This window comes from Hordeum vulgare, chromosome 1H (genome assembly GCF_904849725.1).
Source record: "Hordeum vulgare subsp. vulgare chromosome 1H, MorexV3_pseudomolecules_assembly, whole genome shotgun sequence".
Lineage (NCBI taxonomy): Eukaryota > Viridiplantae > Streptophyta > Magnoliopsida > Poales > Poaceae > Hordeum > Hordeum vulgare.
In genome coordinates this window covers 108,710,144-108,782,232 of record NC_058518.1, presented here as the reverse complement: position 1 = coordinate 108,782,232, position 72,089 = coordinate 108,710,144, and the positions used below count along the sequence as shown (strand labels likewise).

General features: G+C 42.9%; 2 protein-coding genes across 3 annotated transcripts; one reads left to right on the top strand and one right to left on the bottom strand.

Annotated features, from left to right (window-relative positions):
- The first annotated feature begins 43,118 nt into the window (after window positions 1–43,118).
- Window positions 43,119–44,956, top strand: LOC123426464 (LOB domain-containing protein 15-like). Its single transcript, XM_045110307.1, has 3 exons — window positions 43,119–43,267; window positions 43,496–43,787; window positions 44,417–44,956. Exons 1-3 carry the CDS (start codon window positions 43,254–43,256, stop codon window positions 44,819–44,821), a joined length of 711 nt encoding a protein of 236 aa, XP_044966242.1. The 5' UTR covers window positions 43,119–43,253; the 3' UTR covers window positions 44,822–44,956.
- Window positions 44,957–45,578: 622 nt separating this feature from the next.
- Window positions 45,579–49,569, bottom strand: LOC123426473. 2 transcript variants are annotated; one of them, XM_045110320.1, is made up of 6 exons: window positions 49,293–49,569; window positions 48,687–48,870; window positions 48,242–48,326; window positions 47,155–47,209; window positions 46,127–46,265; window positions 45,579–46,047 (listed from the first exon to the last, which is right to left on the bottom strand). In XM_045110320.1, exons 2-6 carry the CDS (start codon window positions 48,861–48,863, stop codon window positions 45,928–45,930), a joined length of 576 nt encoding a protein of 191 aa, XP_044966255.1. In that variant the 5' UTR covers window positions 48,864–48,870; window positions 49,293–49,569; the 3' UTR covers window positions 45,579–45,927. The 2 variants fall into 2 exon arrangements, with proteins under 2 accessions (XP_044966255.1, XP_044966251.1); XM_045110316.1 differs by having other exon boundaries at window positions 48,687–48,867; window positions 49,293–49,375.
- Between the last annotated feature and the right edge of the window lie 22,520 nt (window positions 49,570–72,089).

Below are 72,089 nucleotides of genomic sequence, written 5' to 3'. Positions count from 1 at the left end.
GATCAGATTGTGCAACGGGTATTTGCGAGAAACCTGAATAACCGTCTAGAAAGCAGAAGTGTATGTGTTTATATAGCCTTTCTAGCATTTGGTCGATAAACAGCAAAGGATAATGGTCTTTCCTGGTTGCCTTGTTCAGTTTCCGGAAGTCTATCACCATCCTATAGCGAGTAATAATCCTCTGAGGGATTAGTTCATTCTTATCATTAGGAACGACGGTGATACCTCCCTTCTTAGGTACGCAATGTACTCGACTTACCCAATCACTATGAGCAACATGATAAATGATTCCTGCTTCCAGAAGCTTTAATATTTCTTTTCTCACGACCTCTTTCATCCTAGGATTTAATCTCCATTGATGATCAGCAACTAGCTTAGAATCAGGATCAATTTTAATCTTGTGCTGACATAGAGTGGGACTAATACCCTTAAGATCATCAAGAGTATATCCAATAGCAGCACGGTGCTTCCTCAAAATTTTAATAACTTCTTCTCTTCGTGATTCGAGAGGTGAGCACTAATAATAACATGATATATCTCCTTCTCATCAAGATAGGCATACTTAAGTGTATCTGGTAACTGTTTTAGCTCGAACACATGATCACCCTTTGGTGGGGGAGGATCCCCAAGCAATTTAACACGCAGATTATTCTTAAGAATAGGATATTGTTCTAAAACAATTTTATCTATCTCATCTCTTTGATCCATATACATATCATTATCATGCTCAAGCAGATATTGCTCTAAAGGATCCGTAGGAGGCACGGCAATAGAGGCAAGAGCAATGATTTCATCCCTACCACACGACTTTTTTTCATGGGGTTGTCTTCCAAACTTGGAGAAGTTAAATTCATGAGACACACCCTCGAAACTAACAGTGACAGTCTGTTTAACGCAATCAATATGAGCATGGACATTGTTGAGAAAGGGTCTACCAAATATGATGGGACAAAAGATATCTTGTGCAGTAGCAAGGACGAGGAAATCAGTAGGATACTTCGTCTTACCACACAGGACTTCTACGTATCTCACAATTCCCACAGGGCAGATAGTGTCTCTATTAGCTAGCGTAATAGTGACATCAATGGGTTCTAACTCAGCAGGTGCAATCTCATCTTTGATTTCATCATAAAGGGACCGGGGTATTGCACTAACACTAGCACCCATATCACATAAACCATGATAACAGTGATCTCCTATCTTGACAGAAACAACGGGCAGGCCAACTACAGGTCCGTATTTGTCTTTCGCGTGAGGTTTAGCAATTCTAGCGGAGTCCTCACAAAATTTGATAACATGCCCGTCTATGTCTTTGGCTAAGAGATCTTTGATAATAGCAACACTAGTTTCAACTCTAATTTCCTTAGGGGGTGCAAGTGGTCTAATGTAACCCCTACGTATCAGAGTTGCAGGGTAAGGTGGTTTCTAAGTGTAGGCACAAGGAACAATAGGGTCATTATAGGCAATGACTTTCTCTTCAACTAGATTGGGTTTAACTATGTTGACTTCTAGAAGAGGATGATACTTAAACCACTTCTCTTTGGGAAGATCAACATGAGCAGCAAAAGATTCACATAGAGAAGCTACTATCTCAGAGTCAAGTCCATACTTAGCGCTAAAATCCCTAGAAGTGTTTGTTTCAACAAAAGATTTAATGCAATCAAACTGGAAATTCATACCTGACTCCTTACCTTCTTCAAGCTCCCAATCTTCAGAGCTACATTTGATTATTTCCAATAAATTCCACTTGTGGTCAATATCCTTTTTCGTAAAAGAACCGGTACAAGAAGTGTCAAGCATGGTACGATCTTCATGAGAAAGCCAAGCATAAAAGTTTTGAGTGATAATTTCTCTCGAGAGCTCATGATTGGGGCATGAATATAGCATTGATTTAAGCCTCCCCCAACCTTGAGCTATGATTTCCCTGTCACGAGGCCAAATGTTATAAATATAATTCCAATCACGATGTACTAAATGCATACGATAAAACTTTTGATGAAATTCCAATTTCAACCGATTGTAGTCCCATGATCCAGTATCATCACATAGCCTATACCATGTCAACGCCTTATCCTTCAAAGATAAAGGAAAGACTTTCTTCTTTACCTCGTCCTCGGGCAAACCTGCAAGCTTAAATAAACCACAAACTTCATCTACATAGATTAGATGCAAGTCTGGATGTGATGATCCATCTCCTGTAAAAGGATTAGCCAGCAGTTTCTCAAGCATACCCGAAGGAATTTCATAAAAGATATTTTCAGTAAGTAACTTAGGTTGAGGAGCAACTCCTCGTGCTTCCGTTCATGGTGAAGATACCCCGAACAAATTCCTCAAAGGAACAGTTTCCATAGTGACAAGTGACGATAAATTTCAGCACATTATATAAATGTTTCCTTACCAAAGGCGCTTCACTCCCCGACAACGGCGCTAGAAAGAGTCTTGATGACCCACAAGTATAGGGGTTCAATCGTAGTCCTTTCGATATTCGATAAGTAAGAGTGTCGAACCCAACGAGGAGCAGAAGGCTCTGATAAACGGTTTTTAGCAAGGTAATAACTCCAAGCACTGAAAGTAGTGGTAACAAGTGATGGTGTAGTGAGGTGAAACGTAGCAGGTGAAAAGTAACAAGTAACAAGTAATAGCAATGGTGCAGCAAAGTGGCCCAATCCCTTTTGTAGCAAGGGAAAAGCCTGAACAAAGTCTCATAGGAGGAAAAACGCTCCCGAGGACACACGGGAATTTCTGTCATGCTAGTTTCACCATGTTCATATGATTCGCGTTCGTTACTTTGATAGTTTGATATGTGGGTGGACCGGCGCTTGGGTACTGCCCTTACTTGGACAAGCATCACACTTATGATTAATACCTCTCGCAAGCATCCGCAACTACAAAAGAAGAATTAAGACAACGTCTAACCATAGCATTAAACTAGTGGATCCAAATCAGCCCCTTACGAAGCAACGCATAGACTGGGGTTTAAGCTTCTGTCACTCTAGCAACCCATCATCTACTTACTACTCCCCAATGCCTTCCTCTAGGCCCAAATAATGCCTAAGTGTTATGTAGTCGACGTTCACATAACACCACTAGAGGAAAAACAACATACAACATATCAAAATACCGAACGAATACCAAATTCACATGACTATTAATAGCAAGACTTATCCCATGTCCTCAGGAACAAAAGTAACTAATCACAAAGCATAATCATAATCATGATAAGAGGTGTAATGAGTAGCATCAAGGATCTGAACTGTAGCGACCCGACTCAAAACGAGTCAAGCCTCTGTGTATCTGTGCCATCCCTGGATCGGTATGCTGGCACACACAGTACATCAATGTATATACCAAAGTGCAATCACATGTAAATAGCATAAAAATGATATATACCTTAAATATCTTAGCGGAAACAGTCAAGGGAGTGGAGTCCCAATAAACACCAACAACAAGTTGAGTGCGAACCGTAACCCTGAATCGTACTCTTACTCGTCGAGGAAAATATCTGCAACATAAGACGTTGCAGCCGTGTAGGTCAGCATATTGAATATGCCGGCAAGTCACATAAGAGAGGGGTGAAAACTAATCATCTATACTATATGCATATATGGCAGGTGGGGCTATAAGTTTTTAGCGAAAAGCAAGTTTTCTCCTAGATCAAGAGAGGGTTAAAAGCAAAATGTTATTACGTTGTTTGTTGTTAATGAGATGGTTCCGCCAACCAATTCTCGTACCCGAGTTGTCAATAATTCCCACATCAATATTATTATTTGTGTTGAGAATTTCAGATAACTTCAGTTCCTTTGGCTCAAGTTGTCCATGACCGTGGACACGGCTAATCGATTAGGTTTGAGTACTCTGCAGAGTTTTGCACACGTTCCCCACAAGATTTGATCGCCTCCGTGTATGTCCTCGCACTTCAGGGTGTTTGAAGACTGGATGATCAAAACATGGTCTTTCAACAGGTCCCTCTGAATCCCTGTCGGTGCCCATCCAAATCCTACCGTTCTTCTACATCTGCTGGCACCGCCTGTCCAGAGTCGCCGCATTGTCCAACCAAGCCAGATCCCATAATGACTTGTAGCTGTGCAGGTAAGCCTTGTGTCTTGAAAATATCCGTCCGTCTCTTTGAGCCTGGGTGAAGCTTTCTGCAAGATGTGATGGCACGTCTCCAGCATCCCGGGTCATCCACTGGTTTCTCCAGGGAGCCGATCAACCATCCTTCACCCAGAGTTGCATTGCATCACGAGGTCTTGAAAAGTCTTTACATAACCGGTCTTGGTTATTAAATTATTCTCGCATCACTCGTGATAAACTCTCAACCAGAATCCCGTCTACTCAAGCATAGCAATATGAAATTTGTCGTCCCGGGCCAAGTAACGGGGTTGTTGGGTGCCTACCACATGATACTACAATATGTAACCATAATTTCCAAGTACCTACTCAGCATGCAATTGGGCATAGGATGGTAGAACTACGATGCATAAAACATAGGTGATACATGATCAACTGACTTGCCTGGTGATGTTGACGAAGAAGAATTTTCGTTCTCGAGGAATAACTTGATAGACTACTCGTCACTCTCCGATGAAATCTATATAACAACCATATCATTCACGTAAGCACTCATACTAGCAATCATTCTAGCAATCAAAACAAAGGAGAGAGCGAATAAGAATCCGAAGGAAACTTCAAATAAGACTAGGGAGTCTTCTTCTACATCAAACACTAAATAGTTTTTGTTCTAACTGAAAATAAAACACTAAAATAGGAAAATAACAGAAAATTAAAATATAAATTTAACTAAGATAAAATCAAGTATTTTTCATAAAACTATGAAAGTATTTTCAAATGGGAGTTAATCTAGTAGAGAAATCAATTGCAAGTTATTAGGGAACTAGAATTGATTTCATGATAACAAATAAAACAAAAATAAAAACTTGTTGAGAACCTACTGTTTAACTAACAGAAACTAAACATAAACTTTCTGAAATATAAAACAAAATAATTTAAAAACGATTATAGAAAAAGAAATAGCCATAATCCTAAAAAAACTAAAACAGAATCTGCTTTGGTAAGAAAACCCAAGTAAAAATATTTAAAAAAATTGAAACTTAAACTACTGAAAGATATGATCACTAGGAAATAGCGCCAAAGAGAATTAAATTAAAATCTATTTTTAAATTCCCACAATAAGGAAAACAAGATTTAAACTAAATCTGTTCTAACTCAAATTTTGAAATTTCAAACATAGGCAAATAATATGTTTTCGGAAACTACAAGAAATTTGTGATCTAACACAAAAGTAATCACCTAATTCGGAGTTATAGACTAATAGATATGAATTTTATAAGTTTGCTCTTTTTCTGGAAAAAAAATGTGACGGGATTTCTATGAAGCTCACCGTGGGTGACAGAGAGGAAGAACTCCGGCGAGGTGGCTGCTCCGGCGAGGTGGGGAGGTTGCCGGCGGGGTGGGGAATCGGCGGAGGAGGGTCGGCGTTGTGGGGAAGGCGCGGGAGGTGGTGCAGGGGGGCTGGAGGTGGCGTAGGGGCGACAGGGGAGAGCTCTGTGGTGCGTTCTTGACAGGGAAAAGGGGAGGTGGTGGAGAGATGCTACGGGCCGGGGAACGGGGCGTTTCTTGAGGGGAATGGAACGAGGAGGACGAGGGGATCCTTTATAGGGGCGAGGGAGGTGCTGGGAGGGAAGGAGCTTCGCGAATCCCGGAGAAAAAAAATTGGGAGGAAGCTTCGTGATGTGTGGCCATGGCACAGAAAGAGAAAACGAGGGGAGGAAGAAGAAGGTGAGTTATGGGCCTGATTTGTTTCCTAAAGTGGCCCAGGGACTTTCCTAAAATAAAGATCTCTTTCCATATTTATTAAAACAGGAATTAATACGATTAAAAGGAAATAGAATATCCTCGGAATATAGGGGTATAATATATTAAAATTTTCGGAAAAATAAATCCAAAAAGATGGACATTTTTCCACGGCCAAAATAAAAACATAAAAAAATGTTTTTTTCAGAAAATTCCCAAAATGCCCTATTTCTTTTTGCAAATATTTTCTCAATTAAATTTTGGTTTTCTTGGCTCAAAATATTTCAATGAATGTCCCTGGTTTTGGAGGGTCATGTTCCTCCTCTCTTTCTTGCTTGGCAAGAATTATTTTCGGGGTATTTCTCGGGGAAGAAAAATATAGAAGCAAGGGAAAATATTTGAAAGAATTCAAATGCAAAACTCCGTTCAAATTCTTTATAGTTGAACAGGTCATGTCATCTTCTCTCTTTGTTTTTAAATGATTGAATTTGAGTTTACCGGAGAAGGGGAAAGTCATTTTATTCCCTCTCATTCAAAAGTTTTTTTGAAAAGTTTCAAACTCCACTCAAGTTTCAATCACTCAATCAAACAAACAAACAATCTAATAATTATTTTTAACATTCCAAAATTTGGGATGTTACATGAACATAAACTCTTCCACCAAGTAATCCAACTAGCATCAACTAGAAAGAGTAATCAACACTACTAGCAACCTTACAAGTACCAATCGGAGTCGCGAGACGGTGATTGGTTACAAGAGATGAACTAGGGTTTGGAGATAAGATGGTGCTGACGAAGATGTTGATAGTGACGAGTCCCCTCCGATGAGAGGAGTGTTGGTGATGATGATGATGGCGATGATTTCCCCCTCCGGGAGGGAAGTTTCCCCGGCAGGATCGTCCTGCCGGAGCTCTAGATTGGTTCTGCTCAAGTTCCGCCTCGTGGCGGCGGAGAATCCACGAAAAAAGCTCCGCCCTGATTTTTTCCCTGATGAAACCCTTCATATAGCAGAAGAGGGGGGCCAGTGGGCCACCAGGGTGCCCACAAGCCCTGTAGTCGCGGCCAGGGGGCAGGCCGCGGCCACCAAGCTTGTGGGCCCCTGGCAACTCCCCTGTGGCACTTCTTTCGCCCAGTAATTTTTATATATTCTCAAAAAATTCCACGTTGATTTTTTAGGGCATTTGGAGTTGCGCAGAATGGAGGACTCAGACTTGCTCCTTTTCCAGTCCAGAATTCCAGCTGCCGCTATTCTCCCTCTTCAAATAAACCTTGCAAAATAAGAGAGAAAAGGCATAAGTATGGTACCACAAAGTATAATAATAGTCCATAAAGCGATAAATATCAATATGAAAGCATGATGCAAAATGAACGTATCACCTCACCCCTAGCTCGATCCTTCATATATGAGGCTTCGTAGCCCTATGCGAGATGTTCTTGGGCTGCGAGCCCCACTTTGACATATGGAGGAAATACTTCTACCTCATTCCCCGAACTAGGGGAACATCAATTCAAGAAGTGGACGGAGGTGAAGTGTGGCGTGATACGTCTCAAATGTATCTACAATTTTTGATGGTTTCACGTTGTTATCTTGTCATCTTTGGATGTTTTATGTACCTTTTATATCTTTTTTGGGACTAACTAATTAATTCAGTGCCAAGTGCTAGTTCCTGTTTTTCTGTGTTTTTGGCTCTTTTCAGATCTGATTTCGGAACGGAGTCCAACCGGAATAAAATCCCTGAAATGATTTTCTCCCAAACGGAAGAAGATCACGGGGCCTGTGGGCCAAGCCAGTAGGGCTCCTAGGAGCCCAAGATTCGTCTCCATCGTATCTACTTTTCCAAACTCTTTTGCCCTTGTTTTGGACTCTAAATTGCATGATTTGAATGGAACTAACCTGGACTGACGATGTTTTCAGCAGAATTGCCTTGGTGTTATTTTTGTGCAGAAACCAAAGTTCTCCAAACGTCCTGAAAATCTACGGGGAGCAGTTTTGGAAAATATAAAAAATATCTGCGCCAAGTTCCACCTAAGGGGGTGGGCTAGTGGGCCACAAGTCGTGGCTCCGCCACCACCCCCCTGGTGGCGGTGGGCAGGCTTATGGGGCCCACACGGCTCTGCCGCCCCCAACCTCAGGTCTATTAGTCCCCTTTCGTCCCAGAAAAAATAAAAAGAGAAGTTCTCGTCGCATTTGCGATACGGAGGCGCCGCCACCACCTGTTCTTCATCTGGAGGGCAGATCTGGATTCCGTCTTGGGCTCCGGAGAGGGGAAATCATCGCCATCATCATCATCAACCTCCTTCCCTCTCCAATTCCATGAAGCTCTTCGTCGTTCGTGAGTAATCTATTCGTAGGCTCGCTGGGCGGTGATGAGTAGGATGAGATCTATCATGTAATCGAGTTAGTTTTGATGGGGATTGATCCCTAGTATCCACTATGTTCTGAGATTGATGTTGCTACTACTTTGCCATGCTTAATGCTTCTCAGTAGGGCCCGAGTGCCATGATTTCAGATCTGAAATTATTATGTTGTCACCAATATATGTGTGTTTTAGATACGATCTTGCAAGTTGTAGTTACCTACTATGTGTTATGATCCGGCAACCCCGGAGTGACAATAACCGGAACCACTCCCAGTGATGACCATAGTTTGAAGAGTTCACGTGGTCACCAAGTGCTAATGCGTTGGTCTGGTTCTTTATTAAAAGGAGAACCTTAATATCCCGTAGTTTCCTTTTGGACCCCGCTGCCACGGGAGGGATGGAAAATAGATGTCATGCAAGTTCTTTTGCCTAAGAACGTATGACGACACACGGAATGCATGCCTACATCACATCGACGAACGGGAGATAGCCACATATCTCTTCGTGTTATAGCTGTTGCATGATGAATATAATCCAAACAAATCACCGACCCATTGCCTACGAGTTTGTCCTACTGCTGCTACTACTCCTACTACTGCTGTTACTTGTCTTGCTCTGCTGCTGCTACTACTCTTGCTACTGCTGTTACTTGTCTTGCTCTGCTGCTACTGCTGTCGCTTGCTACTGTTGCTACTTTCTACTACTGTCACTACCGCTGTTCCTTGCCACTGTCGTTACTCGCTACTTTGCTGTTACTACTTTGCTTGCAGATACTAATCTTTCAGGTGTGGTTGAATCTGATAAATTCAGCTGCTAATACTTGAGAGTATTCTCTCACCTCCCGTCGTGCGAATCAACAAATTTGGGTCGAGTACGTTACCCTCAAAAACTGCTACGATCCCATGTGTTGGTGGGCGTCAACAACATTCTTCTAGGTTCGGTTGTCGGAGAGTGCTAGCAGCATTCTTCTAGTGCCGTTGCAAGGGGAAGAACAGTTGACATCAAGCATTTTTCTGGCGCAGTTGCTGGGGAGGTATTGTTATATTCTCTGAGTCACTTGGGATTTATATCTGCTGTTCACTATGAAGAATCTGAAGGATCCGAAGACCAAAGTCTTGCCCTCAACTACGAGGGGAGGTAAGGAATTGCCATCTAGCTCTGCACTTGATTCACCTTCAGTTATGAGTAAGTTTGCGACATCACCTCCTGCTAGAAATCTTGATATGTTGCCTGTGCTTGATGATGCTTATGATGCTACTGCTAGATATGCTATGCCTGATACTATGCCTGATGATACTATGCTTGATACTATGCCTGATACTAATAGAGATGCTATGCTTGATACTGCTAGAGATGCTATGCTTGATACTGCTTTGCCTGATGATGCTAGAGATGCTATTTTGCCTAATGATGCTATGCTTGATACTGCTAGAGATACCACTTTGTCTCATGTTCCACTAGGGGTATTCCTTGATGCTCATATTGCTAGAGTTAGTGCCAATGCTCGTGATGCTTCTGATACTGCCGATACTATTGAGATAGAACTTGCTTTTGCTCCTGCTAGATCTAGCTCTCCTAGATATGAATTGCCTGATATACCTGAGGGTTACATTATGGAGGGAGAGATAGCTGAGGATTTTCTTGCGTGTAAGGATGCCTACACGCTGAGAAATTACTTCTCAAGTGGAAGGAAAAATCTCGGGAAGCTAAGATGAAATATGACCCGAAGTTTGCTACTTCACCTATCTTTATCACCGATAGGGATTATGAATTCGCTGTCGATCCTGAGATAATCTCTCTAGTCGAATCATACCCTTTTCATGGTTATGAGTCTGAGATGGTCGTAGCCCATCTTGCCAAACTACACGATATAGCCACCCTTTTCACTAATGAGGAGAAGATCCGCCACTACTATATCCTTAAGTTGTTTCCTTTCTCTCTAAAGGATGATGCTAAATTCTGGTTCACCTCTCTTGCTCCTGGATGTGTGCATAGTCCCGAGGAGATGGTCTATTACTTCTGTGAGAAATATTTCCCTGCCCATAAGAAGCAAGCTGCCTTGCAGGAAATATACAACTTTGCTCAACTCCAAGAAGAGAGTCTTCCACAAGCTTGGGGGAGGCTCGTCCAGCTACATAATGCTTTGCCTGATCACCCTCTTAAGAAGAACGAGATACTTGATATCCTCTATAACGGACTTACCGATGCCTCTAGAGACCACCTAGATAGTTGTGTCAGTTGTGTTTTTAGGGAACAAACTATAGAACAAGCTGAGACTCTACTGAATAACATCTTGATCAACGATAATGCTTGGACTATTCCCGAACCACCTCCTAAGCCAACTCCTAAGAAAAGAGGTATTCTATTCCTCAATCCCGAAGATATGCAAGAAGCCAAGAAATCTATGCAAGAGAAAGGCATTAGATCTGAAGATGTCAAAAATCTACCACCTATCAAAGAGATCCATGGTCTCGATAACCCGATACAGGTAGTAGAAGTAAATTCTCTGCGTAGGTATGATGAGAGTGATATTCCTTTTGATAAACCTGCTAGCCTATGCTTTGATGAATTTGACAACTTTGTTGCCAAACAACAAAGTTTCAATGATTACGTTAGCAGACACTTGGAACAAAGTACTCGTATGCTTAGCCATTTAAGTGCTTGTGTAGACAGAAATGTCAATGATGTGAAGCTTCTGAGTAAAATGCCTCTATGATTACTACTCAGGTAGAACAAATACTTAAAGCTCAGAATGACCTGCTCAATGAATTAAATGACAACTCTGTCAGAGTCATTACTAGAGGAGGCAAAATGACTCAGGAACCTTTGTATCCTGAAGGTCATCCTAAGAGAATTGATCAAGATTCTCAAGGAATCAATGTTGATACACCCAGTCACCCTAAGGACAAGAAGAAGGATGATAGAAGCCTGCATGCCAGTTCACCAAATACTGTCACACCGGAAGAACCTAATGATATTTCCGTGTCTGATGCAGACACACAATCTGGTGATGAACATGAACCTGGTGACAATATGGACAGTGATGTTCATAATAATGCTCAACCTAGCAATGATGAGGATGTGGAGATTGAACCTTCAGTTAATCCTGATAACCCACAACCTAAGAGATACGATAAGAATGACTTCACTGCTAGGAAGCATGGTAAAGAAAGGGAGCCATGGGTTCATAGACCTATGCCCTTTCCTCCTAAGCCATCCAAGAAAAAGGATGATGAAGATTTTAAGCGCTTCGTTGAGATGATAAGACCCATCTTTCTGCAGATGCGGTTAACTCATATGCTCAAGATGTCTCCGTATGCCAAGTACATGAAAGATATCGTGACTAATAAACGGAAGATACCAGATCTTGAGATCTCCACCATGCTTGCCAATTATACTTTTAAAGGTGGAACTCCTAAGAAACTTGGTGATCCCGAAGTGCCCACTATACCTTGCTCCATTAAAGGAAACTACGTAAGAACTGCCTTATGTGACCTTGGAGCCGGTGTTAGTGTTGTGCCACTCTCTCTTTATCGTAGACTTGAATTGGATAAGTTGACACCCACTGAAATTTCTCTGCAAATGGCCGACAAATCAACTGCTTTCCCTATCCGCATTTGCGAGGATGTGCCTGTTCTGGTTGCTAACACCACTATCTTAACAGACTTTGTTATCTTGGATATTCCCCAGGATGATGTCATGGCTGTCATCCTCGGAAGACCCTTTTTAAACACTTCAGGGGCTGTTATAGATTGCAACAAAGGCAATGTCACTTTCCATGTCAACGGTAATGAGCACACAGTGCACTTTTCAAAGAAACGATATCAAGTACATTGCATCAATGCTATTGAAAAGACTTCATCGATTCTCATTGGGAGCTTTGAATGCCCTATTCCTCGTGTCAAGATGAAGTATGATTTGCTTGTTGGGGAGATACATATCCCCATTGAGGTGACTTAGTGTCTATTCGAAAATTCTCCGTTCTCTCTTGCGATTCAAGAAAGTTTTGTCATAAGGACTTGATCAATCCCATTGACGGATTTCTTTCGATGACCATGAAACGGATGAATCAAAGAGTCACATACCTCTGTTTTGAGCTTTCATTTTCTGTTGCTTAGAAGAAAAATGATAGAATTAGTGTAGCTTTTCCTGTTTTTTGTTTTAGCGTCCCGGAGAAAAATACCTCGAAAATAAAAGTTCTCCGATGGTCCTGAAAATTTAGTACGATTTTTCTGGAATTTTTGAAAATTTCTGGGCCAAAGAGCTGGCCTGGGGGCCTAACCAGTGGGCCACAAGCCCTGCCACTGCCACCTACCCCCTGGTGGCGGAGTGCAAGCTTGTGGGGCCCACAGGGACCCCCTCCACTCATTCCAGCTCCCAGCCTCTTGTTCCACCTCCAAAAAAAATTGTTTCGCAGCTCAAACCCGTTTTCTTGCTCATTTGGCTGTAATTTTCGATCTCCTTGCTCAAAGCACCATTCTCCGAACCGTTTTGGGGAAATTACTCCTTGGTAAGTGACTCCTCCATTGGTCCAATTAGTTTTTGCTCTAGTGCTTTATCCTTCGCGTATTCTTGCTACATTGGTGACCCTGTTCTTGAGCTAGAAATGTTGATTTTAGCTGGTCCCAAGTAGTTTTAGCGAGTGATACGGTCTCTAGGCACTAGTAGGAGTAGTTTCTACAAGGTGTGGTGGATCTTCATTCACTTTTCTCTTGAACTTCAAAAATTTCAGCAAAAGGAAATTATGTTCAGGAGAAAGTTTCATGGTGGTTCCTCAAGTAAGAAGGGTCCTCATCTTTCTTTTCGGGAGCCCGAACCTTTTCAACTAAGGGACGCACTGGTACAACCATGTGAATGGCCTTCCAATGAGTTCATGATCGAAGCACGTTTCAAGGATGAGTTTGATACACTTGTCCACAATGTCGGGTTAGAAGAATTCCTCTCAGATAAATGTGAACAGTATACTATGCTCACTGCCTCTTTCGTGCGTAGGTTTAAATTTTAAGTTGGTCGTGACTCATCCATACTGTTTGATCTGTACGATAAATCCTATACCATGGATTTGGAGGATTTCAATAGGATTTGCAAGATACCCGATGGGGATAGTATTAATGATCCTTCTAAGTCTTCGGCCAGAGACTTTGTCTCCAGTATAACTATTGGAGAAACCAGAGATATCACGCAAGCCACCATAGGAAGCATCCATTTCCCTACCTTGCACTACCTTGCCCTCTTCATAGGTAGGTGCATTAACGGCAAGGGTTCACATTGTCACCTATGCGCTTCTGACCTTAGTATCCTTAAGAGCGCAGTAACAGGTGACATGAGCTTCAATATGGGAGCTATAATAGCAAGGAGGCTGAATAAAAATGCCAGTGAGGGGGATTTCTTTGGTGGAGTTTAAGCTATACGCTTAGCAAATTTTCTTGGAGTATCCATCCGTCCAGAAGACCCTCCTCTCCGTACAGCCTACCTTGATCGTGTCGCTCTAACAGGCTACCCGTTCCTTGAGAGAGATCATGGATCCCTCCTATACCGCTTGATATTTAACCAGCAGCGTGTTTTCCATATTACCCTTCCTGCTCATGCATTCTTTGACTTTCAGGTAAAACGAAGATACTACATTACCATAGGAGAAGCAGAGGAGTATGAGAGGGAGGCGACGACTGCTCGACTTCGTGAGGCAGCTATTCAGGCAGTGGCTGCAGCACTCCCGTATAACACCCATTATGACTTTTGTTTTTGCCAGGACCATCCTTGGGAGTAGACCATGCTTATGCTTTCACTTTGTTAGTCGGTGTTTACACTTTCCACTGTATTATCTATGCTAGTTTATTTTCGTTTTCTTGTTTTCTTTTTTTGTGTCCTTTTGAGAAAACCCAAAAATATTTTTCTTTCTTCTTTTCCTTGTTGGGAGTTTTCCCGTGTAAATAGTTTTCTTTTTCTTTGGGTCAAGGTAGAAGATATTGGTTACAATGTTTATTGGTTCTTGCATGCTTACCTGTTTAGCTTTCAAAGACCCATATTACTTTGTCTTCTCCTTTGTGTTTGCCTGCAGATTCAGCTTAGTCCAATGTGCTTATTATTGTTCACATCGTTTGATTGTGCAAATGAAAGTCAACAATGATGATATATGATGAAGTGACTGAGACTGAAAAGCTGGTATGAACTCTATCTATTTTGTTTTTGTAAATATGACTAGCTTGTCGACCCATATTTAGCTTTGTTGTGAGAGAATCATGTTTGCAATGAAAATTTAGAGATCATAGTTTCTGATGCCATGCTTATTTAGCTGAGAGCTTATAATGGTTTGTCTTGAATGCCAACATAGATTTTGAAATGACTATGATGTAGTATGATAGGATGATATTCTCCTTTGAATGTTTCAAGTGGCTTGACTTGGCGCAAGTTCATGCATGTAGTTGAAACAAAATCAACATAGCCTCTATGATGTTCGTGTTCATGGTGGTTTATATCCTGTTCATGCTTGCATTCAATGTTAGTCAAACTCATTGCATCTTGATGACTGTTGTCGCTCTCTAGTTGGTCGCTTCCTAGTCTTTTGCTAGCCTTCACTTGTACTAAGCGGAATACTGCTTGTGCATCCACTTCCATAAACCCAAAAGTTTTTCCATGAGAGTCCACCATACCTACCTATTTGCGGTATCTACTTTTCCAAGTAAATTTGCATGTGCCACTCTCTAAACCTTCAAGAAATAATCTGTTTTGCATGCCCGAACCGCTCATGTGGTGACAGGGGGCTATTGGTATCTTCCATGCTAGGAGTGTTATCCTTGACATGTGTTTATTCACTGTCATTCACGAGAAAGGGGCCGCTAATTGAAATGCCCAGTTCCACGCTTAAATCGAAAACATAACTGTAAAACAAGACTCCCCCCGGATTGATGTTAGTATGGACGGTACCCGAGGATTCGGCTAGCCGTGGAGTGTGATTGATTGGTGGTGGGGAGTTAAAACTTTACTTTTCTGTTTGGGAACCGCCTATAGCATGAGTAGCATGGAAGATATTGAGAACCCTTGGTCATTGCGTTGACAATGAAAGCATGCCACCTAAAATTATTATCTCTGTTTTCAAAGCTTGAGATCTAGCACCTCTTCAAATCAATGCTTCCCTCTGCGAAGGGCCTGTCTATTTATTTTCCTATTGAGTCATCCTCCTCTTATATAAGCACCAATTAGAGAGCACCTCTGTCATTTTTATGCTTTGATTTTGATTGATATTGGGTATGACTATGACTGGATCTTCGTTGCTATGAATTACAATGTTTAGTCGGCCCTTGATCTTTGAAAGTGCTCTGCATTTATGTTTTGCGGTCTCAGAAAGATCTAGCGAGATACCATCTATTCATATTGCTTCATGGTTGTTTTGATTGAAGTGTTGGTATTTGAAACTCATTATTATTTGCTCGTTAGCTGATTATGCCATTGATATTAGTTTACTGTGAGACCTTTGTGTCATTTGCTTGTGTGGTTAACTTGTGATCTTGCTGAAATTCTGGTTATGAGTTAGACATAGTTGCAACAACAAGATCAAACAAAGTTTGTCAAAGTTTTTCTTCCTCTCTCAGTTTTCCAACTGAGTTGCTTGAGGACAAGCAAGGTTTTAAGCTTGGGGGAGTTGATACGTATCCATCGTATCTACTTTTCCAAACTCTTTTGCCCTTGTTTTGGACTCTAATTTGCATGATTTGAATGGAACTAACCTGGACTGACGCTGTTTTTAGCAGAATTGCCTTGGTGTTATTTTTGTGCAGAAATCAAAGTTCTCCAAACGACGTGAAAATCTACGGGGAGCAGTTTTGGAAAATATAAAAAATATCTGCGCCAAGTTCCACCTTAGGGGGTGGGCCAGTGGGCCACAAGCCCTGGCTCCGCCACCACCCCCCTGGTGGCGGTGGGCAGGCTTGTGGGGCCCACACGGCTCTGCCGCCCCCAACCTCAGGTCTATAAGTCCCCTTTCGTCCCAGAAAAAATAAAAAGAGAAATTTTCGTCGTGTTTGTGATATGGAGGCGCCGCCACCACCTGTTCTTCATCTGGAAGGCAGATCTGGAGTCTGTCTTGGGCTCCGAAGAGGGGAAATCATCGCCATCGTCATCATCAACCTTCTTCCCTCTCCAATTCCATGAAGCTCTTCGTCGTTCGTGAGTAATCTATTCGTAGGCTCGCTGGGCGGTGATGAGTAGGATGAGATCTATCATGTAATCGAGTTAGTTTTGATGGGGATTGATCCCTAGTATACACTATGTTCCGAGATTGATGTTGCTACTACTTTGCCATGCTTAATGCTTGTCACTAGGGCCCGAGTGCCATGATTTCATATCTGAAATTATTATGTTGTCACCAATATATGTGTGTTTTAGATCCGATCTTGCAAGTTGTAGTTACCTACTATGTGTTATGATCCGGCAACCCCAGAGTGACAATAACTAGAACCACTCCCGATGATGACCATAGTTTGAGGATTTCATGTGTTCACCAAGTGCTAATGCGTTGGTCCGGTTCTTTATTAAAAGGAGAACCTTAATATCCCGCAGTTTCCTTTTGGACCCCGCTGCCTCGGGAGGGATGGACAATAGATGTCATGCAAGTTCTTTTCCCTAAGCATGTATGACGACACACGGAATGCATGCCTACATCACATTGACAAACGGGAGCTAGGCACATATCTCTCCGTGTTATAGATGTTGCATGATGAATATCATCCAAACAAATTACCGACCCATTGACTACGACTTTGTACTACTGCTGCTACTACTGCTGCTATTGTTGTTACTTGTCTTGCTCTGCTGCTGCTACTACTATTGCTACTGTTGTTACTTGTCTTGCTCTGCTGCTACTACTGTCGCTTGCTACTGTTGCTACTTGCTACTCCTGTCACTACCGTTGTTCCTTGCCACTGCCGTTACTCGCTACTTTCCTATTACTACTTTGCTTACAGATACTAATATTTCAGGTGTGGATGAATCTGATAAATTCAGCTGCTAATAGTTGAGAGCATTCTCTCACCTCCCGTCGTGCGAATCAACAAATTTGGGTCGAATACTCTACCCTCGAAAACTACTACGATCCCACGCGCTGGTGGGCGTCAACAACATTCTTCTAGTTTCGATTGCCGGAGAGTGCTAGCAACATTCTTCTGGTGCCGTTGCAAGGGGGAGAACAGTTGACATCAGCCCACAAGACCCCACTCCGCCACCAGGGGGGAGGCAGCGGTGGCAGGGCTTGTGGCCTCCCTGGCTGACCCTAACCTAGATCTTTGGCCTATATATTCCCTAAAATACAGCAAAAAATCAGGTTAGCCTCGAAAATACTTTTCCGCCGCCGCAAGCTTCCGTTTTCGCGAGATCTCATCTGGAGACCCTTCCAGGCACCCTGCCGGAGGGAACTTTGGAGTTGGAGGGCTTCTTCATCATCATCATCGCCCCTCCAATGACTCGTGAGTAATTCACTTCAGACCTACGGGTCCGTAGTTAGTAGCTAGATGGCTTCTTCTCTCTCTTGGATCTTCAATACAAAGTTCTCCATGATCTTCATGGAGATCTATCCGATGTAATCTTCTTTGGCGGTTTGTGTGAATTGTGATATATATTTGAGTCTTTGATGATTTCTTATATGCATGATTTGATATCCTTGTAAGTCTCTCCGAGTCTTGGGTTTTGTTTGGCCAACTAGATCTATGATTCTTGCAATGGGAGAAGTGCTTGGTTTTGGGTTCTACCATGTGGTGACCTTTCCCAGTGACAGTAGGGGCAGCAAGGCACACATTAAGTAGTTGCCATCAAGGGTAACAAGATGGGCTCTGTCGTTGATATGAGATTGTCCATCTACATCATGTCATCTTGCTTAAGGCGTTACTCTGTTCTTTTGGACTTAATACACTAGATGCATGCTGGATAGCGGTCGACGTGTGGAGTAACAGTAGTAGATGCAGAAAGTATCGGTCTACTTGTTTTGGACGTGATGCCTATAGATATAATCATTGCCATAGATATCGTCACGACTTTGCGCGGTTCTATCAATTGCTCGACAGTAATTTGTTCACCCACCGTCTACTTGCTTTCATGAGAGAAGCCACTAGTAAACACTACGGCCCCCGGGTCTATTCACAGCCATTGTTTACACCTCCGCTTTTACTTTGCTTTGTTACTTTGTTGCTTTCAGTTCTCACTTGCCAAACAATCTATAACTGCCCCCGGGTCTATTGACAACCCCTTCATAGCGTTGGGAGCAGGTTCTTTGTGTTTGTGAAGGATCTTGTGATACTCCTCTAGTGGATCGATACCTTGCTTCTCAAACTGAGGGAAAGACTTACCACCGTTGTGCTACATCACCCTTTCTGCTTCAAGGGAACACCAAAGCAAGGCTCCAAGTCCACGGGGGAAATCCTTTGCATACTTGCCTAGGAAGTCCCTTAAGGCATAGCCGCAGCAGAAGGATTCTTGGTGCCGTCGACACGACTATTCCTGGCGTCGTTGCGAGGGAAGCACAACTGACATCATAAGTATTTCTGGCGCCGTTGCCGGGGAGGAGAGATCTATGCAAGTAGGTCTCACAAACTCATCTCTTGCATTTACTTTTTTTGCCAGTTGCCTCTCATTTTACTCTCCCCCACTTCACATTTGCCGTTTTCATTTGCCTTTCTCCTTTGCCTTTCTCGTTTTCCTTTTTCGTTCGCCCTTTTCTCTCGCTTGCTTTCTGTTCGCTCCTGTGCCATGTGCCTTCATTATGCTTGCATCTTCGCTTGCTGAAAATCTATTGATATGGATCCTCATCCACTAGCTAATCTCTTTAAAAGACCCACTTATGTGGAACGAATTGCTAGTGAGTTGAGGGAACTTGACTATCTTTATGGAGTTTTGCTTGATATGCGTGAATCTCAAAATTGTAAGGAAAGAATTTATGAAGTGATTCACGAGGTCTCCTTGGATGAAAAGCATGATTGCAATGGTTTCACTATAAATTCTATTAGTGATAATCATGCTAAAATTATGCAAAACCCTAAGCTTGGGGGTGCTAGTTTTGCTTTGTTCACTACTTGTTGCAATAATCATGATTGGGGTGATGATCTTTCTTATGATCTTGAAAATTTGTTCAAATCTCATGATGAATATGATATTTGCAACAATACTGAAAGTGGGGTTGCAGAAGTCATGACTTTATTTGATGATAATCCCACTATTTTTGAAGAGCGTCAACTTTGCATGCATGTGGATCATGAAAAGAATATCTTATGGGATAGCTATATTGTTGATTTTGAATATGATCCCACATGTAATTGCTATGAGAGAGGAAAATAGTGTGGTAGAAACTTTCATTTACCAAATTACCTCTCGTTATGTTGAGATTGCTATTGTCTCTTTCTTCTTCCTTGCATATGGTAACTATTGGTTGTCTTGACAATCTGTTTTCCTATAAAATGCCTATGCATAGGAAGTATGTTAGACTTAGATGTGATTTTCACATGCTTTATGATGCTCTCGTTGTGCTTAAATTCTTGTCTTTTGTGTGAGCATCATTGATTTATCAATGCCTAGCTAAGGGCGTTAAACAAAAGCGTTTGTTGGGAGGCAACCCAACGAATCTATCCTTTTTCTTTCTGTTTTGTGTTTTCCACACTTTCATAATTCTGTTATGATTGTGTTTTTGTGTTTCTTTTTGCGTTTGTGCCAAGCAAAACCGTTATGATTAGTCTTGGGGATGATCGTTTGGTCATGCTGGAAAAGACAGAAACTTTCTGCTCACGAAAAGAATTTTCATTTTTTTTCTGTAAGAGCTTTTGAGTTGATTCTTTTTGCTGCTGATTTCTACGCAAATTCTTCAGACTGTCGTATGTTTTCAGAATTTTTGAAGTACCATAGGTATACGAAATATACAGATTTCCACAGACTGGTCTGCTGTTAACAGATTATGTTTTTGTTCTGTTGGTTGCTTATTTTGATGAAACTATGGATAGTATCGGGGGTTATTAGCCATGGAAGATTGAAAATATAGTAACCCAACATCAGAACAAGTATAATTTAAGTTTGCTACAGTACCTAAGGAAGTGGTGGTTTGCTTTCTCATACTAATGTTATCACGAGTTTCTGTTTAAGTTTCGTGTTGTGAAGTTTTCAAGTTTTGGGTGAAGTTCTTATGGACAAAAAGATAAAGAGTGGCAAGAGCTCAAGCTTGGAGATTCCCAAGGCACCCCAAGAGATTCAAGGATGCCGTAAAATCCTAAGCTTGGGGATGCCCCGGGAAGGCATCCCCTCTCTCGTCTTCAATCCATCGGTAATGTTACTTGGGGCTATATTTTTATTCACCACATGTTATGTGTTTTTGCTTGGAGCGTTTTGTATCGTAGGAGTCTCTTATTTTTGTTGTGTCACAATCATCCTTTCTGCACACCTAGAGAGAGAGACATGCACTCACCATGATTTTGTCGAGCTTCACTTATATCTTTTGGTAGACAATTCAGCTCACATGTGCTTCACTTATATCTTTTGAGCTAGATACTTTTGCTCTATGTGCTTCACTTATATCTTTTAGAGCACAGCGGTGCGTGGCTTGGTAGTTGATCTATGCTTTGAAAGTAGTCTCAAAAGGGGTAGTTATCCAAAGGGATACGAAAACTTCCACCTTCATGTGCATTGAATAGTTAGAGAAGTTTGATTCATCTCAATTAGTTTTGAGTTGTGGTTATGGTAATATTGAAGTCATGCTAGTAAGGTGTTGTGGATCTAGAAATATTTGTGTTGAAGTTAGTAATTCCCGTAGCATGCACGTATGATGAACCGCCATGTGATGATATCTGAGCATGATTAGTATATTCATTGTCATCCTTTGCGTGGCTGTCGGGATCGCGCGATGGTTTATACCTACCAACCCTTCCCCTAGGAGTATGTGTTCAATGCTTTGTTTTGATTAATAATAAAACTTTTGCAACAAGTATATGAGTTCTTCATGACTAATGTTGAGTCCATGGTTTAGATGCACTTTCACCTGCCACCATCACTATCTTCTTAGTGCCATGCAACTTTCGCCGGTGCATAAAACCCACCATTAGCCTCCCTCAAAACAGCCACCATACCTACCTACTATGGCTTTTTTAAAGTCATTCCGAGATATATTGCCATGCAAATACCACCATGACATGTGCCACCACGTCTACATTGCCATTGCATGATCATAAGATAGCTAGCCTGATGTTTCCATTAATGTTTATATGCCATGCTAGATCATTGTCACGGTACACTACCGAAGGCATTCCATATAGAGTCATAGTTGCTCTAAGTTTTGAGTTGAAAGTGTGATGATCATCATTAATGGAGCATTGTCCCATGTGAGGAAATAAAAGAGGCAAAAGAAGCCCACCAAAAAAAGAGGCCAAAGAGCCCACCAAAAAAAACAAAAAAAATGAGAGAAAAAGTGAGAAGGGACAATGCTACCACTTTTTCCACACTTGTGCATATTAAGCACCATGATCTTCATGATTGAGAGTCTCTCGTTTTGTCACCACCATATAGCTAGTGGGAAATTTTCATTATATAACTTGGCTTGTATACTCCAATGATAGGCTTCCTCAAAATTGCCTTAGGTCTTCATGAGCAAGCAAGTTGGATGCACACCCACTAGTTTTCTTTAAGAGCTTTCACATACTCTTAGCTCTAGTGCATCATTTGTATGGCAATCCCTACTCATTCACATTGATATCTATTGATGAGCATCTCCACAGCTCATTGATGTGCCTAGTTAATGTGACTATCTTCTCCTTTTTCGTCTTGCAACATCCACCACACTCCACACTATCTATAGTGTTATAACCATGGCTCACGCTCATGTATTGCGTGAGAGTTGAAAAGGTTTGAGAAAGTAAAGGTGTGAAACAATTACTTGGCCAATACCGGGGTTGTGCATGATTTAAATTCGTTGTGCAATGATGATAGAGCATAGCCAGATTATATGCTTTTGTAGGGATAACTTTCTTTTGGCCTTGTTATTTTGAAAGTTCAAGATTACCTTGCTAGTTTGCTTGAATTATTATTGTTTCCACGTCAATAGCAAACTATTGTTTTGAATCTAATGGATCTGAATATTCACGTCACATAAGAGGAGTTACAAAGGACATCTATGCTAGGTAGCATGAAAGCATCAAAAAATCATTCTTTATCACTTCCCTACTCGAGGACGAGCAGGAGTTAAGCTTGGGGATGCTTGATACGTCTCAAACGTATCTATAATTTTTGATGGTTTCACGCTGTTATCTTGTCATCTTTGGATGTTTTATGTACCTTTTATATCTTTTTTGGGACTAACTTATTAGTTCAGTGCCAAGTGCCAGTTCCTGTTTTTCTGTGTTTTTGGCTCTTTTCAGATCTGATTTTGGAACGGAGTCCAAACGGAATAAAATCCCCGAAATGATTTTTTCCCGAACGAAAGAAGATCAGGGGGCCTGTGGGCCAAGCCAGGAGGGCTCCTGGGAGCCCACAAGCCCCCACTCTGCCACCAGGGGTAGGCGGCGGTGGCAGGGCTTGTGGCCTCCCTGGCCGCCCCCTGACCTAGATCTTTGGCCTATATATTCCCTAAAATACAGCAAAAAATCAGGGGAGCCTCGAAAATACTTTTCCGCCGCCGCAAGCTTCCGTTTTTGCGAGATCTCATCTGGAGACCCTTCCCGGCACCCTGCCGGAGGGGACTTTGCAGTTGGAGGGCTTTTTCATCATCATCATCGCCCCTCCAATGACTCGTGAGTAATTCACTTCAGACCTACGTGTCCGTAGTTAGTAGCTAGATGGCTTCTTCTCTCTCTTGGATCTTCAATACAAAGTTCTCCATGATCTTCATGGAGATCTATCCGATGTAATCTTCTTTGGCGGTGTGTTTGTCGAGATCCCATGAATTGTGGATTTGTGATCACATTATCTATGATATATATTTGAGTCTTTGATGATTTCTTATATGCATGATTTGATATCCTTGTAAGTCTCTCCGAGTCTTGGGTTTTGTTTGGCCAACTAGATCTATGATTCTTGCAATGGGAGAAGTGCTTGGTTTTGGGTTCTACCATGTGGTGACCTTTCCCAGTGACAGTAGGGGCAGCAAGGCACACATTAAGTAGTTGTCATCAAGGGTAACAAGATGGGCTCTGTCGTTGATATGAGATTGTCCATCTACATCATGTCATCTTGCTTAAGGCGTTACTCTGTTCTTTTGGACTTAATACACTAGATGCATGCTGGATAGCGATCGACGTGTGGAGTAACAGTAGTAGATGCAGAAAGTATCGGTCTACTTGTTTTGGACGTGATGCCTATAGATATAATCATTGCCATAGATATCGTCACGACTTTGCGCGGTTCTATCAATTGCTCGACAGTAATTTGTTCACCCACCGTCTACTTGCTTTCATGAGAGAAGCCACTAGTAAACACTACGGCCCCCGGGTCTATTCACATCCATCGTTTACACCTCCGCTTTTACTTTGTTTGTTACTTTGTTGCTTTCAGTTCTCACTTTGCAAACAATCTATAAGGGATTGACAACCCCTTCATAGCGTTGGGAGCAGGTTCTTTGTGTTTGTGCACGATCTTGTGATACTCCTCCACTGGATTGATACCTTGGTTCTCAAACTGAGGGAAATACTTATCACCGCTCTGCTACATCACCCTTTCCACTTCGAGCGAACACCAACGCAAGGCTCCAAGGCCACGGGGGAAATCCTTTGCATATTTTCCTAGGAAGTCCCTTAAGGCGTAGCCGCAGCAGAAGGATTCCTGGTGTCGTCGACACGACTATTCCTGGCGCCGTTGCCAGGGAAGCACAGCTGACATCATGGCGTATAGCCGGTACCAGATACCCGGTCAGGACTCCAAAGAAGGAAAACAACGAGTGGTCTTCGTAATGGTTTTACATTGAGTACATTCCCTTATTCGACCCAGTTCGGAGGGGTCTTCCCAAATACTCTGAGGGCCCCTTAAAGAAGTGGTTCAGCTCGCGGCTGGTCAGTCTCACCCAAGAAGAGAGCCCCAAAGTAAAATGCCTAACCGCTAAGGTGAGGTTACTTTCTCACAGCGGGATGACCATCGTCGAGGTGATGGCTGCGGCAATTACCCGGTGTGTCCGGCCACTCCAACAGTGCACGCATCCCTTGTGGATTTATAACAGGACAAGCGACACTACCCGTTCCAGACTACGGGGACCGAACAATCAAAAAGCTTTACTCGTTATTTTGGATGACCTCACCATCAAGGATGGTTTCTTGGCATATAATCCCATCGAATGGGTGAGTATAATCATATTCCCATAGTCTGGATGCTTATGCTTGACTTTACCGATCAATAAACCCTTCCTCTCCTTAACAGGCTTGGAGGCGTTGGATTGAGACGGTCAACTGTCCCACCCTTCAGCCCAAGAATTACTCCAGCAACGATGACCCCAGATTCCATGAGGATCCAAAGATTTCAATCGACTTTGAGGATGGAGTACTTTATCACGAATGCGTCGACGAACTCAAGGTGGCCCTTGAGGCTGACAATCTTGGGCATCTTCCATCTTTCGCAGCGAATAAAAGGAAAACCAATACTCGAAGAGGAGCCATACTTCCTGTCGTCCCAAATGTTCCTGGTTCCAACCCCAAAGGTCGTCGGTCCATGCATCGAACTCCATGCTGAGCTATACCGGCTAGGGCTACATTGATCGAGCATAGGATTCCCGAACAAGGGGCAACGACGGAAAATATGTCGGCCGCCCCTTCGACCAAAAGGTATACATATCAATTGTTCCCCTTTTTTACAGTAATGATTGCCCTGACTGTTCATGACCCTTAGCCGAAAATATTCAGGAGACGTATGCAACCATCTTCATCCGAAGACGCTGCCGAAGTTTCTGGCAGTCATCAAAACCAGAGGTCCTCGGCTAACCTGGGAGTTCTGAATACGGACTTACTCCCTAACGACACGAGGAGTTTTTGGCAACTCATTCCGAAGCCGAAAGCTTGATGAATCACCGGTGGCGAAATGAGTCATTGTGCCACCCTGTTTTTTCTCAACAAGAGCTTAATGCTCTTCAGTAGATGCATGCCTTGGGGCTACGAGAGCAGGACTCAAGGAAGCAGCCAAGCTGATGTCTTCCCATCTGCACGTATGTTATCAGTTTTTGATAACCAAACATAAGTTCAGACCCAGTAGCCCCCGAGCCTTAATTTGGTTGGGACGACCGAATTAAGGGTCGAAATAATAATTTGCCACCATGCAGGCTCTAAAGAAGGACAACAAAAAACTGTCCAAGGATTTCGAGTTAAGCCAGGCCGAATTGCAAGCCAACAAGGTCGAACTGGAGGAGGTGAAAAAAATTCATTGGGGAAGCACACAGTGAGTAAAATTATTTTGAAATGTGCTGAATTTCCATGGGACTTCCTTTGTAACAAAGAACTTTCTCGTAGCAAGAAAATATATAGCCAATTGCAAAAAGACTTCGACGCATCCCGAGATTCTCAGAGGTATGCCGAATCCCAACTTGAAACTGATCATCGCGTATTAAAGCGATGTTGTGAGGAAAAGAACCAACTCAAGGAGGAGAATAAGCGACAAGCTGAATAAATTGAGAATATGGAAGTGTTGGGGAACGTCGCATGGGAAACAAAAAATTTCCTACGCGCACGAAGACCTATCATGGTGATGTCCATCTACGAGAGGGGATTTCCGATCTACGTACCCTTGTAGATCGCACAACAGAAGCGTTAGTGAACGCGGTTGATGTAGTGGAACGTCCTCACGTCCCTCGATCCGCCCCGCGAACCGTCCCACGAACCGTCCCGCGATCCGTCCCACGATCTAGTGCCGAACGGACGGCACCTCCGCGTTCAGCACACGTACAGCTCGATGATGATCTCGGCCTTCTTGATCTAGCAAGAGAGACGGAGAGGTAGATGAGTTCTCCGGCAGCGTGACGGTGATCCGGAGGTTGGTGGTGATCTAATCTCGGCAGGGCTTCGCCCGAGCTCCGCAGAAACGCGATCTAGACGTAAAACCGTGGAGGTATGTGGTCGGGCTGCCCTTGAAAGTTTTTTCAAATCAGCCCTAAAACCCCACTATATATATGAGGGAGGGAGGGGAGGAGGCAGCCTCAAAACCTAAAGGTTTGGCCAAAATTGGAGGTGGAGGAGTCCTACTCCAATCCTACTTGGAGTAGGATTCCACCTTCCCACTTGGAAACTGTTTCCACCTTGTGTTTTTCCTTCTCAAACCTTATGGGCCTTAGTGGGAACTTATTCCAGCCCACTAGGGGCTGGTTTATCTCTTCCCATAGACCATGAGACCCCTTGGGGCATGGCATCCCTCCTGATGGTCCCCGACACCCCTCCCGGCACTCCCAGTACACTACCGATGAGCCCGAAACTTTTCCGGTAATGCACGAAAACCTTCCGATAACCAAATGAGGTCATCCTATATATCAATCTTCGTTTTCAGACCATTCCGGAAACCCTCGTGACGTCCGTGATCTCATTCGGGACTCTGAACAACATTCGGTAACCAACCATATAACTCAAATACGCATAAAACAACGTCGAACCTTAAGTGTGCAGACCTTGCGGGTTCGAGAACTATGTAGACACGACCCGAGAGACTCCTCGGTCAATATCCAATAGCGGGACCTGGATGCCCATATTGGATCCTACATATTCTACGAAGATCTTATCGTTTGAACCTCAGTGCCAAGGATTCATATAATCCCGTATGGCATTCCCTTTGTCCTTCGGTATGTTACTTGCCTGAGATTCGATCGTCAATATCTGCATACCTATTTCAATCTCGTTTACCAGCAATTCTCTTTACTCGTTCTCTAATACAAGATCCCGCAACTTACACTAAGTCACATTGCTTGCAAGGCTTGTGTGTGATGTTGTATTATCGAGTGGGCCCCGAGATACCTCTCCGTCATACGGAGTGACAAATCCCAGTCTTGATCCATACTAACTCAACGAACACCTTTGGAGATACCTGTAGAGCATCTTTATAGTCACCCAGTTACGTTGCGACGTTTGATACACACAAAGCATTCCTCCGGTGTCAGTGAGTTATATGATCTCATGGTCATAGGAACAAATACTTGACACGCAGAAAACAGTAGCAACAAAATGACACGATCAACATGCTACGTCTATTAGTTTGGGTCTAGTCCATCACATGATTCTCCTAATGATGTGATCCCGTTATCAAGTAACAACACTTGCCTATGGCCAGGAAACCTTGACCATCTTTGATCAACGAGCTAGTCAACTAGAGGCTTACTAGGGACAGTGTTTTGTCTATGTATCCACACAAGTATTGTGTTTCCAATCAATACAATTATAGCATGGATAATAAACGATTATCATGAACAAAGAAATATAATAATAACTAATTATTATTGCCTCTAGGGCATATTTCCAACAGGAAGCTCAATTGGTGCAAAACCATGAAGAGAAACAGAAATTAAAGGGTGGCATATTTTGTAAGTAAAATCCAACCTGGAATATGATAGATCACTTTATTGCATTGATCATAAAGACGTGCAAATCCCTTTGATGAGGTCTCTTGACTAGACATCCCGAGGAAGTGGGTAGCTCTTTTGAGGGGTACATGTTGAATGAGTTGTCCATTATGCATGAGCGAGCTCGAAAAGCTATGAGGAGCATGACCAAAGCGTTATGGCCGAATGAAAGTCATGCGCAAGGAATGGCCGAGCTTGCCAAGCGGTTCAAAGGACTCCCAGAGTTGCTTCGAGCTGTGGTAGACTCCGCCCTGCCAAGAAGGAGCTCGGGAGGCGTGGGCTATGGTGAAGACCCGTTTTACCCAGCTGAATCCATAGCACATGGCCCGGGTTGGGCCAGTGGGACCAGATGGCAAAGAGATTCCGCTTCACCTGGTTTATGACCAAGTGATGCCAGTCGCCCGTCTTTCACAAGAAGACTGCACCTTATATGTTATAATAGATCATCTCGACCAATCGCCTAGCGCGTGATTATATGTAATTTTTTATTTGTGTATCGAGACACTTCTTTCCATGCTTGAATATTATGTCTTTAATCGGCCATTGGCTTATATCTCCCTTGTTAATAACTCACAGTGTTTCGTACTGTGTATCCTGTGGTAACAAGAGCTAATTTCCAAGAACCAGGCAATCGGCCACGTGGTACGAACGGACAGAGAGCGCACGGTAGGATTATCTTATATTACGATGAGACGTAAGAAACATATTCCAATGAAAATAGTTCCTCGATGGGTTCCTTTCTTCGGGCTACTACAGAAAATGTAGGTGTTATAGCTATGTATCCTTGTAGTGCGGACAACTGCTATTTCGGGAAGAATAACCCCCTTTTGTGGCAAAGAGTGCCGATTATATGAACCTCATTCATGGCTGACCAACTTGTATCTTAAGAAACGCTAGCTTTCGGCTTCACCCATCTGAGGTACGTATCCAGATGAACCGGTCGTAACAATTGCAGAGGTGCTCCCTTTACCCCTAGCCAAACATTCGGGAACGTAGGGGGTAAGCACAGGAGCGAGGCAACCCGACATTGCAAGAATCTTAAGTCCAATTGATTCATATAGTGGCATAAATCCATGTTCAATCAAGGCATATAGTACATAAAGATGTAGGAGAAATAAATACTTTGATCGGCTTTCGTAAAGAAGCCCCAAGGTGATATTAGGTTTAGACACTCTATTTATCATGAATGTGTTCCGATAAATGCTTGAAGCAGTTCGGTTGGCCCAAACATATCCTCGGAAAGTTTAAATGATCCTACAAAAGTAAAACAAGAAAAACTTGAAAAAGGAAAAAATGTAAGGGTATAAAGAAGGTAGCGACATCGATCTAGCCGTAGAAACACCGAACGCGAGCTCCATTCCATGGGTTCGGCTCGAGGCGGTTATCCTATGGGTTGTGCAGGTGATAAGCTCCTCCTGTCAAGACTTCAGCAATTATGAAAGGGCCCTCCCATTTGGGGTTGAGTTTATGCTTCTCTCGGAGGCGTACAATGAGTTCGCCCACGTTGTATGCATTTGCACGAACTTCTCTGCCCTGATAGCACCGAGCCTGCTGTTGATAAAAAGTAGACCGGGCCCAAGCTATATCGTGCTCTCTTTTCAATGTGTCTAGGTCGTTCTGTCGATCTAACTTGGCCTCTCTTTCCTTGTATATGTGCACCCGAGGTGCTTCGTAGATGATATCACAAGGGAGGACCACTTTGGCCCCGTACACCATGAAAAACAGTGTGTACCCTATTGAACGATTCGGGGTAGTGTGCAAGCCCCCTAGTACGGAGTCGAGCTCCTCCACGTAGTGTCAGTCGGATTCTGTAAGGGATTGGGCAGGCCGAGGTTTGATACCACTCATAATGAGCCCATTGGCTCGCTCGGCTTGTCCATTAGTCTGGGCGCGATATACCGAGGCATAGTCGAGCTTAATGCCCAAGTTTCCGCACCAATCTTTGACCTCCTGGGCGGTAAAATTGTATATGTTATCCGTTATTATGTTGTGCGGGACAACATAATGGTGTACGACACTCGATATGAATTTGATCACCGGCTTTTCTTTGGCGGAGCTCACAGGCTTTGCTTCGATCCATTTGGTGAACTTGTCCACCATAACCAGGAGGTATTTCTTTTTCTTGGCCCCCCCTTTAAGTGGTTCGACCATGTCCAACCCCCACACCATAAAGGGCGAGGTGATTGGAATTGTCCGAATAGCCGTTGGGGGCATGTCGCTTTGATTTGCAAAAAGTTGACACCCCACACAATGTTGAATGAGTGTGTGGGTGTCCGCTCGGGCTATGGGCTAGAAGAAACCACCTTGGAAAGCCTTGCTGACCAGGGCCCATGCAGCTGCATGGTGGCCACCATACCTGTGTGCACTTCGACCAAAAGTTGCCTCCCTTCTTCTTCGGAGATGCACCATTGGAGGACTCCGGTAGTCATTTTCTTATAAAGCTCACCCTCATGGACCTTGTAGTCCTTTGACCGGCGGATGATACGCCTCGCTTCGGTCTGATCGTCGGGGAGCTCTTTGCGTAGAAGGTAAGCAAGGAGTGGGTCGGTCCATGGCGCGATCACTCCCATGACCTCGTGAGACGAGGGTGTTTCTTCAATTGTTGATCCGTCGACGATTTGATAATTCGGTTCGGCTATGGAGGGTACAACCTCTTCTGCTCCACCAGGTCCTGTGCAACTAGCCTCGTCTTGCTATATTATGGATGTCTTGAAAAGCCTCTCTAGGAATGTGTTACTGGGAACGGGGTCACGCTCTGCGCCTAAGCGGACGAGGATATTCGTGGATTGGTTGTTATCTCTCAAGACGTGGTGGAACTCTAGTCCCTCGAACCGTGCTGATATCTTGAGGACATCATTTCTGTATGCTGCCATTTTTGGATTTCTTGCATCGAATTCACCGTTGATTTGTGAGATGGCGAGGTTGGAGTCCCCCCGTACTTCAAGCCATTGTATCCCCATTGAGGTTGCCACCCAAAGACCGTATAGCAGTGCCTCATATTCTGTCGTGTTATTCGAATCAGCATACATGATCTGTAGTACGTATCGGTCATTATCTACAGTAGGGGATGTGAGAATCACACTAGCCCCTAGTCCGGCGAGAGTTTTGGACCCATCGAAGTACATGGTCCAATGAGCATAAGTGCTATACTCTCTGGGGAGATCTGCCTCTGTCCATTCGGTGACGAAGTCGGCGAGCACTTGAGATTTGATGGCTCATTGTAGCTTGTAAGTGATCTCGAATGGCAAGAGCTCGATGTCCCATTTAGCTATTCGTCCGGTGGCGTCCTTGTTGTTAATGATGTCGTTCAGGGCACCTCGGATGTTACCGTGACTGCACATTCTTGGAAGTAGTGCATGAGCTTGTGTGATGCCATAAACATTGTGTAGGCAATCTTCTAATAGCGCGGGTATCTAGTTTTGCATGGGGTAAGCACCTCAGAACTGGCCTCCCAGCAGACCAGCCTTTGTATTCGTAGTTGGTGACCGTCGGCCTTCCGTTCTACGACGAGGACCACGCTGACCACTTGATTGGTGGTTGAGATGTATAGCAACATCGGTTCCCCTGCGCAGGGTGCTGCTAGAATGGGGTTGCTGGCGAGCAGCGTTTTGATTTCCTCCAGAGCCATTGCGGCTTCGTCAGTCCACTCGAAGTTATCGGTCTTCTTAAGTAATATGTAAACTGGGAGAGCTTTCTCGCCAAGGCGAGAGATAAACCGGATCAAGACCCCCATGCAGCCTGCCAATTTTTGGACATGCTTCAGTTTTGTAGGGACCACGAGTTGTCACAGGGATTGGATCTTGGCCGGATTGGCCTATATTCTTCTTTGCGACACAATGAATCCGAGTAAGTTTGTCGGTTGGGACTCCAAATACACACTTGTTAGGGTTAAGCCGTATTTCATATTCTCGTAGGCTGGCAAAGGTATGCGTGAGGTCGTCTACGAGCTGGCCGACGTGCTTGGTCTTGACGACCACGTCATCCACGTATGCATCTAATGTTTGCCGATTTGTTTCTCCAAGCATGTCTGGATCATGCGCTCGTAAGTGACGCCCATGTTCTTTAACCCGAAAGGTATTGTGTTAAAGCAGAATGGCCCATAGGGGGTTATGAAGGCGGTTGCAGCCTGATCGGATTCCTTCATTTTAATCTGATCGTATCCGGAGTAATCATCGAGGAAATGCAGAGAGTCATGTCCGGTCGTTGCATTGATAATTTAGTCTATTCGGCGTAAATGGAAAGGATCCTTAGGGCATGCCTTATTAAGGTATTTGAAATCGACACATAGCCGCCAAGATTTTTCCTTTTTTGGTACCATGACCAGGTTTGCCAACCAGTCGGGATGTTTAATTTCTCTGATGAACCCGGTTTCTAGTAGTTTGGCAATTTCCTCACCCATAGCTTGACGCCTTGGTTCAGAAAATCGGCGCAAGGCATGTTTGACATGTTTAAAGCCTACTATTATTTTCAGGCCGTGTTCCGCCAGCCCCTGAGGGATTCGTGTCATGTCTGAGGGGTGCCACGCAAATATGTCCCAATTTTCACGCAAAAAGCTGCGCAACGCTTCATCGATTGCGGGGTCCAGCTTAGCTCCGATGTACGTTGTTTTATTGGGATCCGTTGGATGCACCGGAAATTTGATGATCTCGTCCGCTGGTTTAAAGGATGTGGACTTGGACAGCTTACCGACGATCACGTCGTCCTTGTCCACTATGGAGAGGAGTGTGGTGAGCTCTTCTGCGGCGAGGGTTTCTGCTAGTACCTCAAGGGCTAGGGATGCCATTTTATTTTTAGCTTGTAGGGCTCTGTTGGGCTCACTTATGACTGTGTTCACACCATTCAGCCCTGGCATCTTGACCTTCATGTATCCGTAATGTGGTATGGCCTAGAATCTTGTGAAGGCTTCGCGTCCCAACAGGACATGGTAACCAATGTGAAAGGGTATGATATGAAAAATAAGTTCTTATGATCAGTAGTTCTCGGGCATGCCGAATACCACATCGAGTGTTACATGTCCGGTACAGTGTGCTACTTTCACAGGGACAATACCTCGGAAGGTGGTGTTGCTATGTTCAATTCGAGATCTGTCAAACTGCATTTTTTCCAGTGTGTCCTCATAAATGAGGTTTAGCCCGCTGCCCCATGAATTAGCACCTTATTAGTCTAAAGCCATCGACTATGGGGTTTAATACTAGGGAGGCTGGTGCTCGGCCTATGCTGGTGATCGGCTGGTCGTCCTTGCTGAAAGTAATTGGTGTGACTGACCATGGGTTTGTCGTCATTATATCATGGACTTGGTGGAGCTCCCGAAGATCTCTTTTTCTCTAATTTTTTGAGGAAAATGTTTCATAGGTCGTTAGGATCTATGCGTTGCTATCAGGCGGCGTTCCCGACCATTTCTCCGCAAGCGGGGCCTTGAGGATGGCTTCTCCACTTTTTGCAACTTGTCTGACGACCCAACATGCTCGGAGGCTATGGGTGGAACTTGTGTTAGGCGGGGACGAGTGTATGTAGCAAGGCTCGTCCAGTAGTACACCGACGACCGGTCTGGCTCTCGTCCGTGTTTTGTTCCTTTTTTCTACGGGCCCGGAGGTAGTCGGCCCCATTAATGGGGGCGAGCGCCTTCTTCGGGTTCCTCTGGCTTGCTCGATATATCCAAGCTCTGAGCACATTTGCTGTATTTGCCAAGTGCTTTCCATGGCACAATATTTGAGCACTACGTTTGATAGCTCGTCGAAGGTTTGGATTCGGTGGCGGGTGAGGGCGTTGAGGATGCACTCATCATGACAGCTGTGCCGGAAGATGGTGATCATCTCCTGCTCACTGTGGCCCTCTTCCCTATCCTTGTTGGCGATGAATCTAGCCCAAAAGTGGTGTATTGATTCCCCTGGCCGTTGTATAACCTTGTAAGGGTCCACTAAACCGAACCCTTTCGCTTTTCTCGAGGGATGCTCGAGTTGGGTGGTGGGTGGGATGAAATTTCGTGTTCCCATGAGATGTGAGTCCAAGACTTCGGCGACCGCGACCTGCGTTTTAGTGGGGTTTAGCACGGTAGGCTCAGGGTCCCTGGTTACAATGACACCCTGCTGCACTGATTCTAGGTCGTGTGGTTGATCGGTCACTCGCCCCAAGTTTATCTTGGGATGAGGTCCCGGTTCCAGAATATTGGAGGAGTCTAGGTGATCGGTAATCGGGGTGTAAATCGTCCTTAGTTCCGGTAGTTGATGTGAGGAGCCCTTAGCCGGGCACTCGACGGTGGCGATCAAATGCGTGATGGGTGGGGCGTGAATTTCCTTATCGCCGGGTCTAAGCCCAACTCAATTGTAGATCGGTGATTATTTGCCGATCATGCCCATAGATTGGATCCACTTGAGTAACTCGTGTAGTAACAGAGTCTCGGTGGAGTCCGTACCGTTTGAGTGCTCGGGATTGGCCCGCGGCACTCATGCCCCGAGGTCGTTCGAGGACGTTCCCGGGCTATGTTTAGCTGAGCCGAATCTGGGTGCCTCGACCACATCGGGTTCTAGGGCCGGACCAAAGGTCAGAGTCGCCCCGGTAGTGGGATCCACGACCTCCGAAGTCAAGGCATCAGGGCTTGTAGGCTCCTCGAAAGGAGCAAGGAGCCTTGTTAACAGAAGATCTCCCCGGGGGTCGGTGGTGAACTATAGGCTCCCAAACCTTACTTCGTGACTGGGGGTGAAGCTTCCGACCTGGCCTAGGTGGCGGGTCGGATCCGCATGCAAAACGATGCTTTTGAATGTGAAGATCTGTCTGGGGACAAAGATGTCCTTGTTGTGGATCTCTTCACGCATGACTAAGAATTTCATCAATCCTTCGTGCGATCCTACAGTGGAACTCTCAATGAAAGCACCAATATCGGTGTCAAAACCGACGGATCTCGGGTAGGGGGTCCCGAGTTGTGGACCTTCGATCGATGGGTTGCAGGGGATGAAGGATACAATGTTTACCCCGATTCGGGCCCTCTTGAGGAGGTAAAACCCTACATCATGCTTGATTATATTGATGTGTATGAGGATTACAGAGTTGAACTACCTCGAGAGAGTATGAGCTAAAACCCTAGACGAGTCAACCTACCTATGTGGATGAAACCCTATGGTTATATAGACACTAGGGATCCCTAGGGATACATACAACCGACCTCGAGCCGGGGACAGATGCACCGATCTAGCCTACTCAACTTGGATGACACGCGAATCTTCGGAGCTTTCCCCCTTGTCCACAAGATCGTCACGGAGTCCGGTCTTCAATAATGCGGCCCATTTGGTCGGCGTGTAAGAAATGGGCCGACCGTCCGAGGACCCCTTAATCCCGGACTCCCTCGATGAGCATGTCGGCAATGGTCGCCACCGGCCTAGCGATGGCACTAGTAGACGAACTGTCTTTGAGGATTAAGGAAGTAATTAACTACCAAAGCCGAAGATGAGGGCTTCCACCAATCGCTAGAAGCCAAGACTGTCCATCCAAAATTGTTTGGCATCGAGGATGAAGATGATGAGCATGCACTCCTATGCTTCGGATAGAGACTTCCAAAGGGAGAAATTGGCATTGCCACTAATCTTGTTGCATAACCTACCACCTCAGAACTATTGAGCGGACCTCATATGGAAGTTGAAGGGGGAAAGATTGGAGGATGGGCAAAAATAGAGGGGTAGATCGGCTCCCAACGCGTATGATGAAAATGAGCACGTCGTTGGGTCATGAAACTTGTGATTGCGCCAAGACAATCTGCTCAAAGCTCTAGAAGCTTTAAAACCACCGAACAAAGAGGCTAGTTAAATGGATTATGAAGAACCTCATCTGGTGGAGATCCATAAGGGGGCACGGAGGGGAAACACGAACAAGACATCTTTGGAGTAACATGGGATTTAACTACCTATGGACATTTTGTTTCTCTTTTTCAGTTATGATTTTACAATCTTGCCACAATGAATAGAGTGGATCCATGTTTTGTACACACTTTAATATTTCACTCATCGTGGTCCTCTCACACCATCATAATATAGTTTCAAGACAAAAGGAAGCTTGTGCTAATACTATCATGCCATCAAGATAATACAACCACAACCGAGTTTAGAATGCGGTCTCAGCTTAATATATGCTCACGGCAAGATAGCACGAAGTTCTCAAGCCAACGACATAAGAAGTAATAATGACGTGGAAAACTTGAAGTTGGAGGAGCATCGATTTGAAGCTTAAACATCCATCTATGATGGGTAAAGACCTCTCTCATTGTCAGATGGAAGCGTTCCTACTCCCTCAAGAGGAAGCCGCGGGCGTTTATATTGATCAGGGCAAAACCCTTGCCTTGGCTTACAAGAAAAGGCACACCGATCCTGATAGGATTCAGTGGTTACAGAGTTTGGGATAGCTACGGGAGAGAGAGAGAGAGAGAGATAGAAGTAGGTTGAGATTACAAACAATATGTCACAATATATCTCTAAATCTAACACCCTCCCTTAATCTCAACTATCCTACATTAAGATTCCTCTTGAATTCCTCAAATGGCTTGACTGGTAAAGCTTTAGTGAATCCATCTGCAACTTGATCTCTGGAAGGAATGAAACGCATGTCTAACTTCTTTTCTGTAACCCTTTCTCTGACGAAATGAAAGTCAATTTCTATATGCTTTGTCCTGCCATGAAACACTGGATTTGCAGAAAGATATGTGGCTCCTAGATTGTCACACCACAAACATGACACACGATGTTGTTTAACTCCCAGTTCATTTAGCAATGACTCAAGCCAAATGACTTCAGCAGTTGCATTTGCTAATGATTTATACTCAGCTTCGGTACTTGGCCTGGATACTGTGGCTTGTTTTCTCACACTCCAAGATATGAGATTAGAACCAAAGAACAATGCAAAACCTCCAGTTGACCTTCTATCATCACTGCATCCTGCCCAGTCAGCATCAGAGAAGGCACTAACAAGGGTGGATTTAGAGTGTTTAACTTGAAGACCCAAGCTCAGAGAATGCTTTATGTACCGTACAATTCTTTTGACAGCAGTCCAATGTATATTGGTAGGTGCATGAAGATACTGACAAACCTTATTGACAGCAAATGAAATATCAGGTCTTGTCACTGTCAAGTACTGTAGAGCTCCTACTGCACTCCTATATTTTGTGATCTCTTCTTCCTTCAGTGGCTCACCTTCAAATGCTGAGAGTTTCTCTGAAGATGATAAAGGTGTGGGTGAAGGCTTACAATCCTTCATTCCCATACGAACTAGAAGTTCAGTGGCATATTTTTCTTGATTCAATATTATGCCATCATGAATCTTCTTTACCTCAATGCCCAAGAAGAAGTGTAGATCACCAAGATCCTTTAATGCAAATTCTGAACTCAAATCATGCAAGAGGGCATTAGTGGCACTTTGTGAAGAACTTGCAACTATGATGTCATCAACATATACTAATACAAATGTAGTTGTATTTGCCTTGTTGTAAATGAACAAAGAGGTGTCAACTTTGGATGCAACAAAACCTAAACGTTTCAACTATGAACTTAACCTTGAGTACCATGCCCTTGGTGCTTGTTTCAAACCATAGAGTGCTTTGTCAAGCTTGCATACATAATGAGGTACCTTCTTGTCAACATACCCAGGTGGTTGTCTTATGTAGACCTCCTCTTCCAGAACACCGTGTAAAAACGCAATCTGAACATCTAGCTGTCTCAAAATCCATCCCCTGGATAAAGATATAGCTAACACAAGTCTAATAGTTGCAGCTTTAACAACAGGACTGAAGGTGTCCTCATAGTCCAAGCCATACCGTTGCTTAAAACCTTTTGCAACTAAACGAGCTTTATACCTGTCAATGGAGCCATATGCTTTTCTTTTGATTCTGTAAACCAAGTTACAGTCAATGATATTTTTACCTCTCTTCTCTGGCACAAGATGCCAAGTCTTGTTTATCATGAGCGCTGAATATTCTTCATCCATTGCATTTTTCCACTTTGGATCTCCAAGTGCATCCTCCAATTTTGCTGGTTCTCCTACTACACATAACATGCCATATGGAAAATTCCATCAGTTCGAACCTTTGGATTTTTTATACCTTCTTGTGACCGAGTTGTAACACTAGAAGTTGTGGCTGGTTGAAGTTTGCTTCGTCGTGTTTGCACTGGTTGTGGCACAGGAAGTAACACGGCAGTCTCGGGTGCAGAAGATCCTGATACCCTCTAAGATACGCTGTCCGCAGGAGATCCCGAGACCACCTGTGTGGCCTACGGTGTGGTTGATGTATCAGAAGAAACCGCCGCAGAAGATCTGTCGCTGCCGACCGTGTGCGTGCGTGCATGGGACAGGGATCCTGATGCGGGCCCCGCAGAATCTGCGGTCGATGTCGATCCTGACGTGGGCCCCACCGAAACTGCTGCTGTCGGCCCGCGCGTGGGACGCGGTGCAAAGCGCGACTTCCCGCCTGACGTGGCGGTGGCTGATTGGTGCGGAGCAAGGGCGGCGCTGACTGGCGTACGGGTCTGCGCGCGCACAGGAGTCTCAGGTGACACCGGATCTTCCTCGTGCTCCGTGCCAGCTTCGCCTTCTGCTGCTGCATGAAATATAGGTTGCAAATCTCCAAAATTTTGATCACTTTCTTCACCATTTTCTGCACCATTTGCTGCTGTAGGATCCTACACACATGGAGGTACTTCGTTGGTAATACAATTATCAGTTGGATTAGTACAATTATCGCCCCCATGATCGGAAGTTTGGAGGTGTGGTGGAAGTAGAAGAATGGATTGTTTGAGAAGTCCTCCGGCATTGGGATGAAGAGTTTCGAAGGGAAATAATGACTCATCAAAGACTACATCACGTGAGATATAGATTCTGCCAGTGGAAACATCTAGGCATTTGACTCCTTTATGAATGGGACTATATCCAAGAAAGACACATTTTTTTGAACGAAACGCAAGTTTGCGTGTGTTTTATGGCCGAAGGTTGGGCAAACATGCACAACCAAAGACACGGAGTGACTTGTAGTCAGGAGAGATGCCAAAGAGGCAAGTGATAGGAGTCTCAAAGTTGATGACTTTGCTAGGTAGCAAATTGATGAGATAAGTGGCGGTTAAAAAGGCTTCATCCCAAAATTTTAGTGGCATAGATGAATTTGCTAGTAGAGCTAGTCCTACTTCAACAACATGGCGATGCTTCCTTTCGGCTGAGCCATTCTGTTGATGTGCATGAGGACATGCAACATGATGTGAAATACCAAGTTCTTGGAAAAATAGATTGAGCTTTCTTTATTCACCTCCCCAATCTGTTTACATGGCAATGATTTTGGTGTTTAGTTTGCGCTCAACAAGATTCTGAAAGTTCTTAAAGACTTGAAATACTTCAGATCGTTTCTTGAGGAGATAGATCCATGTAAATTTGCTAAAGTCGTCAATGAAACTTACATAATATGAATGTCTGCCAACAGAGGTGGGGGCTGGCCCCCACACATCTGAAAACACAATTTGCAAAGGTGCAGTGGAAATACTGGTAGATATAGGGTATGGCAACTGATGACTTTTGGCTTGTTGACATGGATCACAAACAGACTCAATACTAGACTCATGAGAATAAGGAAGATTGTTCTTGCTAAGAACAATTTTAACAATAACTGAAGAAGGATGACCTAGTCTACTATGCCACTTTGATGAGGAAGGCTTGACAACAACAAAGGCTTGTTTACTGGATGGTGTTGATGAAGATATGAGCGGGTAGAGACCTCCCATGCATTTTCCCCTAAGAAGTATTTTCCTTGTGTCCAATTCCTTTACCAAAAAGAAATATGGACAGAACTCAATGAGAACACGATTATCAAGAGTAAATCTATGAACAGAAAGAAGGTTCTTTGATGTTGTGGGCACATATAGAACTTTTTAAGGTGTAGATTTTTCATGGGGGTTTTAACAATTGAATTACTAACATGAGTAATTTTCATACCAGAACCGCTTGCAGTGTGCACTTGATCATGGCCACGATATTTATCTCTGACCGTCAGCTTGTCAAGCTCCCCCCTATGATATGATTAGTGGCACCGGAGTTGGCATACCAGTTGGTGTCGATGTCGTAGGAGTCGGAGGCGACATTGGCCTCCTTTTCTTCATACTCATCCTCCTCATAGCGATCCCAACATTCACGGGCACCCCCACGATGATGTTTGAGAAAAATCTGGCACTCGGGGTAGTCCCAGTGCGGTGAGCGTTGCTGCTGATGTTGTTGGGGACGGCCACCTCTCCTGTTGCCGCTGTTTGGAGAAGGGGAAGAGGGTGAGCGTCTCCTTCGACCACGGCCTCTGTTGCCACGCCCGCGTCCTCTGCCGCGGGACTGGCCACGCCCCCTGTACGCCATATTTGCAGAGGTATTGTAGCCAGCTTCTGGTCCGTCACCTAGCATCTCCACCCGTTGATCGAAGGCGGAGATTTGAGCAAAAAGCTCGTCGACGATGATGGAGGTTTTGACAGCTCCGATTGCTGCCACAACCGGGTCGTAGTCTCGTTCTAGACCGGCAAGGACATAGTCCACCATCTCTGGATCAGAGACGGGCCGGCCTGCAGCAGCAAGTTCATCTCCCAAATTTTTCATCCGGGCGATGTAAGAGGTGCTCGACATGGAGCCCTTCTTGGTGGTGGTGATGGCAATTCTCAAATTTGTGATTCGAGATTGGGACTGCGAAGCAAACATGGTGATGATGGCAGTCCATAAATCAAAGGTGTTTTCTTTACTCACAACTTGGGCGAGGATTTTCTTTGACAGAGAATTGAGGAGATGGCTGAGGACTTGTTGATCTTTGGACAACCATGGCGCATAAAGGGGATTAGGCACCATGATCGTCGTCTTGTCCGCCTGCTGCTGCTCCACTATCTCCGTGGGCGTTGCATCGGTTCCATCCAGGAGGCCGGTGACCTGTGCTCCTCGCAGGCCCGACATCACTTGGGCTTTCCATAGGAGAAAATTCCCCTTGGTGAGCTTCTCGGCGGGCGGCGCTCCAAGGTTGAGGGCGACGGTAGCCGAAGAAGACATGGCAATCGGTGGAGTTTTGTTTTGGCTAGATAGATGGGAAGAGGTTGGCTCTGTATACCATGTCAGATGGAAGCGTTCCTGCTCCCTCGAGAGGAAGCTGCGGGTGTTTATATTGATCAGGGCAAAACCCTTGCCTTGGCTTACAAGAAAAGGCACACCGATCCTGATAGGATTCGGTGGTTACAGAGTTTGGGATAGCTACGGGAGAGAGAGAGAGAGATAGAGATAGAAGTAGGTTGAGATTACAAACAATATGTCACAATATATCTCTAAGTCTAACACTCATGACCCGTCCCGGTTGTGTACATGTCGTGCTAGCAACTCAATCCTTCCCTAGTGAAATGGATATATAGTACGAAGCCAGTGTAAGCACAAATATAGAAACTAAAATGTAGAAGAAAATCTTCTCTTAGTTATTCAATTAAGACCATTGATATATTTTTTGCATGGCTATAACAACCTACGTGTGATCTTAATTTTGTACCAATGCCACACCACCAATCATCTAACATATTTAAAACACTGCAAGAAGGGGATATTATATGCCACTTGGTGAGCTCGACGATGCATGTGAATAAATATACAAAGTGCATAACTGTCTTGTTATTAGGTAAAAATCAATATTTTTTACTATCATGTTGTTTCTTTTAATATGATTATAAATACAATACGAGTTATAATCGAAAAAGTAACTATGATACCAAAAAATGTTTTCTAACTATGTTGTCAACTTACATACATGTAAAATTTAAGATTAATTCGATGTTAGATATCTTTTGGTCATAGAAACCAGAGGATTGCAAAGGGAACATGAAACTGTAGAAATAGATGTTTCGATGGAACAAGGGGAAGTGCTCCATCTTAAGCAAATGAGTGTAAAGAAGAGTCTAGATTGGCTAGCGAATGTCTTATGAAGAAGGCCTAGGAGAGGCAGTCCATAGTAATTTGGGTATCAATGTTCCTTTGATCCAAAGGGCTCCTGAAGACCGGAATCCCATGAAAATTCGTCCAATGCAAAGAGGTTTAATTTTCCATAAAATTTGGCTATATAGAGTCATATAGTTAGTTGGTTATAGTTGGTCATTGATCCTAGGCGACTATTAGCCGTGATCCATAAACATTTTCTTAAGTATGTTTATAAATATTTTGTCAGGTGGCAGATTTAGTACTAGTTCGGAGAGAGATTTATTTCTGTTTCAGGCTAGAAAAAGTTATCAACTTATTGCTTAAGGGTGACACATTATGGCCCCTTGTAAACAATGTGATTGTGACACCACTTTATTTATTTTAGTGAACAACATTGGAAATGCTAATGTCAAGTTCATACTTTAGTACCAATGTCTATAGACAAGTACATACTGATACATTATTGTTTTATCTAAAATCAACTCTGATGGGGAGATGTAAAGTATTTTCTTGTAGATGGGATCTTGATGTGGAGAAGCATGCCAATATGCCTTCTAAGCTAATGCGAAGTGGGGAAAGAACATGTACACTTAGAGTTAAATTAAAACAGCAGGAATCAACAAGCTGGCCTTCTTCAACCCTACAAATGTGCCTAATGTTGGGGAGAGTATTTAGGGCCTTGTTCCTTGGAACATTAACAGCTTCTACACTATAAAAATCTTTTATCTAGCTACCACCTTTTTAACTATATATGTATCTAACCGACCAAGCAGCAAATAGCTCTTGGACATTTTTCAAACCAATAGCTCCATATAAATACTCCAAAAAAGGGTATATATGAACTGACATATAGTTTATAGCCGAACATATGGATGATGATATTCCAACAAAGTCCATACTATTATATGACCACAAATGGATGACTCAAATAGAATTTGTGATGCATAATTAAGTTAGTGGATGCTAATTAACTATGTAATGCTCTCACAAAAATATACTGTCTTTGCAAATTTTTATAATACGTTTTTCGAGTCAATGACAATGTCAAAAACGTCTTATATTAAGTTACAAAGGAAGTAACTATGTAATGCATGTTTATTATTACCAAATTCACTTAACATGCACCCATTGTGTCTAATATAAAACTCATCTTTTCAAAACTCATACCCAATTCCCATACCACTTCCAAGATCTACTGGCTTTTGCCAAACCTAATCTGAACGGAAGAGTAATAGAGAGTTATTTTACACTAAGAAGATTCCATCATTCCGTATGCACACACCTCTTATTAATTAGCCGCCTTGTTAACTATTGCCACAAGTCAACACACACCAGGATACCTTCCAAATGGTGCAACACCTACATACATCTAGCTGTATACTCTCTTTGACAGCAGCAAACTTTTTTTGTTATAAATAAAACGCTCTCTCTCTCTCTCTCTCTCTCTCTCTCTCTCTCTCTCTCTCCCTCTCCCTCTCCCTCTCCCTCTCCCTCTCCCCCTCTCTCTCTCTCTCTTAAGCTAAGCGGCAGAGACACACAACCTAGAAGACACCTTTTCCAAAGCACCTCACTTCAATCCCTTGTCCCCCTCCTCTCTCCCTCTTGCCTTCATGTCCACTGCAAGGTATGCTCAAAGCTCAAAACTACTTTCCGAAATACGAAGCTAGCTCATACAAAAAAAAAAGTCCATTTAGGAATAGCTAAATTCATGTACCAACTCTAGCTACAATCCTCTTCTCAAGCTTTGTTGTGTCCATGGTGCATGGCCGTGTGTAACAGTGGAATTAGTTGGAACCCTAGCTATAGCCATGGTGAATTGGTGACCTCATGCTACATAAATCTTCTTCTTCAGTGACTGGCAGCAAGACCATGAGGTAGGGAAGAAGATAAAGAGTGAGTCGACGGCCGAGGCGGACCGGATGATGGCGGCGGCACGAAGGAGTAGCAGCCTGCCTGCAGCAGGCGCCGGACCAGCATCGACACCATCGTTCAACACGATGACGCCTTGTGCTGCGTGCAAGCTGCTCCGGCGGCGGTGCGCCCAAGAGTGCCCCTTCTCACCTTTCTTCTCGCCGCTAGAGCCGCACAAGTTCGCCTCCGTTCACAAGGTCTTCGGCGCCAGCAACGTCTCCAAGATGCTCCTGGTAATCTAATCTAATTTCACTTCCCTCCATATTGCTTGCTCTTTGACTTTGAGCATAGCTTACTTTTATGCCTTATGAGCTCGTACAATGAACTGGCTGCTTTGTGCCACTGATTTTGATGCGACATAGCATAATTACAGTGAATGCCTCACAATCCCGCAGAATTTCATTAGTTGACATGGTATTTCTGGAAACCTTTATTAACAAGAGACTTTCATTTGTGGTACTGTCACCACTCACGAGTCAAGGCAGCAGTGACTGTTCTTGTTGCAGATCCAAAACCCTAAATTCCCCTGGATCTCCTCTCCTTTTCCATTATGTTTGGGGGCGTAATCACTAGAGATCTGTGTATAGTTTAAGCCTGCTCGTTTGTGCATCTTCTGTTTCATAAAAATGCTAAAAGTTCTCTCTGAACAACAATAAATTAATAATCCAAAATCCAAATCGAAGTTTCCCCATTATCATGTCAAGACAAGTATGCATGAACTGCTGTTATACATCGGGCCACTTCTCATTTACTTTCAGAAAAAAAAAAAAAAGAGTGATGCGCGACTTCATCATCACTTGGCGGGCATGGAAGTGCTCCATGGGATATTAGCTAACGCGTAGCTTGGCGGGCATGCATGCAGGAGGTGCACGAGAGCCAGCGCGGCGACGCGGCCAACAGCCTGGTGTACGAGGCGAACCTGAGGCTCCGCGACCCCGTCTACGGCTGCATGGGCGCCATCCTCACCCTGCAGCAGCAGGTGCACGCTCTCGAGGCCGAGCTCGCCGCCGTCCGCGCCGAGATCCTCAAGCACAGGTACCGCCCTGCCGCCGCCGCCGCTGCCGCGGTGCCCAACGTGCCCCCGTCCTCGCACGCCTCCCAGCTCCTCGCCGCCGGAGGCCACCGGCCGGCTGGGGCGATGGGGCTGCCGGCGCCGGCGGTGGGGCCTGTGGCTTCCGCGTCGTCGTCGACCACGGTGTACGCCGCCGCGTCGAGCTCCACGGACTACAGCTCCATCACGCATGAGAATGCTCCGTATTTTGGTTGAGGCCGTTGTACTAGCTTAGCGTTAAACGACTGAGAGGTTCTTTTCTTTGGATGTAACTTAATTTTGTTTGCCTCTTTCTTCTACACGTAGTAGGCCTTGTGAAAATACTGGAATAAAAGGCTTTAATTTGTGTCCTGGGGAGCTCATGCGAGCAGCATTTTACAGTATCCAAATTCATGCGAGCAAAACTATACTCCGAAAGAGGAACAGTCCTTATTAGTTAAATTGATCTGATTTCCTAAGGTGTCCAAGTGTTGGAAACACAAGCCCTGGCCGGGTCCAACAAGGTAGCACATGAGAGATACTCCCCTACTCCACTCCATATGAGGTGTGTTTGTTTGACTGCATTCTGATCTTTGCATATGCGATGCATGGGGCTCTCCTCTCCTCACATGCTTGTCTGTGCACATTTCGTCTCGTTTCCATGCTACTCTTCTCACTTATGTAGCATACGTAGGAGACAAAGATGATTCTTTAACAAACCTTTCCATCTCCCCATACATCGATTGATTTGATCTATACTAGTAGTAGTAATATATAAGAACATCAGTGGTAAATATCATGTGAACCGTTTGCCTTTGACAATAGCAGCGCCCACATTCAAATGACAAGAGGTACTTACTGTACTCCCCTGTCCACAGATGCAGATTTGACTTTCAGTTGTGCTCAGTGTAAGATTTTGACGAGCATTGCCATAGAAACTAACCAGAAAAAAGACGTATTATGAAAAAGTCTCTGGAAACAAAACCATGGTTCATAATGAAAAAGAATCGGGCAATCGTTTTCATATATAGACAACCAAAGTACTTATAAGTATACTGGTCAAGATTTCAAGACCAAAAGGTTGATGGCGTAGATCCATGGTGGCCTGCATTGTTGACCAAGGAACAATTCAGGGCATGGACGATATTTCATATTTGAGAACCATCGCGGTAGTTGTTAAGTGCATTACACTGTACACCCACGTCTGAAAATCTGCAGGCGTTCATCCCAACAATTAGTGGCCCTCGCATTAGTGAGACCTACCTCCAGCTCAGTTTGGTATCTAAGCTCAACTGCGGCCGCTTTGCCATACGTTGCAATCACACCAGATCGCCAACAGAGAGTCACGCTTCTGAACGGTTCGGTTTAGAAACTGCAGAATGCTGGCTTGTGCATTCGGAGTCTGTGAATGCGCAGAGAGCTCTCCAGATAGGGACCAGCATTTTGACAGGTGGGCGGAATTTCTGCGAGTTAAGCTTTATTGGATTGCTAAAATTTTGTCTGATAAATTAAGTCATAGATGCATAACACATAAATATTTACCTGGAAAACTAGCTTGAGCTCCTCTTCATCGCGCAGAAGCAACGCCAAGCTCCAGTAACAGGTTACTGGTGTCACACACTCGTTCAACAGTGGCTTTAGAATCTTGCCAATTGGCACAAAATGACGATCAACTCTTCCGCTAAGAATCATGAATTAAAAAAATGTGAGAACAACAGCTGTAACCAAATTTCCAGTAGCATGGATACTATTTCCGAAGCAAAGAAAAGTTGCAGAAAACATATCCCTCGGAGGCAAAACCCTTGAGTGATGCTGTTTATGATTTTGCGACACCACGGAAGCAGATTTAATAGTGAAATTACTTAGTTCGCTTCAATCTTGATCCTTTCTTAGTGTTTAAGATACAAAGTGCTTCACGCAAAGCAAGGAGTTAATAACACACAAACAAAAGCATGGAAATCATTGCTCAGCGACAAGATCTGAAACCAACATCAACAAAGTCTTACCCACCAGGAACAGAGTTTTGCTCTAGGAGTCTTGCCCACCAGGAACAAAGTCTTACACCATATTGCTATAACAATCACCTTTGGAAAACCGTTGAGCCTACAGTATATTCTACCCTCATATGATTTATCAACGTGATCCAGAGCAACCAGCAGTTAATAAGCAAATCACAGGATGTTACCATTTCTCTTGTTTGCACCAAAAGAAAACGGATTACCTCCTATAACATGAGGATTGTTTGTTAGGAAAGGAATTGCTAGCTAACGACAGCAGTCTACCAATATCCACTCAGATAAGTAAGCAGGTACAGGTCCCCAATTCATCTGCATTGGTTGACACTTGAATAATTGGTGGCGAATACATCCAACAGCTAAAGGCTAAAGCAGTCATCCATTTTGACTATCTAAACTGTTCGTCCTACACCCACCTGCAACGTAACCTAATAGTTTCCGCCAATGATCGAATTATCACCTCACAGTGGAAATATACAGCAAGATGGTGACAAGCAATAGTAAGAACATAATTTGAAGATGATTGATGATTTCTCATAAGGAGGCTGGTAATACCTCCAGAAATGTATTTCTAGCTGAACCCCAAAAGATGGCATTATCACTACCGACTCTGCACACAATGAAACAGGGAAACCCAATAAGAAACACGCTGTTGATACTTTGTTCAGCATGGTCTATTACAGTAGCCTGGAAGATGCTATTTCTTAAGAAAAGAAAAGTTGCAGGAAATATATCCCTCTGAGGCAAATCCTTGAGTGATGCTGTCTATGATTTTGCAACACCACCAAAGCAGATTTAATAGTGAAATGATTTAGTCCACTTCAATCTTGAACCTTTCTGAGAGCAAGGGGTTCATCACACGCAAACAAAAACATAGACATCACTGCTCAGCAAATTGATCTGACATCTAAAAAATTCTTAACGACCAGGAACAGAGTTTTGCTCTACACCAAATTGCTAGAGAAATCAACAAATTGTTAGTTCTGTATGATTTATCAATGTGATCCGGAGCAACCAACAGTTAATATACCAATCATCGACTTGTTGCCAATTCTCTTGTTTGCACCAAAGGAAAACAAATCACCTCTACAACATGAGGATTGTTTGTTCGGGAAGGAATTGCTATCTAACGGAAGCAGTCTACCTATATCCACTCAGCTAAGTAAGCAGGTATAATTCTCCAACTCATTTGGGTCAGTTGACACTGGAATAATTGGTGGCTCACGCATCCAACAGCTAAAGGATAAAAGCAGTCATCCATTGACTATCTAAACTGTTCATCCTATAACCACCCTGTAACATAGACTAACAGTTCCCACCAATGATCCAGTAAGATTGTGACAAGAATAGGCAATAGTAAAGAGAGTAATTTGAAGATGATTGGTGATTTCAAGTAGGGAGGCTGGTAATACCTCCAAAAATGTATTTCTAGCTGAACCCCAAAAAATGGCATTATCACTACCGACTCTGCACACAATGAAACAGGGAAACTCGATAAGAAATACACTGTTGATACTTTGTTTCAGTATGGACTGTGAATGGTTATCATATTCTGGTGCGATCTAAAGGTACAAATCAACAACAGACCATGTCTACAATATGAAGAAAGACCCTACAAATTTATCTCTGAGGAAGGATTCACCTTTCTTCACTGGTTTGTATTGCAAAAATTTGGCAACCAGAACTCCAAAGGTAATACTCCACACTGACTCAAGATACAACTTCTCCTGCATTATTTGACCAGGTCAATACCAATATATGTACCAGTTATGTCAAAACTATATGAATCTAGGATGGTTAACTAAGCAATGATATTCTTTAATTATTACCGAAGAATCTAATGATTTATTTCAATTTTCTCACCATCAATTATACAAACATGAAATGTGCACTTTTTCTGAATCAGTAAAACAATTGAACCTGTTTTTTCTTCTAAGAACATGCAATAGACAATTGAACATCTTACAGCTTGCTACAATGTCTGATGAACCTAACTCTTACGAGTCTTCTAATATAGACTTATCTGCTCATTCCTCATTTATTTAACCCTCTTCTAATTTCTGGTCGTGATTTAAAACAGAAGTTACCTTTCCCAGCAATGATCGGCAGACAATTGCAAGAAGTAGAATGAGTCCAGTATACGACAGCAGAACACGGGTTCTGCTCTTCTTAACGAAAATCTCATGGATATCAACTCCCTTGTCACCACGATGCTTGTAAGTATACATGCCACTGGACGTTTCTCCTTTCTGTTCTAGCACCATGGTCCTACTAGATTAAACAAACAACTGCAGCATTAGGCACCAAGGTAACTAAACTGAAACCAGGCATTATACATGACAAAGTGCTGAATTACAAACTTGAAAAATCGTCTGCGACAAGAAATGTTAAGATGATCAAGACATATTTGGTCCATCATAAAAAAACACAAACAGCAATTACATGGTGTAAACTGGTACAAGCTGTTTATTATTGCCAAACCCCGTATAAGGTACAATTAGTGCCTAATTAATTTGTTGTGTTGTGCAATTTGCTCTATCAAAGGTCAGCATCAGACGCTCATCAACTTCAAGGAAACCATCAAATCTACCCCTCATTCGAGAAGGCAACAATTCCTAGATCAAAAAGCAATTCGTCCTGTGTGCTTCACTTAACCCCCATTTATGCACGCATAGTTACTCAAAAACCAATACCTGCGGGCTGTGGCCGAGCCGGGACACCGGCAGCCGGCGAATTTGGAGGAGCACGACTGCACGAGCAATAGGGATGCGGGGGCGGCTACGAGGACAACCAAGATCCAAAACTCCCGAGAACGCGTTGGCACGGCCAAGCCGCACGTATCTGGCGCGGAGGTAAAGGGCAGGTCCTCGCGCCGCAGGCGAAGGGATACGGTCGCGGCGGCGACGCTGCCGCCGGCAACGGGGACAAGCAAGGTGAGTTGCAGTTGCAGAGTTAGGATTTGGTTGGTTTTTTTTTTTTTTTTTTTTTTTTTTTAGGAGTTGGTGGGTTGGGCTTCTCCATGTGAAAATAAGTTGCACTAGGCTTGTTATCAGGCCCTGATTTGGGCTCTAAAACCAGCTACCTTAATAATTCATTTATAGGCTTCTTTTGTTTAGTACGCCGAACCACCGTTTTAAGTCAGCACTCTATATTCGTCTCTAAAAAAAAGTCAGCACTCTATGTGGATTCCCCTAAAAAAACACTCTATCTGGATGTTTTTTTGTGTGTTTTTTTGGCATCAAAGGGACTAAAAGGGTTGGACACGCTTTGCTGCATCGTTGGGGTTTTTGGGTTTCTTAAAACTGCACTCTTGTTTAAAAATATAAGGCATATAATTTATTTGAAAAGTCAAACTATTTAACATTGATGAAATTTGTAGATAAATATATCAAAATTCATAATATGAAATCGGTATGATGGATTCATCATGAAATAAACTTTCATATTTTTTGTTTAATATCGTGGATGCGGATTTTTTTTTTGCTCTGAACTAGGTAAAAGTCAAAGAATTTTGATTTTCCAAAATATAATACCATTTATGTTTTGGAACTTATGAAATATTTAGTTTGCGGGCGAGGGAGATGACGAGGTGTGTTTATTTTTATTTATGATGCGGCTATTTGATAGGACTTTTATAGTATGACATGTGTTATCCGCTAACCAACGTATATTTATATGAGGGTATTTCTGTGTGAGTGATTCCATGTACTATATTTGTGCTATAATATCACATAGTTGCTTTCTTTTTCCTAGGTGGTGGAAAGATTCACGGGATTAATATATTTTTATAGACCGATTGATGTTGATTATTTAGAAAATCATTGACCCAATCAAATTCGTAAATTAAACCCAAAATTACATATCTAAAATGAATGAAAAAAATTCAAAATTAGAGAACATGCAAAATTAAAAGAATTGAATGAGAGCCTCTTTAATTAATTATTGACCGGATCAAAATCAAATGACCCACTTTTAAACTCAAGAGCCAATTAATTATGAGGCCTTATTAATTAGAAAGCATAGTGTATCTTATAAAAGAATTGAATGGGAAAGGTTTGAGAAATTGTTGACCCGGTAAAAATCGAGTGGTCCAATTTTAATTGAAAACCTCAATTGAATGGGGACTTTTAAAACTAAAGAGCTTAGTGTTATAGAGGATATTTGCCCGCCCCACTTTTTTAAGAGCATGGTTAATAGTATAGCCAAGACGGCCATATGAAGTTGTCACGTCATAGATAGCCAACCTAGTACTATAGTTAGCAGAAAAAACACTACTTTATCACAACTTGGTTCAAGTTCTTCTCTTACAAAGTTTTTAAAATATATGTTGCAGCTGGCTACTAATCTACAACTCGCTTTTCTTCTATCTCATCTTCTTTATCCTCAACTCAACAAAAATATTGTATATAAATTCTTATGGTCTGCTTACATCATTGTATTGTACTTGTTCTAAAGCAGAGGCAACAACAACCACGCACAACTTTCAACAACTCTTGGCCGCAACGAGAAAGTAGTTTCAACAAAATTAATAAAAAAATAAAAATGTTTCATTGGTTCAAAAGGCATCTAACAGGTTACGAGTGAATAGCATTCTACATAGATAGCAGCAACATCAAAAGATAGTATCAAAGTAACCTATGAAATACTAAGAAGATTAGATCTAGACAATGCTAAGGAGCTCCCCATGATGAAGATCAAGCAGTTGCAGGCATTCGAGGAGCGGAGTAGCTTGGGCATCTACACACATCACTTTCATTGACGAACAAAAGTTTCTAACAAACTCAAGATGCATTTCAAGCTTCGTCATTTTCGTGCCTGGAAGACAAAATCATTACATAGCAATCATAAGCTCCACAAGTTAGCAAAAGTAACCTAATTAATAATAAAAACAACTCGCTTCTTCTGCAACCAGAAGACAACTTAGGATTTGAAAGAGCACGTTACATCAATCTCGAGGATATCAACCACAATAACCCAAGTTTTTCTTTACAACAATGCAATCAAAGAATAAGTTTTGTATGTAATATCTTGGAAAATAACCCACGTCGCTCGCATCGCTCCAAGGGCGGCTCTCGAGCGATCAAATCTCAGCCGCCGCCTCCTCCACCCCCTCCACGTCCGTCCACCACCACCATCGGGAGAAGTCACAAGGCTAAGACCGCGCGGCTGACGGCGACGACGAGCCTTCATCTCCTCGCACAGCGGGTGGTGGCGTGGGGCTTTAATCCCCAAGCGGAGGGGTGTCCGGTTGTTGTAGATCGACGACCCTCGACACCAAGGTGCTTGTGAATGAGACGGAGGTCGAGGCGGCGGTGTTGGAAATATGCCCTAGAGGCAATAATAAATTGGTTATTATTATATTTCCTTGTTGATAATAATCGTTTATTATCCATGCTAAAATTATATTGATTGGAAACTCAAATACATGTGGATACATAGACAACACACTATCCCTAGTGAACCTCTAGTTGACTAGCTCGTTGATCAAAGATGGTCAAGGTTTCCTCGACATAGGCAAGTGTTGTCACTTTATAACGGGATCAAATCATTGGGAGAATGATGTGATGGAAAAGACCCAAACTATAACGTAGCATATGATCGTGTCAGTTTATTGTTACTGTTTTCTGCATGTCAATGTATCTGTTCCTATGACCATGAGATCATGCAACTCCCGAACACCGGAGGAATACCTTGTGGGTTATCAAATGTCGCAACGTAACTGGGTGACTATAAAGGTGCTCTACAGGTATCTCCAAAGGTGTCTGTTGGGTTGGCATGGATCAAGACTGGGATTTGTCACTCCGTGTGACGGAGAGGTATCTCGGGGCCCACTCGGTAATACAACATCACAACAAGCCTTGAAAGCAATGTGACTAAGGAGTTTGTTATGGGATCTTGTATTACAGAACGAGTAAAGAGACTTGCCGGTAACGAGATTGAACTAGGTATGGAGATACCGACGATCGAATCTCGGGCAAGTAACATACCGAAGGACAAAGGGAATAGTATACGGGGTTATATGAATCCTTGACATAGAGGTTCAACCGATAGAGATCTTCGTAGAATATGTAGGAGCCAATATGGACATCCAGGTCCCGCTGTTGGTTATTGACCACAGAGTGTCTCAGGTCATGTCTGCATAGTTCTCGAACCCGCAGGGTCTGCACACTTAAGGTCCGATGATGTTTCGGTATAGTTGAGTTATATGTGTTGGTGACCGAAGTTTTATTCAGAGTCCCAGATGAGATCCATGATGTCACGAGGAGTTCCGGAATGGTCCGGAAACGAAGATTGATATATAGGAAGTTGGTGTTTGGATTCCGGAAGGTTTTCGGGCATTGCCGGCAGTATACCCGGAGTGACGAATGGGTTTCAGGGGCCCACTGGGTGGGCCCACCATGCCCCAAGGGGTCCACATGGGTTTATTGGATGCGCAATAAGGTATAATGGGCTGACAAAGTCATCCAAGGAAAGCCCATGAGAAAAAAGTGGAAAATCCAAAAGAGGTGGAAAATTAAGGAAGGAGTCCTAATCCAAGTGGGATTGAAGGAGGACTCCTCCCTCCTCCACTTTGGCCGACCCAAGGGCTCCTCCCTTGTGGCGCAAGGCCTGCGCCCTCCCTCCTCCTTTATATACTAGAGGTTTAGGGCTTTTTGAGACACAACTTTGCCACGTGCTACCCTCTCCTCTAGATCATAGTTCTTCCTCTAGATCGGTTTTCTGCGGAGCACGGGCGGAGCCCTGCAGGAATAGATCGCCACCACCAGAGCGTTGTCGCGCTGCCGGGGAACTCACCTACATCCCTGTCTCTCTTGCTGAATCAAGAAGGCGGAGATCGTCATCGAGCTGTACGTGTGCGGAACACGGAGGTGCCGTCCGTTCGGCACTTGATCGGGACAGACCGTGGGACGGATCGTGAACACGTACCACTACATCAACCGTGTTTATTAATGCTTCTGCTTAGCGATCTACAAGGGTATGTGGATCCCATCTCCCTCTCATAGATGATCATCGACATGATAGGTCTTCGTGTGCGTAGGAAATTTTTTGTTTCCCATGCAATGTTCCCAAGAGTGGCATCATGAGCTAGTTTCATGCGTAGATGTAATCTCGAGTAGAACACAAAAGTTTCTGTGGGCGTTGATGTTCAATTTGCTGCCCTCCTTAGTTTTTTCTCGATTCGGCGGTATTGTTGGATTGAAGCGGCCCGGACCAACATTACTCGTACGCTTACGAGAGACCGGTTTCATCGACTAACATGCAACTTGTTGCATAAAGATGACTGGCGGATGTCTGTTTCTTCAACTTTAGTTGAATTATATTTGACCGAGGCAGTCCTTGAAGATAGGTTAAAATAGCAATTTGCACATCTTCGTTGTGGTTTTGTGTAAGTAAGATGTGATCATACTAGATACCCATAGCAGCCACGTAAAACATGCAACAACAAATTAGAGGACGTCTAACTTGTTTTTCCAGAGTATGCATGTGATGTGATATGGCCAAAGACATGATCTGATATATTGGATGTATGATATGATCATGTTGTAATAGTTAAATATTGACTTGCACGTCGATGCTACGGCAACCAGCAGGAGCCATAGGGTTGTCTTTAAACTAACGTTTGTGTTTGCAGATGCGTTTACTATATTCGTAGGTTGTAGCTTTAGTAGTAATAGCATAGATAGCACGACAACCTCGATGGCAGCACGGTGATGGAGATCATGGTGTGGCACCGATGACGATGAAGATCATGTTGGTGCTTTGGTGATGGAGATCAAGACGCACAAGATCATGGCTATATCATGTCACTTATGAATTGCATGTGATGTTAATCCTTTTATGCACCTTTGCTTGCTTAGAACGACGGTAGCATTATAAGGTGATCCCTCACTAAATTTCAAGATAAAATTGTGTTCTCCCCGACTGTGCACCGTTGCGACAGTTCGTCGTTTCGAGAGACCACGTGATGATCGGGTGTGATAGACTCAACGTTCACATACAACGGGTGCAAAACAGTTGCACACACAGAACACTTGGGTTAAACTTGACGAGCCTAGCATGTACATACATGGCCTCGGAACACAAGAGACCGAAAGGTCGATCATGAATCATATAGTTGATATGATCAACATGGAGATGTTCACCATTGAAGCTAAACTCACCTCACGTGATGATCTGACTTGAGTTAGTGAATTTGGATCATGCGCCACTCAAATGACTAGAGGGATGTCTATTTGACTGGGAGTTCTTAAGTAATATGATTAATTGAACTAATTATCATGAACATAGTCAAAAGGTCTTTGCAAATTATGTTGTAGCTTGCGCTGTAGCTCTACTGTTTTATATGTTCCTAGAGAAAATTTAGTTGAAAGATGATAGTAGCAATTTTATGGACTTAGTTTGTAAACTGAGGATTGTCCTCATTGCTGCACAGAAGTCTTATGTCCTTAATGCACCGCTCGGTGTGCTGAACCTCGAGCGTCGTCTATGGATGTTGCAAACATCTAACATACACGTTTTTGATGACTACGTGATAGTTCAGTGCGTAATACTTAACGGCTTAGAATTGAGGCGATGAAGATGTTTTGAACGTCATGGAACATATGAGATGTTCTAAGAGATGAAATTGGGATTTCATGCTCGTGCCCTTGTTGAGAGGTATGAGACCTCCGACAAGATTCTTTGTCTACAGAGTAAAGGAGAAATGCTCAATCGTTGAGCATGTGCTCAGATTGTCCGAGTGCAACAGTCGCTTGAATCAAGTGCGAGTTAATCTTCCAGATGAGATAGTGATCGTTCTCCAAAGTCATTGTCACCAAGCTACTAGAGCTTCGTGATGAACTATAACATATCAAGGATAGATATGATGATCCTTGTGCGATTCGCAATGTTTGACATTGCGAAAGAAGAAATCAAGTAGGAGCATCAATTGTTGATGGTTAGTAAAACCGCTAGTTTCAAGAAGGGCAAGAGCAAGAAGGGATATTTCATGAAATGGCAAACCAGTTGCTGCTCTAATGAAGAAACCCAAGGTTGAACCTAAACCCGAGACTAAGTGCTTCTGTACTGAGGGAAACGGTCACTGAGGCGGAACTACCCTAGATACTTGGTAGATGAGAAGGCTCGCAAAGTCGACAAAGGTATAGGATATACCTGATATTGATGTGTACCTTACTAGTATTCCTAGTAGCACCAGGGTATTAGATACCGTTCAGTTGCTAAGTGTTAGTAACTCGAAGCTATAGCTACGGATTAAAAGGATACTAGCAAGGGTGAGGTGATGATGTGTGTTGGAAGTAATTCTAAGGTTGATGTGATCAAACATCGCACGCTCCCTCTACCATCGGGATTGGTGTTAAACCTAAATAATTGTTATTTGGTGTTTGCGTTGAGCATGAACTTGATTGGATCGTGTTTATTGCAATAAGATTATTCATTTAAAGAGAACAATGGTTATTCTATTTGCTTGAATAATTACCTTCAATGGTTTATTGAATCTCGATCGTAGTGCTACACATGTTCATAATATTGATGCCAAAATATACAAAGTAGTAATGATAGTACCACTTACTTGTGGCACTGCCACTTGAGTCATGTTGGTGTAAAATGCATGAAGAAGCTCCATGCTGATGGATCTTTGTACTCACTCATTTTTGAAACGTTTGAGACATGCAAACCATACCTATTGGTATAAACGCTGTTGGGGAACGTTGCATGGGAAACAAAAAAATTCCTACGCGCATGTAGACCTATCATGGTGATGTCCATCTACGAGAGGAGAATTGGATCTACTTACCCTTGTAGATCGCACAGCAGGAAGCGTTAAGAAATGCGGTTGATGTAGTGGAACGTTTCCGCGATTCAAATCGTCGTAGTCGTACTATCTCATCACGATCCGTCCCGTGAACTTCATCAAGATCCGTCCCGTGAACTTCATTACGATGTGTCCCGCGAACTTCATCACGATGCGTCCCGCGAACTTCATCAGGATGCGTCCTGCGAACTTCATCACGATCCTTCCCGATCTAGTGCCGAACGGACGGCACCTCCGCGTTCAGCACACGTACAGCTCGATGACGATCTCTACCTTCTTGATCCAGCAAGAGGGGTAGAGAGGTAGAAGATTTCTTAGGCAGCGTGACGGCATGCCGGTGGTGGTGATGATCTACTCCGGCAGGGCTTCGCCTAAGCTCCACGGAAATACGATCTAGAGGAAAAATTGCGTGGTATAGGGTCGAGCAGCACGTGGCAAAGTTGTGTCTCAAAAACCCTCAATACCTCTAGTATATATAGGAGGGAGGGAGGGGAGAAGGCAGCCTCAAACCCTCAAGGTTTGGCCAAAATTGGAGGTGGAGGAGTCCTACTCTAATCCTACTTGGAGTAGGATTCCACCTTCCCACTTGGAAACTCTTTCCACCTTGTGTTTTTTCCTTCTCAAACCATATGGGCCTTAGTGGGAACTTATTCCAGCCCACTAGGGGCTGGTTTATCTCTTCCCATAGCCCATGAGACCCCTTGGGGCGTGACACCCCTCCCGATGGTCCCCGGCACCCCTCCCGGCACTCCCGGTACACTACCGATGAGCCCGAAACATTTCCGGTGACCAAAACAGGACTTCCTATATATCAATCTTTACCTCCAGACCATTCCAGGGCTCCTCGTGACATCCTCGATCTCATCTAGGACTCCTAACAACTTTCGGTTACCAACACCTATAACTCAACTATACCAAAATGTCACCGAACCTTAAGTGTGCAGACCCTGCGGGTTCGAGAACTATGTAGACATGACCCGAGACACCCCTCGGTCAATATCCAATAGCGGGACCTGGATGCCCATATTGGATCCTACATATTATCCGAAAATATTATTGGTTGAACCTTAGTGTCAAGGATTCATATAATCCCGTATGTCATTCCCTTTGTCCTTCGATATGTTACTTGCCCGAGATTTGATCGTCGGTATCCGCATACCTATTTCAATCTCGTTACCGGCAAGTCTCTTTACTCGTTCCGTAATACAAGATCCCGTGACTTACACTTAGTCACATTGCTTGCAAGGCTCGTGTGTGATGTTGTATTACCGAGTGGGCCCCGAGATACCTCTCCGTCACACGGAGTGACAAATCCCAGTCTTGGTCCATACTAACTCAACGGACACCTTCGGAGATACCTGTAGAACACCTTTATAGTCACCCAGTTACGTTGTGACGTTTGACGCACACAAGGTATTCCTCCGGTGCTAGTGAGTTATATGATCTCATGGTCATAGGAACAAATACTTGACACGCAGAAAACAATAGCAATAAAACGACACAATCAATATGATACGTTCATAGTTTGGGTCTTGTCCATCACATGATTCTCCTAATGATGTGATCCCGTCATCAAGTGACAACACTTGCCTATAGTCAGGAAACCTTGACCATCTTTGATCAACGAACTATTCAACTAGAGGCTCACTGGGGACAGTGTGTTGTCTATGTATCCACACATGTATTTGAGTTTCCAATCAATACAATTCTAGCTTGGATAATAAGCGATTATTATGAACAAGGAAATATAATAATAACTAATTTATTATTGCCTCTAGGGCATATTTCCAACAGTCTCCCACTTGCACTAGAGTCAATAATCTAGTTCACATCACCATGTGCTTTTAACGAATCCAACACCCATATAGTTCTGGGGTCTGACCACGTCTAGCTCGTGATAGAGGTTTTAGTCAACGGTTCTGAAACTTTCAGATCCGTGTGTGCTTTACAAATCTTTATGTCATCTTATAGATGCTGCTACTACGTGCTATTTGGAAATACTCCAAATATCTACTCTACTATACGAATCTGTTTTACTACTCATAGTTATTCGGATTAGTGTCAAAGCTTGCATCGACATAACCCTTTGCGACGAACTCTTCAACCACCTCCATAATCGAGAAAAATTCCTTAGTTCATTAGTTACTAAGGATAACTTTGACCGTTGTTTATTGATTCAATCCTGGATCACTCTCTATACCTCTTAATAGACTTGTGGCAAGGCACACATCACGTGCGGTACACAACATGGCATATATGTAGAGTCTACAGCTAAGGCATATGGGACGACCTTCGTCCTTTCTCTTTCTTCTGTCGTGGTCGGGCTTTTGAGTCTCACTCAAATTCACACCTTACAACACAGCCAAGAACTCCTTCTTTGCTGATCTATTTTGAACTCCTTCAAAAACTTGTCAAGGCATGCATTTTATTTGAAAGTTCTATTTAGCATTTTGATCTATCTTCATAGATCTTGATGCTCAATGTTCAAGTAGCTCCATCCAGGTCTTCCTTTGAAAAACCCCTTTCAAACAACCTTTATGCTTCATAGAAATTCTACATTACTTCCGATCAACAATATGTCAACCACATATACTTTATCAGAAATACTATAATGCTCCCACTCACATCTTTGGAAATACAAGTTTTCTCATAAACCTTGTACAAACTCAAAAGCTTTGATCATCTCATCAAAGCGTATATTCCAACTCCGAGATGCTTGCACCAGTCCATAAAAGGATCGCTGGAGCTTGCATACTTGTTAGTATCTTTAGGATCGACATAACCTTCTGGTTGTATCACATACAATCTTTCCTCAAGGAAACCGTCAAGGAAACAATGTTTTTACATCCTATGTGCGATATTTCATAAATAATGCAGCAACTACTAACATAATTCTAACAGACTTTTAGCATCGCTAGGAGTGAGAAACTCTCATCATAGTCAACTATTTGATCTTGTCGGAAACATCTTTGCGACAAGTCGAGCTTTTCTTAATAGTGACTTATCACCATCACCGCCTGTCTTCCTTTTAAAGATCCATCTTTACTCAATAGTCCTACGACCATCAAGTAGTTCTTCCAAAGTCTACACTTTGTTTTCATACATGGATCCTCTCTCGGATTTAATGGCCTCCAGCCATTTGTCAGAATCCGGGCCCACCATCGCTTCTCCACAGCTCGTAGGTTCATTGTTGTTCAACAACATGACCTCCAAGACAGGGTTACCATACCACTCTGCAGCAGTACGCGACCTCGTCGACCTACGAGGTTTGTAGTAACTTGATCCGAAGCTCAATGATCACCATCATCAATTTCCACTTCAATTGGTGTAGGCGCCACAGGAACATCTTCCTGCGCCCTGCTACACACTGTTTGAAGTGACGGTTCACTAACCTCATCAAGTTCCACCACCCTCCCACTCAATTCTTTCGAGAGAAACCTTTCCTCGAGAAAGGACCTGTTTCTAGAAACAAACACTTTGCTTCCGAATCTGAGATAGGAGATGTATCCAACTATTTTGGATATCCTATGAAGATGCATTTATCCGCTTTGGGTTCGAGCTTATCAGACTCAAACTTTTTCACATAAGCATCGCAGCCCCAAACTTTCAAGAAACGAAAACTTAGGTTTCTCCAAACCATAGTCTATACTGTGTCATCTTAACGGAAATACGCGGTGCCCTATTCAAAGTGAATGCGGTTGTCTCTAATGCATAACCCATAAACGATAGTGGTAATTCGATAAGAGACATCATAGTATGAACCATATCAAATAGGGCGTGGCTATGACGTTCAGACACATCATTACACTATGGTGTTCCAGGTGGCATGAACTGCGAAACAATTTTCACATTGTCTTCACTGCGTACCAAAAACTCGTAACTCAGATATTCATCTCTATGATCATATCGTAGACAGTTTATCCTCTTGTCACGATGATCTTCACTCTGAAATAGCTTTGAACTTTTCAATATTTCATACTTGTGATTCATCAAGTAAATACTCCTGTATCTACTCAAATCGTCAGTGAAGTAAGAACATAACGATTTCCACTACGTGCCTCAGCAGTTATTGGACCGCACACATAAAAATGTATTACTCCCAACAAGTTACTCTCTTGTTTCATGTGGCATGATTTGCATGTCTCAAGTGATTCAAAATCAAGTGAATCCAAACGATCCATCCGCATGGAGTTTCTTCATGCGTTTATACCAACAGGTATGGTTTGCATGTCTCAAACGTTTCAAAAATGAGTGAGTACAAAGATCCATCATCATGGAGGTTCTTCATGCATTTTACACCAACATGACTCAAGTGGCAGTGCCACAACTAAGTGGTACTATCATTATTACTTTGTGTCTTTTGGCACCAATATTATGAACATGTGTAACACTGCAATCGAGATTCAATAAACCATTGACGGTAATTTATTCAAGCAAATAGAATAACTATTATTCTCTTTAAATGAATAATCGTATTGCAATAAACACGATCCAATCATGTTCATGCTCAACGCAAACACCAAATAACAATTATTTAGGTTTTACTACCAATCCCGATGATAGAGGGAGCGTGCGATGTTTGATCACATCAACCTTGGAAACACTTCCAACACGTATCGTCACCTCGCCTTTAGCTAGTCTCCGTTTATACCGTAGCTTTCATTTCGAGTTACTAATCACTTAGCAACCGAAGCGGTATCCAATACCCTCGTGCTACTAGGAGTACTAGTAAAGTACACATCAATATCATGTATATCAAATATAGTTTTTTCGACTTTGCCAGCCTTCTTATCTACCAAGAATCTAGGGTAGCTCCGCCTAAGTGACCGTTCCCCTCATAACAGAAGCACTTAGTCTCGAGTTTGGGTTCAATTTTGGGTTTCTTCATTAGAGGAGCAACTGGTTTGTCGTTTCATGAAGTATCCCTTCTAGCCCTTGCCCTTCTTGAAACTAGTGGTTTTACTAACCATAAACAATTGATGCTCCTTCTTGATTTCTACCTTCGCAGTGTCAAACATTGCGAATCACTTAAGGATCATCATATCTATCCTTGATTTGTTTATAGTTCATCACGAAGCTCTAGCAGCTTAGTGGCAGTGACTTTGGAGAACCATCACTTTCTCATCTGGAAGATTAACTCCCACTTGATTCAAGCGATTGTTGTACTCAGACAATCTGAGAACATGCTCAACGATTTGAGCTTTTCTCCTTTACTTTGTAGGCAAAGAATCTTGTCGGAGGTCTTACACCTCTCAACAAGGGCACGAGCATGAAATCTCAATTTCATCTCTTTGAACATCTCTTATGTTCTGCGACGTTTTCAAAATGTCTTCGGCGCCTTGCTTCTAAGCCATTAAGTATTATGCACTGAACTATTACATAGTCATAAAAAATGTGTATGTCGGATGTTCGCAACATCCACAGACGGCGCTCAGGTGCAGCACACCGAGTGGTGCATTAAGGACATAAGCCTTCTGTGCAGCAATGAGGACAATCCTTAGTTTTACGGACTTAGTACACAAAGTTGCATAGCGCAAGCTACATAGTAATTGGCAAAGACCTTTAGACTATATTCATGATACTTAGTTAAATTAATCATATTACTTAAGAACTCTCACTCAAAAAGTACATCTCTCTAGTCATTTGAGTGGTACATGATCCAAATTCACTATCTGAAGTCCGATCATCACGTGAGTCGGGAATAGTTTCAGTGGTAAGCATCTCTATGCTAATCATATCAACTATACGATTCATGCTCGACCTTTTGGTCTCTTGTGTTCCAAGGCCATGTCTGCACATGCTAGGCTCGTCAAGCTTAACCCGAGTGTTCCGCGTGTGCAACTGCTTTGCACCTGTTGTATGTGAACGTTGAGTCTATCACACCCGATCATCATGTGGTGTCTCGAAACGACGAACTATAGCAATGGTGCACAGTCGGGGAGAACACAATTTGGTCTTGAAGTTTTAGTGAGAGATCACCTCATAATGCTACCGTCGTTCTAAGAAAAATAAGGTGCATAAAAGGATTAACATCACATGCAATTCATAAGTGACATGATATGGCTATCATCATGTGCTTCTTGATCTCCATCACCAAAGCACCGGCACGATCTTCTTGTCACCGACGCCACACCATGATATCCATCGTCATAATGTCCATCAACGTGTCGCCATCGGGGTTGTCGTGCTACTTATGCTATTACTACTAAAGCTACATCCTAGGAATATAGTAAACGCATCTACAAACACAAACGTTAGTTTAAAGACAACCCTATGGCTCCTGTCGGTTTCCGTACCATCGACGTGCAAGTCCATATTAACTATTACAACATGATTATCTCATACATCCAATATATCACATCACGTCAATGGCCATATCATATCACAAGCATACCCTGCAAAAACAAGTTAGATGTCCTCTAATTGTTGTTGCATGTTTTACGTGGCTGCTATGGGTATCTAGTAGATCGCATCTTACTTACGCAAAAACCACAACGGAGATGTGCAAATTGCTATTTAACCTCTCCAAGGATCACCTCGGTCAAAACCAATTCAACTAAAGTTGAAGAAACCGACACCCGCCAGTCATATTTATGCAACGAGGTTGCATGTCAATCGATGAAACCAGTCTTTCGTAAGCGTACGAATAATGTCGATCCGGGCCGCTTCAATCCAAAAATACCGCCAAATCGAGAAAAGATTAAGGAGGGCAGCAAATCGAACATCACCGCTGTTAGAGCATATATCTCCATATGTGGTTTTGGTAATTGATGACAACTCCTATGGACTAATGGTTGCTTTAAGTTATATTTATAGGACTTGTCCATAGGCACTTCTTGAAGTCCATCTGTTGGGTTCAAGGAGTTTATATGTTGACCAAGATGTTATTCAAGTTATTATCCAAAGAATGGTCATAGAAACACTAGGTTGATCAAGATCTCAGACAAAGAGTAAATCAAGATGATCAACACACAAAGCGTATAAGATGTACCGAGAGGGATCAAGTGATCCCATGGTATGGTAAGCATTGTCCATTACGTGTTTGTGTACTAACCCATGGTCTTTGTGGGACTCCTATGTGGGGGTTAGGTGTGTTTCCATTGGGCTCGCGTCAAAAGGAAGATCTCATACAACCCATGAAGGATGACGTCAAGTGGTGATCGTCATCAAGATTGTGGTGTGCAAGTTCAAGTGGATCAGCATGAATATATCATTGAAACTATTGTCAATGATCATGTGTTGATAAGGACAATCTCATGTGCTAACAAGGACAAGATCAAGATAAGCATTCCTGAGCACTACATGCTTGATTCTTGTGGATGTTCACATGGTGGATAGGACAAGATCAAGATAAGCATTCTTGAGCACTACATGCTTGATTCTTGTGGATGTTCACACATGGTGGACAAATGAAGATAAATACATAAGCTAGGCTTTCCGCATTGTGTATGGGAAAGCTACTTGAAGACTTCATCATGTCTTGCTTTCAACTTGAGCCAAGAAGGAACAACAACATCAAGCTCACGTGAAAGGGCTAACTCAAAGGTATCGGTTCCTTTGACGTTAGTTGTGCGGAGTGATGATCAGCGAATAAAAGTATACACTCAAGTATGGATCATCAGTACTCTTTTATGATTCTTGAGTCCTTAGGGATCCCGCACTATTAAGAGGGGATCACAGGTTTTGCGATGAACTTGCTCAAACTACATCATCACTTTCTGCTCAGACCACATCTCCACTGCTTTGCTGTTATCTGTAAACAGAACCAGTGCCTCGGACATCCGGCTTTCTCCGGACGTCCGAGGACCGGACGACTGACTAGTTCGGAAATCCGGAATCCTATACCAGAGAAATCAAAGCCATATAACTCGGACATCCGACTTTCTCCGGACGTCCGAGGACCGGACGACTGATTAGTTCGGAAATCCGGAATCCTATACCAGAGAAATCAGAGCCATATAACTCGGACTTCCGGCTAACTCCGGACGTCCGAGGCCCGGATGTCCGGCCAAGTCCCGAAAATCCGGAAGCCTGCACCAGTAGAAGTTGAGTTCTATATATCGGAAATCCGGCTCCCTCTGGACGACCGAGCGCCGGACGTCCGACACCCGTCGGAAATCCGGAACCTACCACCAGTAGAAGTTGAGCTGTATAACACGGACTTCTGGGCCACTCCGGACGTCCGTATGCTGATGAATTCAAATATGTTCAGGCACATCTACAGGCCTCGGACGACCGACCCCTGTCGGACGTCCGGCCGCTGATGAATTTAGAAGAGTTCCAGTCATGCCTAAAAGTCTCGGACGTCCGACCCCGGTCGGACGTCCGGCCCCTCACGGACGCCCGGACTTCCGATAACTGTCGGACGTCCGGACCCTGTGTGACTTAAAGTGTCCCCAACGGCTCTTTTTCTCTCCACACTATAAATACCCCCCTCCCACTTCGTGAGAGGGTTGCCCAACATAGCCTTATCCTCATAAGAACACATTTCCACATCACACACATTTGCTCACTCCAAATCTTAGATCCCAAGAGCATTTGTGAGCCCCTTTGAGAGTTGTTCCAATCAAAAGATAGATCTTCTCCCTCTCCTTCTCTCAACCCAAGCTATTTGTGATTTGAGCAAGTTTTGAGCATTCCCCGTGATCTTGTTACTCTTGGAGGTTGGAGACTCCTAGGCGGTAGGAGTTCTTCGGAGAGGAATCAATCCGTGTGATTTCCCCCGGAAAAGTTTGTGAGGGTTTGGAAGCCACCTCAAAGGCTTACCACTAGTGGTTGAGAAACGCCTTCGTGGTGTTATCTCAAAGGGAGAATAGGGTGAGCCTTCGTGGCGTTGGTGTGCCTTCGTGGTAACATCCACCTCTCTAACGGTGACTAGCTTCCCTCCAAGGAAGTGAACATCGGGATACATCTTCGTCTCAGTGACCTTGGTTATCCTTAACCCTAACTCCTTACTTGTGGTTTACTTGTGTTATTTGAGCATACATACATTGCATATTGCTTGTGCTCATTATATTGTGTTGGCCAATTCTTGTACAAGATTAATCATTCAAGCATACCCTCTATATTCACACGTACATACTTGCAGCCCTTGATATATCGTGTGATATAGTGTGATCTAGTATCTTGTGTTGTTCACCTACTTGTCGTGTGATATAGCTCAAGTAAGTTTGTGTAACTTACTTGTGCTTATTAGTAACTGCATTGTGTCCATCTTAGTAGATCGTGTTGTTGATACACGTTGCAGTGCCTAGTGTATTTAGGATTTGTGCTTGACAAGTACCCTCTTAGTTTATTTCCGCATCAGGTTCAAGCCAAATCTGAAGAAGTTTTTAAATAGCCTATTCAGCCCCCTCTAGGCGTCATCGAGGTCTTTTCAATTGGTATAAGAGCTAGGTCTCTCTTTAATTAGGTTTCACGACCTAGAGAGTATCGATGTCGACTATTGGATTAGTGCACAATGGCATCTTTGACTTTGATGGCACAAATTATACCCTATGGAGAATTCGTATGCTTCATCACTTTCAGGCCATGGGCCCAAATACTTTACGAATTGTTCTTGTAGGGATTGCCGACAAAAAGGATGATGCATCTTCACCTACTAATGAAATGTATCTTGATTGTGAGGCCTTTCTTGCCATTCATCGAACCATAAGTCCTGTAGTGTTCAAGTCTATCTCGACTTGCAAGTCAGCTCATGAAGTTTGGACTAAACTTGAAGATATATATGGTGGGTCCAATCTTGATGAAGACGGTATTATGATGAAGGAGTTGGTGCATGAGCTCTTCACTCTTTTCGATCTTAAAGAGTCCACCACTACTCCCATATCCGATTGCTTGCACACCTCAGCATCTTCAATCTCACAAGGTAATGACATGGTGAGTGAAGAAATATATGTTGATGAAAATGGCATAGCCTCTATGGACACGAACATATCTAGCACCACACATAGTGTAAATTATTGCGCTGATAGGTCATGCATTTCACCTAAAGATTCCTTGACAAATGTCTGTGGTGATATGCCTGCTTCCTCTTGTCCTCTTGATCAAAATATCTTGTTTCTCCCTAGTTGCTCTATGACTAACCATTTAGGGGAAATCAAGAAATATGAAGTACTTTTGGCTAATGAAGAATCTGATTCACCAAAAGAATCATCATCAACTCCTCCAGTTCACATGGGCCTCATGGCAAGAGGTAATAATGAGGTATCATCTTCCCTGTGCAGTAACGATGATATTTGCGATGAGGATGATGATGATGACTTGACTGAAAATATCTATGTGATAAGTAAAATTCTTCATAAAGCTAAAAATAACTCTCTTCAAAGGTTCCAAGATGTTCTTGCTTACTTTGAAAACTGTAATGATTCACTTAATCATGAACAAGCTAAAAGTGAACAACTTGAACATGAACTTGATAAGAGTCATCAAGCATGTAGAGACTTAAGATCTTCAAAAGGAGAGATTGAAGTTGCTCATGATAAACTTAAAAGGGATTTTGAGGTCCTTCTCCTTGAATGCAATAATGTCAAGGGAGAGCTCATCAAAACCTCTAAGATCTATGAGGAGCTTCAATCTACTCATGAGAAGTCTCTATTTGCTACTTACTCCTCTCATATTGTTGATTATACTTGTGCATCTAACTCTACCTCTTTTTAAGTATCAACATTGAAGGAGAATGTTGAGCTACGTGCTCAACTTGATTTACTAACTAACAATTATGGGAAGTTGGAAGAAAACCATGTAATGCTCACAAGCTCTCATGCCGATCTTCTAACATCCTATAATGTGCAAAAGTTACCTCATGAGGCTATCATCACCAAGGTAACATCAAGCGAGCCTCATGTGGACAATGGCACTACTTCTGGTCAAAGTACTATATTTCCATGTGCTAGTCCTCGTAATTCGTCTACTCACAATGTTGCTACCTCATGTGATGAATTACTTTCCTTGCCTTGTTGCTCTAACATTGAAGCCTACACTTCCTCTAGTACTTGCATTGATACTAACCGTGCAGAGGAAATCAAAGAGCTCAAGGCCCAAGTCACTTCTTTGAAGAAAGACTTGGAACAGTGTCATGAAGGGATGCCCACACTCAACAACGTCCTGTGTGAGCAAACATCTTCGAATGACAAAAATGAGTTTGGAGTAAACTCAAACAAGAAAAAGAGGGGCCTAGACCAAGTCAAGAATTCGGCCAAAATCATTTGCTTCAAGTGCAAAGTTAAAGGGCACCATGTTAGATCTTGCCCTCTGAAGACGAAGTCTCAAAGTCACAAGCAACAAGGGAAGCGGCCACAAACTCAATCACATATTCAACTACAAGTTGAAGGAAGGCCTCTTCCCAATAAGACCCAAGCCAACACTCCCCAAGGTGAGAAATCAACTGGGAAGAAAACAAAGGGTAGATGTTGCTACTTATGTCGTGAGAAGGGTCACGTCGCTTCGTCTTGCACGAAAGGTAACTTATCCAACCCAATCACTATTTATGATACATATTCCCTTGGGAAGGATAAGGTTGGCAATGTGTTTGCCAAGTTTGTTGGTACTCAAAATGGTGTCAAGAAAAGAACCATTTGGGTTGCCAAGCCTATTGTGATTAACCTCTTAGGACCCAACGTAGTTGGGGACCAACAAGCTCAAACTTGATCAATAGGTGACCTTGGAGGACATTAGAGACTTGGATACATAATGAAGAATTAAGGGGTCTTCATCATTCATATTATCTCAAGCCAAGTCATTTGGATTATCGAGTTCCTATCTTATATCCAATGTGCCTCCTTACGGTAACTTATACTTAAACTCTTTACATTGTTAGGTGCTTGCCCCTTTGCATGTTGTGGTTTTGTACCTTGCATGCGTTTGTATATGTTGTGCTTCCAAACTTGCTTATCTTGAGAAATCGAGTATGTGTATGTTGTTTTGCACATCATGTACATGTGAGTCCTGTATTGAGCCTATTTGCATCTTGTCTGTATTTTTGTTGGCTCTTGTGAGAGATTAATGGATTATCCCATTGTGGGGGAGTGATGTGCTTTGCACACCTCACAATCCTATAAATGTGTATACATGGGGAATACCACTTAGTTTTGATGCTTCAAGATTATCTAGTGTCTATGTGGTATGTCTTACTCATGAGAAATTCAAATTCTATATGGCCCATTAAGTATCTCTTGTTGGTTTTAATTTTCCACTTGTTAATGTTATTAGTTTATCACATTATGGGGGAGTAATATGCTATGTGCATATTACAAACCTAGAAAATGTGTACATTTGACGTATTGCCACTTAGCGTTGATATTGTAAACTATCTTGTTCCTAGGTGGCATGCTAGCTCTACAAGTGTCATTTGCTTGCGTTTTATGGGTAAAGATGATCTTGGATATATTTGTGATCTACCAATGAGTATCATTTCAAAAATACTTCTTGTCCTTGACAATTGGTATTCCCATCATATGATTGGAATTGATAATCATCTTTACATTGGATTTTGTGTTTCGTTTGTCTTTCTTGCCTCATATGAATCTATTTTTAACATGTCTAGTGTGGTTATAGATATAGAGAAAGTGATGATCCCATCGTGTGCGTTTTGTATTCAAATGCAAATTCTATATAATGCACGTTCCTTGGGGGAGCTATCCTATTCCCTTTAAAAACACTCTCTTTATTCACCCATCATAAAATTATTTGATCCCCATCAAGTGTGTGTTGATGGGAGGCAAGTCTTTCTCTTTATGATGCTTTGTGCCATCATGAAAATTTGTAGAGGGCTTTGTTTGTTGGGACCTAGCTCTCTCTTAGAAACTAGATACCTTTGTTTGTTTTCCTTCAAATGGTTTCTTGTTGCCTTCTATTTGACATGTGTCAATGGATATCTCATTCCTTGATGTATCTTCTAATTGATATCTTTCAAGTGATAGTTCTTTTGTTTTAGGATCTTATTGTCACTTGATATCTTGTCATTTGATGACTTATCAACTTTGTGTTGAGTTGACTCTTGAGAGTCTTGAGCATGCATATCTAGCTACTATATACAACTTCTTTTGCTTGCTTTCCTCCTTTGACCCAATATATAAGGGAAACTCCACCTTGTCATAAATTGGCTAAAGTGTGCATGAAATTCAAATTCATATATATATGCACATATGTGTGTGGAGTTTGTCCTATGTATTGCTGGTTTTCTAACTCTTTGGTCCCAATGAGTTTGGGCACCATTTTGTTTGTTTTGTTGTTCCAGGAACAACTGGAGATGCATTGGATGCTCGGCTCACCTATAAGGAAGATGTTGAGACCATGTGATTATTGGAGCCAAGTTAGGATGATCAAAGAACAACTATCTACTACATCAATCCAATGTTGTCTCGGTAACAAGTATCCACTTCATGCATTCTTTTCTTGCAAAGGACCCAACCTGTCTTTTCTTTTCCAGGTTGCATCATGGCATGAATCTCTTGATTTGTTCTCGTAGTACTTGTTTGCTTTCTCAAAGCATCCGAACGATGATGTATTACTACTAGTTGGGATGTCTTTGATGTTCGTATGTTGGAAGTTCATATTATACAATAAGAAAATATTAGGCCATGTGCTATGCTTCCAAGCAAAAGATCTCATTGATATATTTATGACTTCCCTTTTTTGATATCTAGTGTTCTTCCTTCTTGTAACCATTTCGTGTGTACATCCTTCTTTGTGGATATATATATCATCATGATTGTCTTCTACTTAGAATCTTGGTCACATGAGAGAAGTTACATCTCTAATTGATATCCTCTTTTCTTTCACGTCCACCGCTGCATTTCCTTTTTCGGTTTTGGTGGCAACGTGAAAGGATTTGTTTTGAGTGCGTATCTTATTTTCCTACATCTTGGTGCACTCTTTGGCCGTGAAGATTATTTTTCCTCATGCTTGTCTTGATGAGGGTTTTGCCATTTTCAATTAGTATCCCTCCTCTTGACAAGATTCTTACTTCCTATCTTCACAATGGGTTGTCACAAGCGTTGGTTCTTATTTTGTTTATTAGTAAGCTTGTGAACCCATTTTCTAGTATGTGTGTGTGGGAATGATATGTCTTGCACTTTGTATCTCATATTCATCAAGACTATGTTGATGAGCAATGCTCATCCTTATCTTAAGTCTTCTCAAGTGCTTTGCCATGACTCACACACATTACTTTGGTTGAGCTTATTCTTAAGTTGCTTCCTTTACATGTTGCTCAACCATTAGTTTTGTGCAATTGATATGCCTATTGTCTCATCTATCTTCTTGCAGTCGTTGTGTGTGTATATTAATTCTGCGGGAGCAACGATCCTATTTTGTGCACCTGTGTCAAATACAAAAATCTCATATTAGTGCACAAATCATGGGGAGCTTCTCTAGTTTTTGATAAAGCACTATGTTGCCTTTATCATAATATCTTTTATTTATGTGGTTCGAAGGACCATATGATTGTTTGTTCCATCTGGAATCCTTTGATTGCATGCCTCTATCTTTGTATGTCTTTGTGGCATACGATTCTTTTTGCAATTTTTGGGTCCTTAATATAGTTTGTTTTCCTCCAACTACTTATCATTGTATTTGTATATTTTCTGCACTCATTTGCTGAGAAGTACACTTTTTGGAGGACCACCTACTATTTTGGCTTTCTAAACTTGTCGTCCATTTTGGCAATCGATGCCAATGGGGGAGAAGTTTAGAGAGTTTACTTTGGATATGTTTAGAGGGTTTTGCTTTTATTGCGTAAGCATTTACATCTTGCACACATGCATTATTACCTTGTATGTGTGCGCTTGGTTATGCTTATTTCTTTACATAAACTCTCTTGAAGTGGTTGTCTTCAATTACCAAAATCGGGGAGATTGTTAGAGCATATATCTCCATATGTGGTTTTGGTAATTCATGACAACTCCTATGGACTAATGGTTGCTTTAAGTTATATGTATAGGACTTGTCCATAGGCACTTCTTGAAGTCCATCTGTTGGGTTCAAGGAGTTTATATGTTGACCAAGATGTTATTCAAGTTATTATCCAAAGAATGGTCATAGAAACACTAGGTTGATCAAGATCTCAGACAAAGAGTAAATCAAGATGATCAACACACAAAGCGTATAAGATGTACTGAGAGGGATCAAGTGATCCCATGGTATGGTAAGCATTGTCCATTACGTGTTTGTGCACTAACCCATGGTCTTTGTGAGACTCCTATGTGGGGGTTAGGTGTGTTTCCATTGGGCTTGCGTCAAAAGGAAGATCTCATACAACCCATGAAGGATGACGTCAAGTGGTGATCGTCATCAAGATTGTGGTGTGCAAGTTCAACTGGATCAGCACGAATATATCATTGAAACTATTGTCAATGATCATGTGTTGATAAGGACAATCTCATGTGCTAACAAGGACAAGATCAAGATAAGCATTCCTGAGCACTACATGCTTGATTCTTGTGGATGTTCACATGGTGGATAGGACAAGATCAAGATAAGCATTCTTGAGCACTACATGCTTGATTCTTGTGGATGTTCACACATGGTGGACAAATGAAGATAAATACATAAGCTAGGCTTTCCGCATTGTGTATGGGAAAGCTACTTGAAGACTTCATCATGTCTTGCTTTCAACTTGAGCCAAGAAGGAACAACAACATCAAGCTCACGTGAAAGGGCTAACTCAAAGGTATCA

What these genes read in the sequence shown, in the direction of transcription:
- LOC123426473 (XM_045110320.1), bottom strand. Translation starts at nt 48,863, where the DNA reads ATGGTGCTAGAACAGAAAGGAGAAACGTCCAGTGGCATGTATACTTAC. An exon ending in GCCGATCATTGCTGGGAAAG is followed by an intron (nt 48,327 to 48,686) that starts GTAACTTCTGTT and finishes CAAATAATGCAG; the next exon opens with GAGAAGTTGTATCTTGAGTC. An exon ending in ATACAAACCAGTGAAGAAAG is followed by an intron (nt 47,210 to 48,241) that starts GTGAATCCTTCC and finishes CATTGTGTGCAG; the next exon opens with AGTCGGTAGTGATAATGCCA.
- LOC123426464 (XM_045110307.1), top strand. An exon ending in ACGTCTCCAAGATGCTCCTG is followed by an intron (nt 43,788 to 44,416) that starts GTAATCTAATCT and finishes GCATGCATGCAG; the next exon opens with GAGGTGCACGAGAGCCAGCG.